The sequence below is a fragment of the Syzygium oleosum genome, unplaced genomic scaffold (genome assembly GCF_021117445.2).
Source record: "Syzygium oleosum isolate NSW1041296 unplaced genomic scaffold, Sole_v2.1 Sole_v2.22, whole genome shotgun sequence".
Classification (NCBI taxonomy): Eukaryota; Viridiplantae; Streptophyta; class Magnoliopsida; order Myrtales; family Myrtaceae; genus Syzygium; species Syzygium oleosum.
The window spans coordinates 4989729-5061027 of NW_026607506.1; the positions used below are offsets into that span (position 1 = coordinate 4989729).

General features: G+C 40.3%; 4 protein-coding genes and 2 pseudogenes across 4 annotated transcripts; 5 read left to right on the forward strand and 1 right to left on the reverse strand.

The window, feature by feature from the left end:
- The first annotated feature begins 1595 nt into the window (after positions 1-1595).
- Positions 1596-5500, forward strand: LOC115669966 (wall-associated receptor kinase 1-like; annotated as a pseudogene).
- A 6623-nt stretch (positions 5501-12123) lies between these two features.
- Positions 12124-13475, forward strand: LOC115670070 (wall-associated receptor kinase 2-like). Its single transcript, XM_056321155.1, has 2 exons — positions 12124-13096; positions 13291-13475. Exons 1-2 carry the CDS (start codon positions 12691-12693, stop codon positions 13473-13475), a joined length of 591 nt encoding a protein of 196 aa, XP_056177130.1. The 5' UTR covers positions 12124-12690.
- Positions 13476-25510: 12035 nt separating this feature from the next.
- Positions 25511-26942, forward strand: LOC115669967 (wall-associated receptor kinase-like 1; annotated as a pseudogene).
- Positions 26943-28886: 1944 nt separating this feature from the next.
- On the reverse strand, positions 28887-30791 carry LOC115670071 (protein VACUOLELESS GAMETOPHYTES). The gene is made up of 2 exons (XM_030591268.2): positions 30208-30791; positions 28887-29596 (listed from the first exon to the last, which is right to left on the reverse strand). Exons 1-2 carry the CDS (start codon positions 30581-30583, stop codon positions 29100-29102), a joined length of 873 nt encoding a protein of 290 aa, XP_030447128.1. The 5' UTR covers positions 30584-30791; the 3' UTR covers positions 28887-29099.
- Positions 30792-42043: 11252 nt separating this feature from the next.
- LOC115670090 (protein RGF1 INDUCIBLE TRANSCRIPTION FACTOR 1) lies at positions 42044-44171 on the forward strand. Its single transcript, XM_030591292.2, has 4 exons — positions 42044-42352; positions 42479-42679; positions 42806-43021; positions 43442-44171. Exons 1-4 carry the CDS (start codon positions 42350-42352, stop codon positions 43751-43753), a joined length of 732 nt encoding a protein of 243 aa, XP_030447152.1. The 5' UTR covers positions 42044-42349; the 3' UTR covers positions 43754-44171.
- An 18165-nt stretch (positions 44172-62336) lies between these two features.
- Positions 62337-63363, forward strand: LOC115670010 (uncharacterized). The gene has a single exon (XM_030591193.2). The coding sequence runs from the start codon at positions 62457-62459 to the stop codon at positions 63069-63071; it is 615 nt and encodes a 204-aa protein (XP_030447053.1). The 5' UTR covers positions 62337-62456; the 3' UTR covers positions 63072-63363.
- The last annotated feature ends 7936 nt before the right edge of the window (positions 63364-71299 follow it).

Sequence of the window (71299 nt, forward strand, 5' to 3'; positions counted from 1 at the left end):
CGCACCCTAAATGTGATTTCAAAAGTTTTAGGACAGCGAGACTCACATCTAATCTGATGCAAAGTGGTTCTGCGCAATTTTAAGCTTTTTCATTGGTAAGTTCATTGAATTTAGAAAGCTAAAGGGCCTTACTGCGCAATTTGGATGACTCTTTTTGGAAGATGAGCCTTACATCTCATTGGTAGTGGGGAGGCCCAATTTTATTTTGAGATTTTCCTTAAATGGGCACTATGTTTGTTGTTAAGGTCCAATGCGGCTTACAAAACACATAAGAAATTGGGCTTTACCAATCTAATGAGGTGCATCCTAGCCCTCGCCCTAGCCGGTGGTCGGCATCTGGCGGAGGGTAATAAGAATAAAGGAAAAAAAAGAGAAAAAAATAAAAAATAAAAAGGAAAAAATAAAAAGAAAAGAAAAGAAAAGGAAAATTAGTAAAAAATTCAAAAAAAGTATTTAAAAATTAAAGAAAATATTCACGTCAACAGCGGCCGTGTCACGTAAAACGGCCGGCATCTACGTTAGCAATTTTAGACCTAAATTGGCCGAATGGACTGAATCAGTACCAATCTGAAAATATTTAGAACAAAACTTATCCAATTGAAAGGTTTATAACTGAATTGGTATCCATGTAATAAGTTTATGATTTTTTTGGTACTTTTCCCTCATGAAGTGCTATAAATCAGTATACAATTTCATCATAGTTCTAACTAGTTATACCAGTAAAAAGGGTGTTTGTGCATGGCATGGATCCTCAAAGTAATGATAAATATCGGCTGATATTTGAGAGGACTAAGAAACTTTTCTTGGTCAACCTTCCTTCTAATCCTCAATAGATAATAATCTCAAAGTGGACCGCATTTTCCCAAGAGCAGTTCAAGGGAAAGGTACAAATCTCATGTCTACCCGCCAGACAGAAACGGGCAAAGGACGACTTTGTCACTTCTTCTCGAAAATGTCATTTTTCTTAGTGAATTTTCTACGATACATAGTGTGACGAAGTCTAGTCTTGCTTGTGAATTCCGCCTTCTTTTGTTGAAACGTGAAACGGCGACGACTTGTGAAGTCATCCCCCATGTTGATACGGAGGTCGTGTTCTCACTTCTTATTTTGTTTATGTATTTTGTATGGATAGTGCAACTCTGAGCACCTACCTTGAAATTGACCCGATGACGAGTGCGTTCTCATACTTTGAATATAAGCAAGAAAATATTCAGAAAAAGAATTTGTTGAAAAGTTCCTCGAGAGTAATAATTGGCTAACCAATTATGAAACTTGTAGATTCGAAGAACTGATTTTTCTTGTGTTGAATGCAATGAATACTTGAGAATTGAAAATTTTCTCTATCTTGTGAAACATTCATGCCTCTAGAACGTTTGAATTTTAAGTGAAAATGAAAGCAATATGAACATCAGTCGCCTTTATATTCAGGTGAGTTTTCAGGAAAACCAGCTCACTCTCTCCAACGGTCGTAATTGATGACTCGGTCTTCCAATGTGCACCCTGGCTTGGCTGCCGCTGAGGCATCGGCATCAGCGAAAGTAGGATTAGAAAAACCGGTGAGAGGAGAGCCCAGAGGAAGCACATATTGGTGAAACAAAAAGACGAAAGCAGCTGTGTTGTGTTTTCTTCCAATGGCCTTGGCTTTGGCCACTTTTACCGAGAAGTACAACTGCGTCCGAACGTGCGGCAACATGAGCGTGCCTTTCCCATTCGGGCTCGACGAAAGTTGTGCGTGGAACTCCAAACTCGTCCTCACCTGCAACCACACATCGGGGGACCTGTCCCTCGTCCAGAACGCTCCGTTGTTCAACATATTCGTGGAGAATGGGACAATGAACATTGGCGTGTACAGAGCTTTAGACTGCTATAACGAGGCTGGCGGTTGGCTTGCCGGCTCTAACCCTGACCCATGGATCCGAGTGGGCGAAGACAGGCACTATACATTCTCGGACACCTGGAACAAGCTCACTGTCTTGGGTTGCGACACTGAGGCTCTTATCTCGGACACCGCCGGGACTTTTGGGAGTGGATGCTTGTCCTGTTGCCGCGAGGACATCGACTTCACGGCTGAGAGCGCTTGCTCCAGCCTCGGGTGCTGTCAGACGTCGATCCCCAAGAGCCTCAGGAGCCTCAAATTTTCCATGGCCAGCAAAACGAATTACACCTCAGTTCGGAACTTCAGCTCTTGTGGATCAGCGTTCGTAGTGGACCAGGAGTCGTTTAATGTCTCCAATTACAAGCGTCCTGTCCCGGATGAAATGGGCAAATACGTTTTCTCAAGCGTTGTCGTGGATTGGGTAGTTGAACGGAATTTGACCTGCGAGGAAGCGCAATCCAACCAATCGAGCTATGCCTGCGGCGCCAATAGTAACTGCTCTGACTTTGAAAACGGGAATGGTTATCGTTGCTTCTGTCAGGCTGGATACACGGGGAATCCCTATGCCTCCCCACTGTACTCACTCCCAGGATGTCAAGGTATTGTTCTGTTCTCTTTGCGAGTCAAAAGCTACATGTTTAGATTGGGCCATAATTTCCTCGATCCAACCTCCTCAAACCAGTTTTTCGTTCAGTTGAGTTAGATTCTTCAATACAACCAATATGTAATTTTAAGAAGAAAAGAAAAACACATCAACGTACATTATAGTTTACGGCTGATTCTGTTTAATATAGACATCGATGAGTGCAAGGATCGACAACAATATCCATGTCACGGAAATTGCAAGAATACACCAGGGAACTACACATGCAACTGCCCATTTGGCATGACTGGTGATGGCAAAGTCGGTTGCCAAACTTCTAGTCTTGCCATAATTGCTGCAGGTAATTCTAATTCCCTTGTGATAGTCGCTCAATAGTCTAAGCTATTCTTGCTTTATACTACGAGTCCATATGCTATTGATCCGACTTATGTTTAAGTTGTTCTGAAATTGTATCTGACTCTGCATTGCGACTGAGAGATCACTGGTCACCACCACCCACTGCGCATGCCTCTGCCAGCCACCGCTAGCTAGCCGCCTTCAGCCATTGTTAGTGTTGCCGCCTCCACATTGCAGCCTCTCTCTCTCTCTCTCTCTCTCTCTCATTTCTGCTGAAACCATTACAGGTTCGATTCGAGACTGACGCCTCGGATTGGGACCTTCAATCTCTGATCCAAGGATGTCGACCTTGACATGTGACTACTGTAGAGAGAGAGAGAGAGAGAGAGAGAGAGAGAGAATAAGGGGTTTATGGGGCTTTGATGACCACGGTGGCCCTCATCTTGGCTGCACGGTGGCTTCGACGGGCATTTGATGGTCAATGGCTAAGGTGGTGCTGGGCTACGGTGGTCCAATGGGTGGGCAGAGAGGGAGAGCAAAAGTTGTAATTGGGGGATTTGATTGGTGCGCTCGTGCGTGTTTATATGTGATTTTTTGGAAAATGGAAGTGCATTTCAATAAAGTTGGGAGCATATTTTTGGTATTGTTTAATCCGGGTCCTCTATTTGTGGCTGATGTGTCAAGTATTTAAAGGCGTAAATGTAATATCAAAATTTAGTTCTTAAATTTAGAAGGTCCAAATTCATTATGTATCAAGTAAATCAATGGCTTGGAAGAGAAGCTAATCCTTCCATTTCCCAATTTTGTGTGGCAGCCATTGTAGCGGCAACGTCATGCACAATTGTTTGTGGCCTAGTCTTGTTCATATGCAAGAGGAGAGCTAAAGAGAGATACTTTAGGCAAAATGGAGGAGAGATCTTGAAGAGATAAAAATAAAAAAACAAAAAAGGCCCAAAAAGCAAAATCTCTTTCTAATACTTGCACCTCCCTGTAGCAAAATTTCACGGACATCCATTCGTGGTCTGGGGATCGAGCACATAAGTGGCATGTACCACATTGTACCAAATTTGGGATATGCAGCGGCTTCAGGTTATTCGGGACCGGCGGGTTGCTCTTGGGCGGGCGGAGGTCGGAGGCGACGGCGGTCAGAACTCGGGACCCAGCAGCTCTTAGGAGGGTGGAGGCGACGGCAGTCAAAGCTTGGGACCCAGCTGCTCTTGGGCAAGCGGAGGCGACGAAGGAGGTCGAGACCGGTGGGCGGGCGGAGGCGACGGCATTCAAAGATCGGGACCCAGCTGCTCTTGGGCGGGCGGAGGCGACGGCGTAGGTCTGGACCGACGGGCGGGCGGGTTGCTCTCGAACGGGAGCAATTTATGAAAAACAAATAGAGAATGTGGGGCTTCGTGAGGAGAGAGGGGGAGCGCTGAGGAGATAGAGAAGGAGAGAGAAGGAGGAGGCCGCCATTAACGAAGAGAGAGAGAGGGGAGAGACTTGACTAGAAAGGGCGGTGTAGGTTCTTAGCACAGAGAAAGTGTGCAGGTCTAAAGGGGAAAAAATATTAAGTTTTTGTATAAAAAACGTCTCTTGGCTTGCCGGCCCCACCTGCGCCACGTGGACCACGTGGCGCCTCGTGAATGGTCGGGGACCACGCTGACTTGACAGTTTAGGATCACCTAATATTTTCTTAGTGAGGGTGGTTTCGGTATAATTTACAGAGGAAGAATCGATGGCGACGTTTTAGTCGCAGTCAAGAAGCCTAAAGATATCCATGTCATGAAGCCGACAGACGTGAACAAGGACGGGTTGACATGGACCGACAGACGTGAACAAGGACGGGTCTTTGAGCACTCACGATGAATTCCTGCATGAAATCGACATTATTTCACAGGTTAATCACAAGAACTTAGTCAAGCTCCTAGGCATATGTTTGGAAACAAAAGTGCCATTGTTGGTCTATGAATTCACCCCGAATGAGACTCTCTATCACCACATTCATGACAAGAGATTGACCATCCTGCAATCGTGGAAGAATTGCCTTAGGATTGCCTCAGAAGCCACGTTGGCCCTCGAGTATTTGCATTCCCTGGCTGACCCGCCAATCATTCACAGTGTTGTCAAGTTCCTGAATATACTTTTGGATGAGAAGTACTCCGCAAAAGTATCCAATTTCGGAGCCTCGATTTTGATTTCGCCCAAAAAGACTCATATAGCAGAAAAAAATACAGGGCACAACAAGTTACCTCGACCCAGAGTATGTCAGTACTGGTGAACTAACCACGAAGAGTGACGTTTATAGCTTCGGGGTTGTCCTTGTTGAGTTCCTGACCAGAGAGACACTAACTCGGCGGGAAAAATATGGGGAAAGAATCAACATTGTCCAATCTTTCATCTCTACCGCGGAGAATCGGACACTCCTCCATATGATAAATTTCAAGGCGTCCAATGAAGGTGAAATGTGGGAGATTGAGGGGGTCGGTTTGCTCGCCAGAAGATGCTTAAACTATAACGGTGTGAATAGGCCAATCATGAGAGAAGTGGCCGAGCAACTTGCTAGGATCAACAAAAACTTGGGGGCCGATCCACGGAATGATGAAGAGACTCAAAGTTTACTCGACGAGCCAAGATCTGATTCTCTCTGGACTTCAATCACCGGAACAAATGAAGCTGACTCTACTTACCCTTAGGTATTTGACATCAATGCAGCCATTACTAGTTCCAACGTATGATTCATAGTTTCTAGTGCGTGGCTATATATAAGAAATAAATCCGAAGGTCTTATGTTCATCCTGATCTTTTGATTAAGGTTGTGTTTTTATTAGAGCTGATTAATTAGGGATTTTGAAGTTTTATAAGGGATGATTCTATTTTAAATTAAATACGGGGCATTGTACATAATTATACTCACTTCTGTTCTAGCTATGGTTTGCAAAGCTCTGAAGAACATCCATTTTATTTAATGAATGAATTATTATGGAAAGATTGCTCCGTTCAACATCTATTTGAACTAGTCAATAGGAAATTACCTTTTTGATATGCAGATTCGTATACACCACCTTTCGCTAATAAGGCACGAAGAAATTTCCTTCTTTTCGGTATTGGACCGAAGTTTGTTTGTTTGTTTGTTTTTTTTTTTTTTTTACCTTCTTGTCACTTTAGCAAAAAATGCCGCTTCAAAGAAAAGCAAGAGCTGCAAGAGTGCAAGAATGACAAACTCTACTCACGAAATAAATAATCCGCTTTCGAGAATTTCCATCCCGGCCAATTGCAAAATAATGTTAAAATTTTTAGAAGTAGTTCGATTCGATGGCAAGAAATTCACAAATAGATTCTCATTCTATGTAAAGTAAATCTCATTCATTCTTTAATTATTTGGATTCCTAAAAGTTATGACATTATAAGAAAGAATACTTCACACCTAGGGCAGCAGAGATCAGGGTCAGCGACAATGGGTGGCGACCAGCAGGGACGGTGATTGTAGCAGCAGTAGTGACAATCGGCGATCGGTAGCGCAACTTTTTTTTTTTTTAATAACTAGTATCCAGGTCATTTGCGTTTGTCATAGGCCAAAACTTTCTAGACGAGCTTCTAAATTTTCGAGGAAGTTGGAGTCATTTATTGGGGTGTTAGTGAACCCGTTATACTGTTATTAATTTACTTGTCAAACATGTAAAATGTGAATCTAGTAATTTACTTGGATGTTTAGTAAATTTCAAAGGAGTTTGAAACTGAATAATTCATTGGCACGTTGGTAAATTTTTTGTGAGGATTAGAGTTTACCTAAGAAATTTTTGCTTAAACAATTGGCATTGCCGGTGCTGGCATAAACAATTTTTGTAATTTTTTGGATTTTATTTCTTTTTCTTTTTTCCTTTTTTCGTCCATTGGCCTCAAGCAAGGACTGCCCTCGCCGATCTCGAGCAAAGGATGCCCGCACCTAGGCCAACGAGGGCCTCCGTCGTCAGATCATGTGAGGGCAGCCTTCGCCTGACAAGGGTCGCCCTCATCAGAGGCCAACAACCTCCACTAGCCATTGACAAGGCCCGATGAAGGAAAAAAGATAAAGATAAAAAGAAAAGGAAAAGAAAAAAATCATAAAATTAAAAAAATTGAACAAATGTCCACATTAACGCTAGTCGTGTCGTGTAGTACGGTCGACACTGACTAAACCATTATTTCAGCAATTTCCTGTGAAAATTAGCCAAAATGACTAAATTGACAAATCGTTAAAAGATTTAGGACTAAAGTGGCATTATTAAAAGGTTTAGAATTAAATTGATAAGTTATCAAATGATTTATGACTAAATTAGCCTAATTGAAAGGCTTAAGACTAAAGTGACCACTGTACAATAGATTTAGGATTTTTTGGATAATTTTTCCAGAAATCTCCTGGCCACCTCGTTGGCTAAGCCAATGTAAGAGTTTATTATTTGTTACTTTTTTTTTATAGAACGCACTTGTCTCTTTTCTTTCCTTTTCAGATTCGCCGAGCCCTTTCATAGAAAAGGTCAGAATGAACTTCTCTATACCTGACCCAAATAACAACACAGGAAAGATATTGGTCGATATAGTTGATCTTTGGAGTATATATAGACCAAGGCAAATGATGACTCCCCTCTCTTTCCAAGAACAAGTCAAACCGTGTGTTTTTTTAAGTTTGAATTTTTTCAAATGCAGCGGTCTTTCTCCCACGCAGGTCACCATGATGTATGACTCAGTATTATGTTGTGCGGATACATCCGATAGACTTAATTCTTTTTCAATTATAAAGTTTACATTGACTTCTTTTTCAATTGAAAAATTTAGATGTCATCAATAAAGAGTCAAAGGCATTTAAGAAAGAAAAGCTGTGTACTGAAAAAGTGGAAACGCCTGCTCCCTTGTGTAAAAGTCTATGTTATTCATATATTAAAGATTCAAAAAGCGGAAAAGAAGAAACACGTATGTGGAGAGAGAGATTACGATTAAGATTGGGGGAGTAGAAGAGGTAATAAATTAATTTGGAAAATGATGAGATCACCGTACAGTCATTTCATGAAATAGACGGTGGAATGTCAGCCACCGGTTTTAAAGTTGGGAACAAGGATGCAAGCTTTGCCGGTTTCATAATTTTTTTTGTCAACGAATTGGTGGGATTTCCACTATTTTAAAAAGGAGCAAAGTGAGATTTATTTTTCTGTTTTATTTTGAAAAAAAAATCAAAGCGTATTATTCGAACAAGAAGTAATACATGAAGAATGCAATCATAATTTTAAAAATAGTGAATATTATTCTCCAACCAAAGAAAAGATTTGGTGGATATTGTTCCTAAATAAAAGAAATTTAAGAACTCAAAAAAATAGAATGAATGAGAATATCTAGTATACTTTTAAACTTCAGATTATTTTAGGATTTAGTAATCGGTTAACACATAATTGTGGATGGTATTGAGAAAGGTTCATTAGTCTTTACTTCTTTGATTGCAAGAAAGTAAAATTTATCCGTTGACGCCTAATTTTAGTTGCTATCTGTCAATATATAACAATGCTTAATTTTTCTCTTATTTTGTTGAGATGTGGTGAAAGCAACTTCACTAATGAAAATAATTTTAGTGATGAAGACGAGATGAACAATTCAATTGAAGATGCTAGTGATGAAAGAGTCATGACGCCATGCGATCCTAAGTTACTTGTGATGAAAGCAACTTCAATAATTTTCTTAGGCCACTGGAGATTAATTCTAGAGCAATTGATTTGAGCGAAACAAATAAGAAGTCATAATGCACAATGATTTTGTTCTTGGTTGCAAAGCCAACATTTCAAGTATTTTTTCATCTTTAAAATGTAGTAGATCTTTCTAATGACATTAATGATTTCTTTTTACTTAGTGATAATATTTTATTACTCACGGTTATCTATTTTGTGGTATATATATTTTTTTTCATTTTTCATATTCAAGGATTTTTACTTTCTAGGATATGTAGAGTTTCCCTTTTTCTGTCTAAAGAGTTTCCCTTTAAGATTGGTGTTTTTTGGGCCTTTATGAATCCTCTAATCCTATATTAAGCCAAGAGAAAAAAGAAAAAATGGAAAGTTAAAAAAAAAACAAACAAACAAACAAATGAAACCGGTCAAAGCATTGTCTTGGTTTCCTCCATTAAAAGTTGTGGCTGGTATCGCACGGTTAGAAAATTAAACTCACGGTGCCCTTAAGCTAGCCAAGCTCATAAAGGACGGTGCTGGCATAAGAGCACCGTTAGCTAGAATTTCTAGCGGTGCTATTGTGATTACAAGCTTTAGTTTCTAGTTTATTCAGGGCAAAAACTCTAAATTATGTTTACTGTGACATATTTACCTTATATTTTTTCGATGATACTAAAAATCCAGAATTTGTACTTATGTGACATATTTACCCTCTGTCAAAGACAACCTTTAACAATCTGCCCACATGAACGTTAGGAAAAAAATAATGTTGACATGGCACTCACGTGACTTAAGTCAATACAAAAAGGACGTTGTTTGGCTGAAAAATCGTCTAATAGAAGCTTGACGGAGGATAAATGTGTCATATAGGTAAAAAATTGGGGTTTTTTTTGTCACAAGAAATGTTTATGATAAATATATTACATTGGGCATAATTTGAGGCTTTTGATGTCACAAAAAAAATTCAGAACAAATGTGTCACAGTGGGTATAGTTTGAGATTTTTTTTATGACCTTTTCCCTTTATTCAAAGAAATGAATCCAAAGTTATCATAATCCAGCAAAAAAAATTTCATAAGAAATTGAAGTGCAACTTTAAAATTATAGCATTGCTCAATCAAATAACAACAGCATCTATCATACTATAACTTTGGATTATTTTAACATTTCGAAATCCATTGAAAATACAAAGGCGATCAAATTTTTTGTTTACAAATGAAAATACAAGTCAGACTCTATTTTTTAAACAAGAATGATTCATCGATTAGTCTGGTGATTTTAATTTCGATAAAATGAGGTATTTGACATCAATTTCAGTTCTTCATTGTGAAAATATTATTTTTTTGATATACAGAGCTTAATCCTTTCTATTTAAATTCCTTTCAGATAGATGAAGTTCTTATGAAAGGTAAAGTGATTGATGAAAATCATGTCAATGCAACGAAAATGAGACCAATAATATGATTGTGAAGAACGGATCATAACATCAAAAGAAATTAAACTAGTGTTACATTGAATAAGTATGGAATATCTCTTATTCTTTTTTACGGGGCAGAGAGGAGAAGGAAAACACCTAACACGGACACGGGTATGAATTTTTAATTCTTATGAGGAGGTTTATGAATTTCGTAACAAATATGCAAAAGGAGTAGGATTTTGCATTAGAGACTCAAAATCGCAAAAAAGGCAAAGTAGAGAGGAAAGCGAGGCACAGATTTTTGCTGTATTCGTCAAAGGCACAAAATCATAAAGAAGTTAGTAAAGTCAATTCGATCGTTTTACTATGGTGAAAATTCCCTAATCGAGTCTCACAAATAAAATGTAACAAAAGCCTCTTTTAAACCAACTTAACTCGAGCACAAAGAATGAGAAGTCATGGAAATATACAACAATATCTTCATCGGTCAACAAAACAGTCCTCCTGGTGCTTTTTTTTTTTTTTTTTTTTTTTCTATTTTGGAAATTTAATGCATATTTTTACTAGCATTAACAAGCTCCTTTTAGTGATATTGTTTTCATAGTCGTGATTATTATATTGTAGCGTTTAATATTATTTAGATTATATTTTTCCCTTATTTTCTCTTTTTTCAATATATAAGTAATCCCTTCTAATGGGATTTTAGCAAATCGCAAATGAGATGTTCTATTCTAGATTTCCCAAAAACAACGAGTAAAAAAGTTACCTAATTATATTGAAAACATCAACGGTGGAGATGGCTCCGTTTCTTTTGAAAGGGTAACGTTGCCGTTAGTGAATCATTTTCGAGAAATGTCTGTAATTGTGTAAACAAATTAATGTACAGGTAGTCAGAGAAGTTATCGTGGAAGGTAAAGTGGCAATTATTAAGACGTAACTTCTCAAATCTCTTCAATCTTAAGTAGGATAGATAATTATAGATCACTCCTATCTGTCATGTCAAAGATCAAGAAACCCCGCACTCCATTCTACTAAAAGAAGGCAAATTTACATATATTGTGTACTGTGATTAACTTCTAGAGTTATATCATTCATAGTCTGTGCCTATCAACACTACTGGCCAAAAAAATGTCGACCAATACTTCTTTTAAGTAGAGAAGCTTTTGTTGATGACTTTGTCGAACCATGTCACCACATCCGGAGGTTGCATTCGCAGGCGTGGAGACGTCAACGTGCCTTTTCCATTCTGCTCGAGGAAGAGTGCACATGGAACAAGAATCATCCCCTGTTATCCCATGAAGGAAACACCCGGAACAAGCTCATCTTAGTGCAAATACAAACTTTTCCAACGCCATCGTTTGAGACGTCACTTCTCGAATCTCTTCATTGTGAGGTAGGACAGATAATAGACCACTCCCTGTCATGTCAAAGATCAGAAAGCCCCGCACTCGGTTCTACTAAAAAAAGGCCAATTTCCATATTCTGTGTACTGTGATTAACTTCCACAGTTATCATCCAAAGTCCACGCCTATCAATACTTCTGGCCAAAAAAAGTGTCTACCAATACTTTCTTCGAGTAAGAGAGGCTTTTGTTGACGACTCTGTCGAACCATGTCACCACATCCAGAGGTTGCATTCGCAGGTGTGTGGAGACGTGAACGTGCCTTTTCCGTTCTGCAAGAGGGTAAGTGCACATGGAACAAGCTCATCTGAGTGCAAATACAAATTTAACTCCCTAAATGCAAACAAGTGAAAACAATCTCTACACCTTCTAGTGTAAACATACATTACAGTTCTCCCTAAATACGTTTGATTATTTATCGGATCATAAAAACCCACTTTCCAAAGATCTCTTCCTTCTCTTCAGGATCGAATATCAATTGCAACGATTTGATAAACAGCTCGTTGGGATAGATGTAGATAAACTAGAAGTCCCCTAGAAATGTATATGAAGTTTTCTCCTCTTACCGCTCGAGAAATTAGAAGATAGATATGTCTTGGGAATGGGGAGACCCTCCTCTGGATAGGGGGTTTATGGGATTTCCTCAAGCGGACCCACTAAGGGCCCGCCCAAAAAAAATGAATATGAAAATCATTCACGTTTACATTTAGATTAGTTTCCCTATAGGTAATAACCATAACTTGTGTGCGAACCGAAAACACGGTTCTCCAAGGCAGCAATCACTCTCCACAGGTCACTATCGATGACTATGTCTTCAAATGTGATGACAGACTTAGCTGCCGCTGAAGCATCGGCATCAAAACTAGATTTACAAAAACAGGTAAGAGGAGCCAGAGGTAGCACAGATTGGAAAAAGATACGATGAGAGCGGCTGTGTTGTGGTTTCTGCCAATGGCCTTGGCCACTTTTACCGAGAAGGACAACTGCGACCGAACGTGCGGGAACATAAGTGTGCCTTTCCCCTTCGGTCTTGACGAAAGTTGTGTGAGGAACTCCTACCTCGTCCTCACCTGCAACCACACTTTGGCAACCCCAAAGCTGGTCCTTGGCAACATTCCGGTGTTTAACATATTTGTGGAGAACGGGACGATGACCGTCGGCGATTACATATCATTCGACTGTTATGACCAGAGTGGCCATCGGCTTAACGGCTCTCGCCCTGACACATATATGATATTGACCGAAGAAAGGCCCTATACATTCTCGGACACCCGGAACAAGCTCAGTCTTCGGTTGTGACACGTGGGCTCTTATCTCAGACACTGTCGGGACTTTCGGTAGTGGATGCTTCTCCTATTGCCGCGAGGACATTGACTTCATGGCCGAGAGCACTTGCTCCGGCCTCGGGTGCTGTCAGACGTCAATCCCCAAGAGCCTCAGGAACCTCACTATATCTATGGACAGCTCGACGAATTACACCTCAGTTCGGAACTTCAGCTCTTGTGGATCAGCGTTCGTAGTGGACCAGGAGTCGTTTAACGTCTCCGATTACAAACTTCCTGTCCCAGATGATATGCAAAACGACATTTACTCAAGAATTGTCCTGGATTGGGTAGTTGAACGGAATTTGACCTGCGAGGAAGCGCAATTGAATCAATCAAACTATGCCTGTGGCGCCAATAGTAACTGCTCTTACTTCACGAATGGGAAGGGTTATCGTTGCTTCTGTGAGGCTGGGTACACGGGGAATCCCTATGCCTCCCCACTGTCCCAAGGATGGCAAGGTATTGTTCTGTTCTCTTTGCGAGCCAAAAGTTACATGTTTGGATTTGGCCATAGTTTCCACGATCCAACCTCCTCAAACTAGTTTCTTATTCAGTTGAGTTAGATTCTTCTGTACAACCAATACGTAATTTTAAGAAGGAAAAAAAACACATAAACATACATTACAGTTTACGGCAGATTCTGTTTAATATAGACATCGATGAGTGCAAGGATCCACAACAATATCCATGTCACGGGAATTGCAAGAATACGCCTGGGAACTACACATGCAACTGCCCATTTGGCATGACTGGTGATGGCAAAGTTGGTTGCCAAACTTCTCGTCTTGTCATAATCGTTGCAGGTAATTCTACTTCCCTTATGATTGTCGCTCAATAATCTTAGTTATTCTTGCTTTAGACTACGAGTCCACTTCCCATAGATCTGGCTTATGTTAAGATGTTCATAAATTGTTAGTCATGCCCCAACTCTACAAAAATAGGGGCAACGACACGGCAGTTCTCCTATTCGAAGGACACAGTCTCATATAACATTAACATGTAATCAAAAAATATATATCCATCTATATATCATAAAACGAGTTATTTATAGGATTAGAATCCTAAAGTCCACCAAAAGAAATACATATACATCCTCAAAGACCATCAAACTAAACCTATCATATGCCATTTCCAATATACATACAGCTATCTCAAATCGAAATTCAACTCCCAAAAATCCCCCATTGATACTGCTCTGGTCCTACTTGCCAGTGGCTATAGAATCTAAAAAAGAATTGAGATGAATGGTAGGTGTAAACCACTGCTTAGTGAGTTGTACAATTATCTTCTAAACAGATCGAGCCTCCACTATGCACATTTATAAATTGTACCAGAAACATTTATCCTAATCCAGTATTAATATAGCTACAAGATTATAGATGAGTTACATCACTTCCACAAAACTTTATACATATCAAAAGTAGTCATTCGATCACTAATAATGAAGCAAACAGCAATGGTCCAATCCATTAATCAATCTAGTGTTTAATATCAAACTATGGCCAAGCTTAACGCCTTATGACAAGGCCTATCAAGATACCCTCACGGCGTAGTCTCCACCACTATCAGCCGATGCCTTAGCCCAAGTAGGATGTCTTAAGTCAGTATGCAAACAGAAGCACTCAATTGGTTCACAACGTAGCAACAATGAGCATAAAACTATTAACTCATCCTCCAACAACCCACAAAAAGAATCTAGAATTCATTTCATAAATCGAGTTCAAAAACCGAAACATATAACCTTTCATAATTCTAACCATCAAGAAGAATTCATTTTAAATAGTATTTCTCCAACCATTTCACTAATGGTCAACTCACAAACTATTTCAAGAGGTGTTTTACCATGCAATTTCAAACAACCAAAAGGGTAATAAATGGCCAATCAAGTTCTATGAAATAAATATGCTCTAGACATCATTTTTTTAAGTAAATATCATGCCAAATGAGCCCCTTTCATAGCTTATAACATTTCTAATTCCTATCATTTTCGAGACATAAATCATAGAAGAGATAAACGCCACCCACCTAAAATGCAAAACCAAACAACAAAAGCTACTTGAGTGAAAAACTCGAAATCCTATTTATGAAGTGGAAAACGGATATCAAAATCAAGTAGATTGTTACCTTGACTAAGCCTCGACTATACTAAGCTTATTCAATAGCAAAACGAACTCTGTCCGTTGTAATGCGGCAGCTCACGCGCTCTTTCAATGCCCATTTCAAGTGGGTCCGGAGTCATTGGACAGCTAACTCAATAAACCTAGCAGATGAATTTGTCTCCAACCTCAAAGATAGCCAGAGACTGGTAAAAACCGATGCCAAACACAATAGTCGTATTAGATTCCAACAATGCTTAACAAACTTCAAAATTTCATCCTGACCAAACCGTGAATCTAAATCTAGTTCAGTAAAATCTTATGGTTCCATGATATTTTAAAGCTTCCGCACAATATGATTTGACAGCTCAACTACCTCTGAAATCAACCCATCAACTAAGAATTCATCGCAATCCGAAATTACAACTTTACTAAGGAATTCTCTCCGATTAAATTTCAATTAAACAAATGAAGGCTTGAAAATCTTACCAATTCGAAATGACGTTGATTTGGCGTGTCGAGATGTCTGTGACTAGCTGAACTGAAACCTCGCTTTTCTCTCTCACGATTAACCTCTCTTTTCCATTTTTCTTTTTGTAGACTCTCCTCTACTCTTTTTGCTTTTTGTTTTATTATCTTTTAAGAAACTAGTTGTAGAAGAAATAAAGATGAGCTGAGCTATTAGCTTCATGGACTTAACTAAGACTTATGAGGATAAGAATACTAGAAGTGTTATAACTTTCGTATGGCATTCACTTGAGTGCCATAACTTTTTTTTCGCTCACTTAAGTGTCACATTTAGTAAAAATCGTTCACTTGAGTGTCATCGGTGATTTATCTCGCCAGAAAGTCCAACATAGCTTAAATTTATTATATAACATCCAACATGGCTTGCCGGCAAGATGAAGTCAGCAAGTGAGAAGGTAAACAACTTCGTTTAGTGATTTAATTGAAAAACCCTAATGCAATATAATCGAATTGGGGCAAAATTCAATTTCGTTCACAAGTAACCCTAGCCCTAATTCTTCAAATTGGGGCAAATCACCTTATTAGATTTGCAAAAGAGAGCAGATTAGATGGTCAAAGCTGCCATGAAAGCTCCCTCTCCAAAGGAGCCGACGACAAAGGAGAAAGCAAGAATGAAGTCAGAGAAAGACCAAGAACAAGGTCAAGAGCGACAACGAGAAGGAAAACAAGAGCATCTCCAAATTTAAAACCCTACTCCTCCTCTTCCTCCCCACCGGAGAGCTCATCACCGATACATTCTTGCAAATCTATGAAGTCTACGAGTTTCAGAGATGAAGCATAGAGAGAGAGAGAGAGAGAGAGAGAGAGAGAGAGAGAGAGAGAGAGAGAGAGAATAGGTTGAATTGACAAACTTTATAAATTATATGGAAATCAGCAACCAATACTTGGAAATCAGGAGAAGTTTAGAAATATCAGTGATGTGCAAAGGATTGGGTAGGATTAGAAGAAAAGAAAGCACACGGTAACTTATAATGTTTCGGCTGTATCACCAAGCTTACGTCTACTCTCCATATTAGCGGCCACAAGTTGGGTTGGATTGCACTAGTGTTCAACAAGATAAGTTACAACCAGCAAGCACTAATCTTATAAGATGATATATTACACTATTAGGACTTGGATGCTGCTATTAAGCTTGTACACTTAATCTACTCATGATTATAATGCAGCAAGAACATTACACTAGAAATCACAAGTGAATGAAACAGTAAATGCTCATAATACAACGTTGAACACTTTCAACTTGTTCTAGATTTTTTGCCCAATTCTTTTTGGCTTCAATGATTTTTTTCTTATATAGACATCTTCAATCATCCTGTTGGAGATTATCCTGAGAAGCAAGTAGCGGTTAGGAGGACACTTTGATTGGGGGTCACCCAAGGCCAGCCATGCCCGATCTAGGCTCGGCAACATCATATCTGATGTTGTTTTCTTGGACTCGTCCAAAGTAAGCTTTGATTGGAGAGCATGGTCAAGAACGGTCGTTGTCTTCTTCTCCATCCTCTTGCACAGATTTTAAGCATAGCCAACAATTTATCTAGCGACATCTCCAATTCTTCTGTTGCCTCTACCAACATCCCAAGGTTCACATATATTTCCGATAAAGTAGAAACAATTTTATCCATGAATTGAATATCATCCATGGTCTCACTTCCTTTTCATTTCATTGACTACTTTCAAGACTCTACCGATATTCGTTTCGACGATTCCCACTCAACCATGCTTAATGCTTTAAACTCACGCTTTAGCATTCGAAACCTAACTTTAACAACCTTATCAACTTTTCTGTGTGCTTCCATAATTTCCATTGTTTGACTTAGAAATTTGGGATGGCATAATGTTTCCTTCCATATTGACACACCGCAATCACAATTTCAACTATAAGGGAAAATGACACCACAAGTGCCATAATTTTTGTACAACGCTCACTTGATTGCTATAATTTTTTTTCGATTACTTGAGTGACATAACTTATGTAAGGACCTCACTTGAGTACCATAACTTTTTATTCGATCACTTAAGTGCCATATAACTATTTAATTAGTGACTTAGGTGACATAAATTTTTAAAAAGTTCACCATAAATGCCATGCCACATTAGATTTCTAATGCTTTGGTGAACGTTATTCAAAAGTTATGGCACGTAAGTGATCAATTGAAAGTTGTGCACTTAATTGAACGTTATTAGAAGTTATGGCACTCAAGTGGTTGGGAAAAAAAAAGTAATGGTCCTCAAATAAGTGTTGTACAAAAATTATGGAACTTGTGATGTCCTTAACCTCAACTATAAGCACTTCTAGTCACAAAATCCCCAAATGCAAACCTGAGGCACCACTCAATAATGCACAACAAGCAACCTTTAGCTCTGATTCCAGATTTGATGGAGCTATAATACCACAAATAATTTCACAAGAACATTAAGAATCATCAAATAGATGTAGACAAAATGGTGGGCACCAATTAAACCTCCATTACTCCAAAATCCTATAAACAAACTAACAATTTAGAGTCCATAAACTCGTGTACTTAGAAGTATATGCCCATTAACATTAGGGGTGTGCAAAAAACCCGGTACCCGCCCAACCCGCCCAGGACCGCCCGGAACCGGACCAGGACCGGTGGGTTCTAAGGGTTTCGGTCCGGTTCCCGGTTCCAATTTTTTGGAACCGGTGGGTACCGGTCCGGTTCCCGGTTCCGGGTGTGGAACCGTCCACCCGCCCACCCGGACCGGACCAGTATAATATATATAATATAATATTTTTAATTTTTAATTTAAAAAATTCAAAACCCTAAATCAGGATACTCTCTCACAACACAAGCTACTCAGTCACTCTTGGTCGACGCCTCTCAAGTCTCAATCTCCGATACTCTCTCCTCTCGGACTCTCACCGTCTCCGTCTCCATTGCCCGGTCTCCGTCTCCGTCGGGTCCGCCGGTCTCCGTCTCTTCCACTGCGACTGCCAGGTCTGCTCTCTCTCTATCTCTCTCTAGCCGGTTGTCCTTTGCATTTGCTGGTCTCTCGATTTTCTGCGGGGTGTGGCTTCGTTTCGCCTGAATGTGGGGGTGTACGTGTGCGAAGAAACCCGCGCACTTTGCTGGGCTTTGGATGTTATGTTGCATGAATTCCTCTTTCGCGTGTTTCAGTCGCATCTCTATTTCGTGTGAATTCCTCTTTCGCATGTTTCGGTGCTTCAGTAGCATCTCTGTTTCGTGCGATTCTCGACATGGGTTGGTCAAATTCGCCAGTTTTTCCTCTACATTTGCTGCTCTAGGTAGTGGGTTGTAAATGGGTAGTTTAGTTGGAGAAACTACCCATTAAAAATCATTTACAAAATGATGCACTTAGATGGGTCTTCGGTAGCATCTCTGTTTTATGATGGTAAAACGGGTAGATATGTTGGCAAGCAAGCAAGAAAGTACCAAACATGGTCTATAGCAGGATATTTGGTAGCGAAGATGATGCTGGAGGATCCTTCGCACTTGGGAATGATTTCCCTGGAAGAGGACAAGCAGATGAAGCCAGTGATTAAGAGATCTTCTTCTTGGACTTGCTGAATAAATTTTGACAGAAGAAAAAAAGACCAGAGAATCGAACAGAGAACACAAGTGAGATTAGCTTGTTCTTACGCCGATATTCTTTTGGTGATTTGCATCTTGTAGGTTTGTTTTGAACCATTCTAAAAGTTTGGTTTTGTGTACAATAGCAACTGCTAAATTGCATCAAGCTTGCTGAATAAAAAGAAAAACATTCTGGTACTTGTGCAGTTTTATAAATGCTTGCCTTGATTATGAGCCATGCTCTCCTATCTCACGAGTGATTCTCAGTTTTATACTTTTGTTAACATGATGGTAGAACTTTAGGGCAAAATTTTGGAACATCCATGCCCAAAAAGATGCTTTCTTTTACCAGTCACTAGTATGTTCAAGCTGCTGGTGTTCTAGAATTGGTATTCTTGGTATTTTATGTTCGATTAAGTTTGCTATGTTGGTAAATTTTTTTTTTTTTTTTGTGAAGTATTCAGTTAACAAGTGCTTGAGATCTCTTATATGGTCTCAATGTTTTTTCACCTTCAAGCCTGGTTGGGAGGCTTAACAAGACCCATCAAGTCTACTCGTCATGATAAGTTTTGTCACGGTTACGCCGTGATCGACGTCGTTTTTTTGCGTTTCGGAGTTGTTTAGATGGGTTTTCTGGCTTTAGTTTTGAATCTTGATGACCTTAAATTTTATCCGTTAATGACATGTTGCTTGATTTGAGCAGGTGATCTATTAACATGTCAATGGAAGTAGAGAAATCCTATGATGAGATAACACCAATAATTGAATCAGAATCACTAGAACATGGAGGAGGGGAAGATGACTTTGAAGAGGCATCAGATAAGGTATCCGGTTCTTGTCCTCAGTCTAGTAAGCGAAAATCAGTAGCTTGGCTTCATTTTCGTAAAGGCAAAACTGACTCGAATGGGAAACTTGAAATGTTTTGCAATTATTGTGAGACCAAGTATTTGTACCATGTTGATAATGGCACTTCAACTATGTTGAAACATTTGAGAAAGTGCCCTAAGTATCCTCGCAATATAGATAAGAAGTAAAAATTGTTTGCATCACATACAGTATGTGGGAATCAAATGATAGGGGGAAATACTAGTACTGGAAGTGCTAGTTTTTTAACAACATGGAAGTTTGATCAAGAGAAATGTAGGGAAATGCTAGTTCGAATGATTATAATTGATGAACAACCATTTTCAATGGCTGAGCATGTTGGATTTCGTGATTATACCAATCAATTACAGCCTCTCTTCAAGCATGTGTCGCGATTTACGATGGCTAGAGATTGTATGAAGTTGTATTTTTGTGAAAAAAAGAGTTTGAAGGCTTCCTTTCATAAGCTTAATTCTAGAATCGCACTCGCGACTGATACATGGAGTTCCCTTCAGAATTTGAACTATTTATGTCTCACCGCACATTTTATTGATGAAAACTAGAAATTGAACAAAAGAATCATCAATTTTGTAGTGTTGCCTAGTCACAAGGGTAGGGATATTGGGAAAATGGTTGAGAAATGCATTTACGAGTGGGGAATAGAGAAAAAAGTGTCAACAATCACTGTGGATAATGCTAGTTCGAATGATGTTGCCATTGGTTATTTGAAAGAAAAGTTTGCAAGAGATAAACTTTTGATCTTAGATGGTGAAGTTTTACACATGAAGTGCACGGCTCATATATTAAACTTGATTGTGAGGGATGGCTTAGCTGAGGTACGTGATTCTATTGCACGTATTCGTAATGTTGTTAAGTATGTGAGAAGTTCTCCCATGAGAGCTAAAGCATTTCAAGATTGCATTGAGAAAACAAGGATCACTTATAAGGGTTCAGTTTGTCTTGATGTCTCCACTAGGTGGAACTCCACTTACCTAATGTTAGACACCGCCATAAAGCTAAGAAAAACTTTTGAAAGGATGGATGAAGAAGATATTTCTTTCTCAATTGAGCTTAGCTCCGATACTCCAACTAGTGTTGACTGGGAAAATGCCATTATTCTTTGCAAATTTTTGAAGAAGTTTTATGATGCAACCAACAAGATGTTTGGGACTTTATATATCACTTCAAATGATTATTTTGAGGGAATAGCTTCTTTATTCAATTATCTGAAAGAAGCGGCGAAGGCTTTCGATCCTAGGGTGAGAGTTATGGGTGCAAAAATGAAAGATAAGTTTGACAAATACTATGAGAGTTTTGAGAAAGTGAATATGATGGTGTTAATTGCTATAGCATTGGATCCTAGAAAAAAAAATGAATTATGTGAGGTATTGTTGTAGACTCGTTTATGATGATATTGCAATAATTGATGAGATGTTTGACAAGGTGAAGTTCGCCATGGAACGTTTGTTTAAATTTTATGAGAAATCTTCTCTTGGGTCTTGTGATAAGAATTTGGACGGTCAACTTTTGAGTTCTACTAGTGCTGGTAGTAGTTGCGATCCTTATTGCGATGAGGGAAATGATGGGGAAGATTGCGGTTTGGATTTCTACGTGCAAGAGCCATCATATGAAGCCTTTCTTAATGAGGAGAAAAAGAAGTCTGAGGGCAACTTATCTGAACTCGATCGATATCTTAAAGCTGAACTTGAAGAGGCTCGCGATCTTGACATTTTGATGTGGTGGAGCATGACCGGTCAAAAGTTTAAAATTCTATCTTTAATAGCTCGAGATATTTTGTTTGTTCCTGTAACTACTGTTGCTTCAGAGTCTACCTTCAGTACATCTGGTCGTGTGCTTAATGGCTCTAGAAGTTCTTTGACTCCTAGAGTCTTGGAAGCTTTGATTTGCACTCAAGATTGGTTGAGAGCGATTATCGAGCTGATTAATGTTGAAGAGTGAATCGAGAATGCGGAAAAATTTGAGTTGGGTAAGGTCATATCTTTTCATCTTGTAATTATTTCGTATATCTAATGAATGAATGCTTTATTTAATATCTTCTTTTTATTAGATATGGATCATGTTAACATGGAGATTAACAGTACATAGAGTTTACAAGTTGAAGCGAAAGGAATATATGTGGTGAGATTTTTCAATAATTGTTTGATTTCAATTTGTAGTTCTAATTTATAACTAATGCTGTGTGATCATCTGCATCTATACGTATTGTTGTTTTGTTTTCAGGAGGTTAGAACTTGGAGTTTTAGAGCACTCAAAGCCTGAGAAGTTGTTTGCTGCTTTTATTCATGTGTAAGTTCATATTCTTCAATACAAAGTGTCTGTAAATTGTAAACACTATTATTTCATACTTGTTTCATCTATACTTATTTATTTTCAGGATGTTGGAACTTGAAGTGAAAGAGCTCTCAAAGCTTAATAAGTTGTAATGCATGCTTGTCGTAATCTTTGATTGTCAATCAATTTGATTGAGATCAAAGCTTTCCTTCTGTGAAATCCATACCAGACCACTAGCTGTTGTTTTTCATTCTGAGTTCTGCATTTGAAGAATTTCTACGTCTGCGTCTGCGTCTGCTTTTGAAAAATTTCAGCTTCTACATCTGCTTCTGAAAATTTCTCCGTCTGCGTCTGAATAATTTCAGCTTCTGAGTCTCAGAACTTAGATTATGTGGGTCTTCAATAATGTATTTACTAGCTTGTAAAGTCTGAAAAACTTCATTCTGAGCTTCCATAATATATATACATTCCTGGAATAGAATAGTTCAGAATAAGTATCGGATTTACAATAACATGGAAGGTTTTGTCAACTTCAAAATCAATAGGAGTTTTCCTCAACAGCATGTTCCCTTTGTTGACATTTGCTAGTGATTTGGTCGTGAAAATACTGGTCTTTCTGTGAATTTCCTTGCATCTTGCGGGCTGCAGTCTTGTTATTGAAAGTGCTCGTCCCGCTCGCTGCTAGCCTTTTGCCGCTCGCCACTCGCCGCGCTCGGTCCGGTCTGAACCCATTGGGTCGGTTGGTCCCGGGTTAAACCTGGTACAAAAAATGAAATAAAAAAATTATCGGTTGGTCCCGGGTTGACCCTGGACCGGATCGAACCCATTGGGTCAGTCCGGTCCTCGGTCCTAGGCTCAATAGGGTCGGTCCTCGGTCCCAAAAATTGAGGACCAACACTGTGTGGGTTGGTCCTAGGGTTGGGGGGTGGACCGGCCCAATCCGGACCATGCTCACCCCTAATTAACATAGCTTCAAGAAACAACCACACTAGTCTCTCAAGGTTATTCCTCTAAAAGTTTCACTTCTCCTTTTAGGGAAAAATTACCAAAGAAGTCATAAACCTATTGCATTTGTGACAATTCAGTCCTAAACCTTTTAACAATTTGTCAATGTAATCCATCTGGCTAATTTTGACCAGAAATCGTTGATTGGTAGCCAACCATCTAATGTGACACAGCCGGCACTAACATGGACAGTTTATTTTAATTTTTTAATATTTTTTTCGAATTTGTATTTCTTTTTTCGTTTCCTTTTTTTTCTTTTCTTCTCTTTTCCTTCTTTGCTTTTTTTCTTTCACTGTGACTGGTGAGGCTTGCTAGAGCTCGCCGGCCACTAGGTAAGGCTATCGCGGCCGCAAGCGAGGTTGCCTTGCCAAGATTTGGGTGAGGCCATGACGAGGCTAGCCTCACTTAGACCATTGTGGCTGCAAGCGAGGCCACCTTACATAGATCTAAGCAAGGCCAATCTCGCCATGGCCTCCCAGCTGTAGGGGAGGCTGCTTTCACCCTTGGCCGGCGACGCCATGGCCAGGCTGGTCTTGCCAAATCGAGGCAAGCCAACCTCACCTATGGCCGTGATGGCCTTGCCTAGATCTGGGCGATGGTCAATGAGCTCTGGCAACCCTTGCCGGCCATAGTGAAAAAATGAAGAAGAAAAAAAGGAAGACAGGAAAAAAAACGAAAAGGAAAAAGAAAAGAAAAAAATTTAAAAAATCGAAAAAAATTTAAAAAATTAAATAAAATTGTCAATGTCATCGTTACGTAGGACGGCCGTTGTCTATGTCAACAATTTCTAGCTAAAATTGGTCGAATGGACTATATTGGCAAATTGTCGAAAGGTTTTAGGACTAAGGCTGCGCATGACAACGATTCTGTGCCCGGGAACAGATTCTGCTCAGAAATGATTCTTTTTTTTATTCTGTGCCCGGAATTGATTCTGAGCATTTTAAGGCGTTTGTTAACGGCCCAAAATTCCATCCTTGGAATAGAAAAAGAACAGAAACGCGTTTGATAACACCACAAAATTTCTTTTTATTAATAATATTTTAATATTTCTTTCTTTTTTTTCTTTTCCTCCTTGGCCATGGCCTGCTCGCCGGCCATGATCGGTAAAATATTTTTATTAAAAATATATATTTTTACTTTTTTTTGCCGTGGCCTGGTTGCCGGCCATGGCCGGTAAAATATTTTTTTATTAAATTTTTTATATTAAAAATATATATTTTTATTTTTTTTTGCCATGGCCTGGTCGCCGGCCATGGCTGGTAAAATTTTTTTATGAAAAATATATTTTTTTCTTTTTTTAGGCCATGGCCTGATCGCTGGCCATGGCCTGTAAAATATTTTTTTTTATTAAAAATATACATTTTTATTTTTTTTGGGCCATGGCTTGGTCGCTGGCCATGGCCGGTAAAATATTTTTTTATTAATAATATTTTTTATTAAAATATTTTTATTAAAAATATATATTTTTTCTTTTTTTGCCATGGCCTGGTCACTGGCCATGGCAGGTAGAATATTTTTTTATTAATAATATTTTTTTATTAAAAATATATATTTTTTTCTTTTTTTTGGCCATGGCCTGATCGCCGGCCATGGTCGGTAAAATATTTTTTATTTTAATAATATTTTTTATTAAAATATTTTATTCTTGTCAGATCCGGCGAGGGCGGTCCTCAGGCCAGACATTAGAAGCTACATTAAAAACCAAGAAAAGGAAGAAGAAAAAAAAAATTGATTCTCAAAATTGTTCCCAGAATCAAGAATCTACTTTTTTTTTATTCTTGAAAACTGATTCTGGGAACAATTTTTGACAAAATTGTGTCCAGAATCAAAAAATTAAACAAACGCATTTCTGTTCCCAAACTGATTCTGGAAACAAAAGAACAAAATCAAACACTGTTTGGCAAATTGTCATGCGCAGCCTAAATGGCCAAATTGATAAGTTTATGACTGAATTGGCACAAGTGCAATATGTTTATGAATTTTTCGGTAACTATTCCCCTCTGGGGTGTTTCTATGGATTCTTGGAAAATGGGTCCTAATCATTCAATAACCATTGGATAAAAAAAAGTAAGCTTTGCTCGTTGATCGTAAAGCTTTTAAGTTTTTGTGTATTAAGATATTTTCTATAGAAGTTATGAAAATTTATAAAGAGTTACGACGTATTACAATTTAACAATCCGTCCTCCTCTGAGGTCATTGTGACCCACAGCCACACTCACATTCAGTTGCTTTCTTTTGGTCGTTCATCCACTGCACACTCCCCACTTCCTTTTTCTTTCACTTTAAAAACACCCGATTCCTTTTTGGCTAAGAGGCTAAAATGTCCAACCTTTATATTTAATTACAACTTATAAGTTTACCCACATGACCAAAAGTACACAAATGACGTCAATTGTGTTTAACAACAAAAAAATAACAAACCTCTGATCTAAGTGTCAAAGGTTGAAGAGTTCTGTGATCCAAGGTCGTCCACCCTGAAACGGGAACACTGTGGAGAGAGAGTGAGAGAGAGAACAAGGGGTTTTGGGGCTTCGATGACCGCGGTGACCCACTCCTCTTGGCTGCATCGCGGCTTCGACGGGCGTTTGACAGCCGATGCCTATGGTGGTGGCTACGGCTGTCCGGTGGGCAGAGAGGGAGAGGAAAAGTTGCGATTGGGAATTTGATTGTTGTGTGCCCGAGTGCATGCAAAGGTGCTTTTTCGGAAACCTGGAGTGTATTTCATCAAAGTTGAGGTATTTTTGTGGTGTAGCTTAATCTGGATCCTTCATTTGGCGGCTGATGTGTTAAGTATTTAAGGGAACAAATTTAAGATCAAAGTAAATCAATTGTTCGGGTGAGAAACTAATTCATTTATTCCTCAATTTTGTGCGGCAGGCATCGTAGCGGTAAAGTTATGCATAACTGTTAGTGGCCTAGTTGTTGGTGGCTTTAGCCAACTACGACGCCAGCAACAAGCTCGGTGAGGGTGGTTTTGGTTCAGTTTACAAAGGAAGAATTGACGGCGACCTTCTAGTCGCGGTCAAGAAGCCTAGAGATGTCCCTGTCCTGAAGCAGAAAGACGTGAACAAGGACGGGTCTCTGAGCACTCACGATGAATTCCTGCACGAAATCGGCATTATTTCACAAGTGAATCACAAGAACTTAGTCAAGCTCTTGGGCATATGTTTGGAGACAAAAGTACCATTGTTGGTCTATGAATTCATCCCGAATGGGACTCTCTATCACCATATTCACGACAAGAGATCGACCGTCCTGCAATCATGGAAGAATCGCCTCAGGATTGCCTTGGAAGCCGCCTTGGCCCTCGAGTACTTGCATTCCCTGGCCAACCCGCCGGTCATTCACAGTGATATCAAGTCCCTAAACATACTTTTGGATGAGAAGTACTCCGCAAAAGTATCCGATTTCGGAGCATCGGTTTTGATTTCACCCGGAAAGACTCATATAGCTGAAAGAGTACAAGGCACAATAGGTTACCTCGACCCAGAGTATCTCCGCACTGGTGAATTAACCACCAAGAGCGACGTTTATAGCTTCGGGGTCATTCTCTTCGAGCTCCCAACTGGAGAGACACCGACTCGGCGGGAAAAATCAGGGGAAAGAATCAACACTGTCCAATCTTTCGTCTCTGCTGTGGAAAATCGAACACTCCTCCATATGATAAATTTCAAGGCAACCAATGAAGGTGAACTGCAGGAGATCGAGGTGGTCAGTTCGCTCGCTAGAAGGTGCTTAGACTATAATGGCGTGAATAGACCAACAATGAGGGAAGTGGCTGAGCAACTGGCTAGGATCAACGAAAACTTGTGGGCCAATTAGCAAAATGATGAAGAGACTCAAAGTTTACTCGACGAGACAAGATGTGATTCTCTCTGGACTTCAATCAATGAAATGAACAGACCGGAATCGACTGGTCTTTTGGTATTTGACATCGAACCAGCCACTACTAGTTCCAGCGTCTAATTCGTAGTTTCTAGTGTGCGGATATATATAAGAAATAAATGCAAAGGTCGTATGTTCATGCTGATCTTTTGATTAAGCTTGTGTTTTGCTTACATCTGATTAATTAGGGATTGTGAAGTCTTAGATGGGATGATTCTATTTTAAATTAAGTATGGGGCATTGTATATGATTGTACTCACTTCTGTTCTAGCTATAGTTTGCAAAGCTCTGACGAACACCCATTCTATTTAATGAATGAATGATTATGGAAAGATTGCTCCGTTCAACATCCATTCGAGCAAGTCAATGGGAAATTACTTTTGTGAATTGCAGATTCACATAGACCACCTTTCGCTACTGAGGCACGAAGAAATTTCCTTCTTTTGGTATCGCATCGAATTTTTATTTTATTTTATTTCATTTTTTGATTTTTTGTCGCTATAGAAAAAAGTGCCGCTTCAAAGAAAAGCCAGAGCTGCAAGAGTGCAAGAATGACAAACTCTACTCACAAAATAAATTATCTGCTTTCGAGAATTTCCATCCCGATCAATTGCAAAATAAGGTTGAATTTTTTAGACGTCGTTTGATTCCATAGCAAGAAATTCACAAATAGATTCTTATTATATGTAATGTGAATCTCATTTGTTCTTTAATTATTTGGATTCCTAAAAGTTTTGGCATTATAAGAAAGAATACTTCTCATTTAAGGCAGCAAAGATCAGAGAATACTTCTCATTTAAGGCAGCAAAGATCAGCGTCAGCTACAACGGGTGGCGACCGGCACCGCGATTGTAGCGACAGTGGTGGCATTCGGCAAACTACAGCGCTACAAATTATTTTTATTAATTAGTATCCGGGTCATTTGCGTTTGTCAAAGGCCAAAACTTTCCTGGCCGAGCTTCTAAATTTTCAAGGAAGTTTGGACTCATTTATTGGGGTGTTAGTTAACCCCTTATAATGTTATTAATTTACTCATCAAACATGTAAAATTTGAATTTTAGTAATTTACTTGGATGTTTAGTAAATTTGAAAGGAGTTTGAAACTTATTAATTTATTGGTGCATTGGTAAATTTCTTGTAGGGTGAATATTTTATCAACCGCACTTGTAACAATTCAAAGAAGTTGATGAGTTACTAATTTATTGGAATGCAGGTGAAAATATTAGAGTGTTGATATTTATTCAAAATACTGGTAAAATGAGAAGAGTTGGTAATATAGTATTTCATTCGAACGCCGGTAATCCTTGATGGTGGTGGTTATTTCCAAATTTGTTATCTGATATTCGAATTACCAATCATGCTTTTTTCACTAACTATATTAGAAATTTACCAACGAAATCAGAAATATACCAACAAGAAAAATTCCCCAGCTCTTTGATCGCTGGAGCTCAGAATCGTCCCTGGATTTGACATGGAAGCAACTAGTATTTTCCAGCATCTAATTTATATGGTTTTAGTACATTAATTTTTTTCTTTTGTTGAAAATGGATCATTTCATTTCAAAAAGTAAATATAGTTGGATATATTAGATGTGCGTCCGAACATAACAAGTTTAAAAGAGGAGGCAGGGGGGAAATGAGACCCAATTTAAAGGAAGAGTGTTGCGGAGTTGAGCTTTGACGACCCAATAATTGGCCTTATATGTTTAGACCAAGTTCATGATTATGTTTGGATTATGTTTTCTCTTTCTTATTTCGGCTGCTTATCTTCTCTTTCTGATAAGAATTGGAAGGCTCTGAATTATGCTTTGTCAATTCCTCTTCCCATGGTTTTCAGAATCTCTTAGGAATACGTCGCATCATCGGCACATGAACAAATCCTAGGGGACTGTCGTGGCGTGTCCTGCATCTAAACCCTAACCATCAAATACTCCACAAGTAATAATAATAATAATAATAATAATAATAATAATAATAATAAGCATACCTATTCAGAAAATGGACACGTTTTATTGAAAGCTCCAAATTATGCACTTCAACATATATCACACTATGCAATAGCATGTGTTGTTCACTGGGTGAGTTTTGGCAATTCATTCACTTTACAACATGCCGTACCTCTGCCCTTAGGAAATTCCAATGCACAACCATATTTTACATTGACAAACACCAAGATCCAAATAACAAATAATATAAATAATGACATGTTCATGCTATGATATTGCAACCCCAGCTTGCTTCATTTCCCAGCAGTTCCTCGGCTAACGAAAGCATTCCCGGCCCCAGACATGACATTCTGAATGATATCTTCCCCGACGCCCTCTCCGATCCCTTCAATCAAACCCCCAAAGAATCCGGTGACCACCTGCGATGCGAGCCGGGCTGCCGCCTCGAGCACGGTGCCCGACTTGGTCGGTTCCCTGATGCCGCTGTCCTGGAGGCCATTGAATATGATCTTGGCACATATCGCGTGGAGATGGTAGTCACAGACCGCGCAACGGTATATCCGCCCTGGCCGCCTCCTCTTGCACTCCCCGCATTGAAAGCCAGTGTCGCTGCTGCTCGGTGATGCCATTAGAAGTCTGAGGGTATGTGGGTGCGGCGCGAAGACAATTTCGAGGGGCAACACGGCACAGCAAGGGTGGATCTGAAAGTTACATGCGTTGCACCGAAATGAAAAGCCCTTGACGGATTTCCCACAGGCGTCGCACTTTGAATTTGCTTTTCCCGCTTTCACTATTAATGATAATTTTAGCAACAGTCAAGACTACTTGTACAATGAAGACTGATTAATCGGGGATTCAATTTAGCCTCGCTTTGCTCGAGGGTTATGACTCTTGATTTCTGAATTATTGCTTGAAAATGTTCGAACTAGGAAAAACGAAAAAGCAAACAATTCTCTGTCGGACAAGGGTGAGTGGGGCCATAATGGTGTACCTTGAATTCTTTCTCCACATAAAGAGCGCGCGTGAAAAAGTGCTAGATAAGATCATTTTACAAATAAGAGTAACCAGCAAATAGTGCACCTTAGATTCTTTCCAAATATTGGGAGTCAGGGACATGGAAAGGTATCCAATAGGTTCGTAGTTTAAGTCAATCCCAGCCGATGAGATATGTTAAATTAATGTCTCTTTGTTCACTTAGCATGTATCATGCTATCTATTGACGCGTGATTGTTTCGATGTACAGAACAAGTCTATCCAACTTCTAGCTGATAGACATGTATTTCGCCCTCGAGAAGAGCTGGTAAAATACACAGTTCACCATTCAAGAAGGCCAATAAGTACCTGATTAAGGAGAAAGGCAGACGCAGAGACAATACATTAACTTTGATGAATATCTCGTACCTGGTTTCGAATAAAAGAGGAGCTGGTGCTGGTAGTGCAGTGGATGGCTCTTGAGAGCCTGAGGGGCCAAAGCACAGAACTCATGGAGCTGATAGTTGCAGAGCTGGCAGGCGTATCGCTTGGCCGCACCGATTTCTTGGCAACCCGAGCAAGTGAAGAGCTCGGGGAGATTGATATGGGACAGGGTGTGATGGGGGTGGCTAAAGTGAAGCATTTCCTCTCCCACTATTCTCTCAAGAGAGGTAGGGAATTCGATCACAGGGAGGGGCTTACTAGGGACGATTTGTGTTGAAGGAGGGAGTGACAGTGGAAGTTGCATGGAGTGTTGTCTCTTTAGGGTTGGAGGTTTTCTGATAGGCTTATTGTCCCTCATCATCTTTTTTTTTTTTGGGCTTGATGTGGGTATGCGCTCGAATTGGTTCTCTGTTTAGGATTGGACGAATTGGTGGGGAGTGGTGACATGGGGTGGAGAACAATTTATGCTGGAAAGAAAAGGCGGTGTTACTGTTTGCTTGGAGAAAAAATTGTAGAAAGTGAAGGGGATGCTTGCTGGCTGCTTAGAAATTTCTCTACAATTCATTGCTTGCGTTAGTACCCCATCAACCACTTTTTCCTTTTGTCAAATTCTTGGGGACAACGTCACATATACAATATAGATCATATCTTATACATTCGTCCAGTTACATTTTCAATATGCTAATTAAATTTCTTTTTCATAGTTAAGGTGGAGATAGAGAAGCGCGAAGGTTTTAAGTAATTATGTTGTTGTTTCGTTCAGAGCATGTTCGTTTGAATTCGACACGAAATGTTTTTATTGGAAAATTCATTATTAAAGTAATTTACTTGTTAATTACAATGTTGCGCGCATAGCAAGAAGAGGGCTTTTTATTATTCTAAACTTATATCAAAGTGAAATTTGGGTAACTAATAATTGAGGAAACCACGAATGTAGAAGAACTTTGAGTTGAAGTTCGCGTTAAGATACCAAGCTAAAAGAGCCTCGAACACCCAAAAATTCTAGTGCAGCAAATTACAAAAGGAACGACTCTGGAGGTTTGCCCTATTTCCTAAAGTCGAAAGGGCGAGCGGCGACCATTGACCCGTAATCCCTTTAGGGCTACTACTAAATGGAAGGAACTAAACGTTGCGGTGATGGCAAAAAGTTATGGTGATAACATATAAACTCTCAAGCTTATAGGTAAGTGGAGAGCACTTGCATGTAATAACATATAAATTCGTAGACAACGACATATGATATTTTGACACCCTTTCTCACGTACAAGCCGAATTAAAAATGACACTGACAATTGGACAAACGGAGTGCCACACATACGAAATAAGCGGGAGTAGAACCTAACTCCTATACTATTGGTACGTGTGATAGAAGTCGGATATCCTCACCTAGAGAGATTACCAAAAGGGAGCCTAAGCCAGAGCCCATAAACTTATCCGGTTGCACCCATTTAAAAGCTTAAACTAATGAGTTACGAGCCAATTAAAATTATTAATTTCTCCACACCATACTAATTATCTAATGTGGAACTTTTATAACACAATTCACACCCTTAATTCAGGTAATCTTTCACATCAAGATGTCTCAACTTGAATTTCTACTTTGTTTCATATGAGGACTACAACAACAACATTATCATAACTGCGTTTACCATGAGATTTCTTTTTTAAGACATTCACCTATCATTGGAACGAATTGAGGGACAACCAATCAACCAATGGCTTTGTTACCATTTGTTCACTCAAGAAGATCTCGCCAAGGAGAAGTCCAAGTCAGACACCATAAACATATTTAATCAGATTCACATTCACTCATAAGTTTAAGTCAATAAGTTATGACCAACTAAGATTATTAACTGCTCCACATTCCACTAATTTTTCGATATGAGATTTTGCGGACACAACCCACACATGTATATCAATAGATACCATGTTAAGAAGTCCAATCCAAAGATTATAGAGGTGAAAGAGACTACATGCTTAAACCATATAGACCCCTCAAATAAGAGATGTGGGATAATTTAACGTGGCCGAGCCGGTTGGGTTCCTGGAAGTAGTTGGCTTGATATGTCGTGGTAATCAACGGACTTATACATTTGTTATGTCCGGAAGCAAACAAAAGAATAACAGAATATAAGATTTTTTGCGGAAATAGGGCCCCCAAGAGTACTGTCGATTCTTGGTGGACGATGTTGTAAGACTTAGGTAGAAGCAAAAGATTATAAATTAGACATTCGATACCCAATTGCACCAGAAGTCAAGTCTCTCTCTTCCATCTTTATAGCTTTTCCTCAGGGATTTTCTTCTCCTGGCGCCTCCCCAATAATTCATGTATCTCTCCAATAACTGTTCAAGATATGCCTTTTTTTCTTGAAAGTGCCAAGTCTTGAAAAATGAGCTAAAGAGGATTAAAAAAGAAAAAACTTTATGTTCTCCATTATCAAAATTGATAATCTCAATCATTCAAGAAAAGGGAAAAGGGATGTGCATCTAAAAGTCCTATATTCATTTCTTAGTTTCTTGGGTGAGTTGTGGAGAATCTTTGGACTTTATGCCAACAAATTATTAGTTTGTGTCTTCCAAGGGATTCCTAGTGGTTGTACTACTTTTTTTTTTCTTCGCCGTGGAACAAAAGACACAACACCAACCTCATTTCCGAGAAAAAGGGTGAGATTCCCCATTACCACATGTTGATTGAAAAACTACTCTCTAAATCGGATCATTTCATCAATTGCTTCACATGTGTTTTACTCAAGCCCCCATTTAAGAATGTTGAGAAGAACATACATTGTAGGAGTCTGTATATTAATCATTGGTTAGATGCTATTGTTTTATTAGTGCGGTCATTGGTTTTCCGAGGACTATGAATAGAAGTAGAGAAAAAAAAAAAAGGTAATGATGCGTTTGTTTCCCGAAAAATGAATAATTTAAAAAATATGTTCAAAACATGATTGCTTAAATCACTTACAAAAATGAATAAACAAAAAATATTTTGATCGTCAACGAAATGGACATAAATTGTTGTCGATAATTAAAAAAAATTCATATTTCGCGAAAAATGAAAGATTTGGAAAATATTTTCCTTAAAAAATAATTTGTATTGCTTGAAATAATTAGTCAATGAAAGATGTTTCATTATGGACGACAATTTATGTCTAAATAATTTCGGCGAATGATGAAATCTTTCTCTATTCGTTCATTTTTGTAAATTGATTATATTTTGAAAAATATTTTTCAAATCGTTTATTTTTCACAAAACAAACACACCATAAATGAAATAGGGCAAGGTGGATCAACAATACTGTCCTAAAAACAATGGTTTCTCCAAATAAATGCATAATCCGCCGTAGTAGACCACAATGGAAACAAGATGCTCCTCTTAATGGGTTAGTTGGCAAAGTCGATAAATAAAACGAGAAATGACTAAAAGGTAATAAAAGAATATCGGCAACCAATAAAGAATGTTCTCTTCAAAACACAAAACTCATATGTAAATGGTCAAGACGCGAATCCTTGAAGAGCCATGAAGATGAAATTGTAACTGCTTCAATAAAGCACTTCTGCTTGTGGCCTACTCGTTCACTTATAAAAGTTATTAAAGTTCAAAAAAGGAATTTGACCAATTTGAGATCTAGAGAAAAGTTAAATATCGAGGTTACATCTCCGGTGCATGTGATCTTGTTTGAAAGAGGAAGATTTCATCTTGGATAATGCACTGAATTTTCACAGCAAAGTTAAGGTTGAAGTTAATCATTCTAAACGAAGCCCTAGCACAAGTGTGGAGCGAACGCTCTTGATGGGATTCGCCCACGGAAGTGTGAAAGTTGAGGTCGCTTCGTGTTGATCCCTATAAAACTCCAAAGCGCTTCCCAAAAAAGGATAAGTTTACGAACTACTAATACACTGCCTTGAATGAACTAGTGAAGTTTATTCTTTCGCATCAAGATATCTCAACTTGATTCATTCAAGCATAAGGTTCAAGGATATCCAACTTATGTTATGCTGTACATATAGCCAAGCGTTTTCTTTCTCTCCTATTTGATAGTTTCAATCCTTTCAAAGAACTATTGTTAAATTTTTTGTTTGATTTTGTTTTTGAAAGTATTATTATACTTATAATATAGAGTGGGATTGTTGGAAAAATTTATAAGTATGATAGTAAATTCATTATTCGTTTATTTATCTATTAATTATCGTTAGTAATATTACCGAGTCATTTATTACTAATTGCGTCTTCTGGTGAAAAGGTCATGTCCCTTCACAAGGCCATGTCTTTTAACCATTTATATTCGAGCTTTGTGTTTTAAAGAGACTTGATTGTGGCTCTTCTTCTACTTCTTCTTCTTCGATTCTTCGATTCTTTCCTTTTTCATTGTCCTTTTGAATGGCTATCAAATCAAGTTCCAACTGATTTATCTTCTCTTAGTATGTAGACTAAGAAAAGAACATTTGAATACGGGCATTATATCCTTACTCCCCCAACTTTATTTCTCTACTTTTTCTGATTTTCACCACTTCTATCCTTATTCCCCCGACAATTGGATTATCATAAGGTAGCATTTGGGCCCGACTACATCATGAGGTGGGAGATTGGCATAGCCAACCCTATCTTGAACCCTGTCAAATACCGAACAAAACTCCAACTCGCTTCATACCTGAGTAGGTCATTGAATCTCAAAGCCATCACTTATGGAAATGAGAACTCAAAGCCCACCTGGAAATACGATTAGTTTTACTTCTCATTTCAAGTAATTAAATAAACATATGGCGTCAAAGTAAATAACATGATTAGAAAAAACTTTCCCAATCAGTCATAAATATATTGTGCGGATGTCAATTCAGTCACAAACTTTTCAATTTTTCCAACGTAGGCCTAAGCTTTTGTGCGAAATTACAACGCCGTCATTCCAATCAATTTTTGCTTGAAAATATAGACATGATAGTTCAGTCGTTATTGGTCATCTTATGTGGCATGACTGGCGTTGACATGGACAATTTTAAGTAAGGATTATGTTCTTAGGTTGAACAATAAGGGTCAAAAAATGGCAATCACTCATTCTTAAAGCCAGCTTTCTTAAGACTAAAGAGTCGGACAGAAGGAGATGGAAAGTTCTCCATTCTCGGTTCTCCTATATCTCCATCCTCCATAACCACAAAAATCCTTAGTTAGAAAGGAATCCAACTCGTAACCCTTTGAAATTTTGAGAAGAGTTGCACTTTGGAGAGCACAATACGATGAAAGTTGTAAATTGTGTTCGGAGGTGAGGGGGAGTTATTTCTATCGTTGGTCTCTATGGTAGAATCAGTCGAGGGGCCGAATAGGTGGTGGTTTACCCTATGGTGGATGTCAGTGGTTTGAGTCCACTCATCTCCAACTTGTGAACCTAGCCGATACAAAACTATATGATAATTCCCAATTTTTTCGATTCAGCATTTCAATCTATGATTTCCCATTCATGGACATTAATAAGATCCTTCCATTTAGCAACACCTTAAGATGGAATAGCCTTAAAGTGAAGAATGAGGTTCAAACAAGGAAAGGATTATAGTGGATACCTAGGCACCTAAAAATGAGGAAGGGCGTAGTATGTAACAAAATGTTGTGGGGAATAAAAAATAGTGTAAATCCGGAGATAACATAATAGGTCAACCTTTCAAATTGCTACTGAATCCATAGGTAGGCAAGAATCAACCTAGCGAACTAAAACATCTTAGTAGCAAGAGGAAAAGTGGCAAGCAAAAGCCTAAACCGTGAGAACGGGGTTGTGGAGGAGCAGTACGAGTCTTGTGCTACTAGGCGAAGCAGTGCAATGCTGCACCCAAGATGGTGAGAGTCTTGTAACCAAAAACATTACTACCTTACGCTCTAAACCAAGTAGCATGGTGCATGTGGAATCCCTCATGAATCAGCAAGGACCACCTTACAATGCTCAATATTCCCGGGTGACCGATAGCGAAGTATTACCATGAGGGAATGGTGAAAAGAACCCCCATCAATGAGCATAAAAGAACATGAACTCTAGGCTCCCAAGTGGTGGGAGTGGACTATTAGGACTCCAACCGTGTGCTTGTTGACAAATGAGCCGGCAACTCCTATACAGTGGCTTGGTTAAGGGAACCCACCAGAGCCATAGTGAAAGCAAGTCTTCATAGGGAAATTGTCACTACTTATGGACTCGACCCTAGGTGATTTATCCATGACCATGATAAAGCTCTAGTGAAACTAACTGGTGGTGGTACCCATTTGAGACGAACTCCGAATACTATATATGGTCTCCAAAAAATAAGGGTCAAGGTCAGTTGGTGGGATGATGAGGAATGAGCTTCATCATCGAGATGGAACAACCCATATCATTAGCTCAAGCCCCTAAATGACTACTCAATGATAATAGGAACTAAAATGTGTCCCGCATCTGAAACCTTATTATAACTGGATAAATTGCGTTTGGTCGTCCAAATTAAAATCCTCCACATATCCCTGGATTGTAAAAATCTTCTATCATATGTTTGGTGCAACCTAAGATAGGATTTGGAATATTTGAAAATAATTTTTGAAAATCTTCGAAAATCCGCAACCAAAGATAAGAATGAAAATTTTTGAAAATCTTTTTCATTTGGAATTTTTTAAAAATCTTTGAAAATCCCATCTTTATCTTTGCTCTTCCTCCTGTATGTGAGACTCAAACCCTCTCAATCACGTCTCTAGGAAGTCAACCTCAGGAGCATGCCGTCTCTTAACCGACATGAGTTCACGTAATTTTGGGACAGTCTCGTGAAGAGCAAGAGGCATTTCCTGTGGGTCGTACAATCGGACTCCACTATCGAAGAAATTTGCTAAGAGAGGCGACATCGAAGAAGGTGTGCATCGTGGCATGGGCCCGCAAGTGGAGGTTCCACACCACGGTGTAGGTGGAACTCGACGCATGAGAGCATGGTCGCCAAGAAGCTAGTGATGTGCTGGTCGTTCGTCGTCAACCAATAGGTCGACTCGACATGAAGGACGCATGCGACTGGGGTGGAAAGGATGATTTATGCAAACCCGGCACAATATTTGTCTTTAGACCCTTTTTCACCCTTACTCGTCAGAACACAATCGCCGGGCAGCAGTGATGGCCGGCATGGTCGGAGGTGACAGCGATCATGTGGTGGTCGGAAGCGATGATGATCGGTAATTTTGGTGATGGTCCTCGGGCGAGCAGTGCTGACGAAGCAATATCGAAGCATCACTTTATCACTCCGTTAAAAATAATATATGATTTTTTATTTTTTTTAAAATTGTATATCCAATCCAGTCTTATCCCACCTCCTAAATCGGATTTCATGTTCGACATTTTATCCGAATGTATCCAGGTTTATCCGGTCCGGAGAACGTCACCAAACACCGGATAAGATAATTTGTTATCCTAACCGGACTCAAATCCGGGCTACCAAACGCAGCTAAGCAGGTCAAGAAAACAATTTAACCCCAGACTTTGTCATCCCGATGCCAATTACGACAAATATTCATATTTTTTGTAGCTAGCATGGGCTTGGCTTTCACTAAATGTATCTCCAAAGTTGGCTTAACCAGGCCGAGGCAGGAGGATTGCCCACTAACAGGCCCATGATCATACTCACTGGAATCATAAGTGCCTTTGGGCTGTCATCTAGGCCAATCCTTAAGAGGCCCACCCCAACCGGGTTGTTCCTTGCTTTTTCTGTCTTTTGGAAACATTATTTACATAACTTTATGAGTTAGGAGCGGGGCCAAACTTCAGGGGCGGATGTTATGAGCGGGACTCAAGTGAGGCTTTTTTGGTCGAAATCGGGCCCTTCCATGACCGTGGGCTTAGTGGTTTTATGAAAGATCGGGCTTGGCCGGCCCAAGATGCCCTTTGAACCGTTGATCAGATCGGGAACCATGACAACAATTTCTTCCTGTAAACATTAGATATGATACTATCTAAAGGATTTTACATCGTTCTTAAGTTGCATCAACCGTTGAGACAGATATCTCAGCAGTATCCTGCAAATACAGCTCCAATACAGTACCAGGAACATCAAAAAAGACACTGATCTCGCATTTACCCCATGTTTGCCGATGCATCAGCGCATCCGTTAGCTTCCCGGAACACGGCCTCTAGTCAATACTCCTGCAGCATTCCTAGCAACCTCCCGCAATTATCCAAAGGCAATGTTTATTGTATGTTCAGATAATCTCTACAAATATAATGGTTCAAGCCCAACAATCTTTTATGTAGCGACAAATCGTTGCAACTTCTAGCAGTGAATGATGTTTAAAATCAATCAAACTAATCTGTTGATTCCTCATGAGGATATCACAGCTCACCTGAAGAAGAAATTAGCATTTTCATGGACATCCTTTTCTGCTAATTTTTCAGGGTCAGGTAACAAAATTCAATTACATGGTATCGGATCTCAACCAAGACAATCCATAGCATACGTCTGATGATGATGATTTCAATTGAGGTTCCGTGACGGGATGAAAAATGTCCTAATCATCGACTCCACTACCGACCGAAGAGGGGCAAAGATTCTCAAGCTGACAATAATAGAAGAAACTTGAAGCTTTCATATATTTTTGACAGAAAAGGAACCACCCACCTTTTCTTTGGAGGACAGTGAGAGTATCTTTGACAATCACACACTCTTCAATAGACGCCACACACTGTGCTGACCATACTTTACCTCTGACTAAGCATGGTTATGGTGGGTTATCTCTCACACTCCAATCAATCACCCTCTCTCAAACTCAAAAGCTGCAAGAAGTGAGAGACACGGCAAGATGATAGAAAGAAAAATGAAAAATCAACCCAAAGGGGCTGGCCCCGCTCGATAAGAGATGGGCTCGGGCGTGTGACTTTCACGTGTCGCGATCGAGCTCGATCTCGATGCCCTCTGACTGCAGAGTGCTACTAATACCTTATGAGCCACTTGATCGCGACTTAACTGGATCATGGACTAATAGAGAGCTCATGAATGGCAAAAGATCAGTTGAGCGAAATCCGGATGACCTTTTCGATACATTAGATACAGCTAAAGATGGGATTGTCCCTTCTGTAAGTACACAAATCACCCTTGAAATGTCAACCAAAAATTCCAAATACCTTCAAAAGGCAGAAAACGTGTAAGCTGTGGTTTCATTAAAAACTCCATTGTTTAGTAGAGTGAAGATATTTCATTCGCGTATTGGCTTACGGAAGCATCGCCTGTTAGCTTCTTTTTTTTTTCGAATCACCTTACGTGAGTGTAAACAATTAGTAAAAAAAAAAATTCCCCTCTCCGCAAAACCTATAAAAATCATAGAAAATTTCATGTGATTTCACGTGTCAACATTTAAGTGTGGTGAAAATTTCATTGAGTTTCCAATTTTTGAAATTGTCAAAGTGCACGAGTTACGAGATTTAGATTAGGGAAAAGGCAAAAAGTAAAATCAATCCCGATAAACCACTATTGTTGCCATATCATATGTGTACGTAGCCCATCCAGGTGGTAGCACAATATTGTCAGATTTGTTTGGAGTTCACCAGCTACTTTAATTTTGTACAAGATTTATCTATCAGCGCAACGGCCCATCTAGGCGACGTGTGATTAAAAATGTATTTGAAACCCTATAACATAAATTTTAAAGATCTGAAAATCACAATAATACTGCTCTGATACCACTTATGCGTAACGCACCATGATAAAGTGAATATCAAGCCGATGCTACTCACTTAAAGCAAGAAAGGAATATCAACACCACCAGTAAACAAATATCAGAACACCAAGCGATACAAACCCTAGTCTTATTAACGATGGAAACATCTCGAACACGAACATTAATCACGCGAACTACGCTCATCAAAGACAGTGTCGAGCTTGATAGCGGGAATGAATTGCAGCTTTAATTGTACATCGCTATATATGTCCAGCAGACTCTCGTGTCCAAACAGATATTTCTGTTAGGGTTTCCATGGCGAATGCGCGGAATATGGACGCCAACCGCAGCTTACCAAAGGGAGTTCTCAGTTTCCTATCGACGTGAAAGCGAAGGACGATATTTGTAAGACGAGCACGAGGACTGCACAGGGAGATGTAAGTGCAGCAGCGCAGATATTCGTTGGTTCTGATGACACAAACCTAAGCAGAGGAGATATTTCGAAGAGGTCAAGTTGCGTATACGTGGACGTAGGCCTTGAATGCCCTGTTTTCTTAGCAACAAAGAAGAGCATCCATGAACTCTTTTTTTTTTTTTTCAGAAGTGTACTCTAAAATTATACAGATTTTTCACTAAGGAAAAGGAAAATGCAAGAGGAAGAAATTTATATTCCGTGAAGTCTTATGCAGTTCTACTGGACCGACTGCCATTGGCGGTTCAGATTATCTCGTGAAAGAGGACAAGAAAATAAAATCGTAAAAAATGATAAGAAAATAAAGAAAAATTATGTGGTTTGATTTTATTTTTTTTTAATTCGGTTTGATTGAGTTGGGCAAAGTGATAATGTTGTTTTGTCGGTGTATGCTTATCCAGCAGCGCTCATGTTCGTTCGAGTGCACAAGCTCAAATATCGTATGTAAATGGTGTACTGCATTTTATTTTATTTTATTTTTTTGTCGATCTAATTGACGTGTCCGGTCACCGGCCCGGAACATTGCGAGCCATGCGCGTGCTCATGTGTTCCTACCCTAGAGTAATCTCGACGACTGCACGTTCATTGTTCTACGATTTGAGTCTGGCTCGATTCATGTGAAAAGGAAGGTCGTGATGAGATTCGATCCGAGCCGAAAAATCCCAAAAGTTTGAATTGCGAAAAAAAAAGGGAGAAGAAAACGAGGAAACGAACAGAAAAAGTTTAACTTGCACTCTTTGGGAGTTCCGTTTCGATCAAACTAGCTAGGGTTGTGTAGGGGAAACTGGATTGGACCAAACCGAACCGAACCGAACCAGCCGGTTATGGGCTATACCTGCAAGAATTGATTCGGTTTCCTGCTTCCAATTTTTGGAATCGGGAATAATCAGGTCGATACCCAGTTTCAGGTGCAGAATCGGACCGCCTGGACCGAACTAAGAAAAGAACATTACAAAAGAAAACACTAAATCCTAAACTGGACCAATTCAACCCAAGAATCGGATTGGGACCAACCGGGGCCCGATTCTCAGTTTCAAGATGAAATCGGATCAATTCGGGAATCGATCGCCCCCCGGAAATGGGTTCTTCCGGGAGGAGGAGGGGGTGTGGGGGTGTGTTCGCACGTGTCCCCCGCCCAGGACGTGGGGAATCACGGAACAGCACAAAAGGCGGCGTCACCTTTGTCCGATCATGCGCGCAGCGCCCCCACCTCCTCCCACAAATCCTGTTGGGGGGGCCCACCCACCCCCTTCAGATCACAAGGTCCGTACCCTCAGCCACACACGCTTCTCCGGTCAACGGCGGCCGCATCCGCACACCGCCACCAGCTCCAGCCCCGGCTCCCCCCTCCATATTTTCATTTTTCCTTATTTTTTCGGAGAAAATAAAATACAAAAAAAAAAAGGGCCAAAAAGGAAGGAAAAAAACAAAAAATAAGGTGGGGAATTTCGATCAGACGGGTAATGAAACGTGAGAATCTTGTCATCGCTGTCCGCATTCGAGAGCCCCCCGTCGATGAGCTCGGCTTCTGCGAGAACAGGCCACGTTTCCTCACCTCCTTAAACCCCCTAAAAAAAAAACCAAGTTCAAAAAAAAAAACCCCAAAAAAAAATAAATAAAGATAAAATTGAGTTCGGAAAATATTTTTGGTAAAAATTAATTAAAAAACAGACCCACACAAATCCCCAGGAATGAATTATTATTGATTGACCGCCTCATAGATTCGTCTCCTCCATCTGATATATGATCCTCCGTCTCTCTCTCTCTCTCTCTCTCTGTCTTTCCAGTCCCTTCTTCTTCCTCCGCCACAGTATATCAGTCTCGACTGCTGCCATCGATCGTGTCGAGCTTTGGTGCATTTGCAGAGGACGAAAAGTTCCAATCTTTCTCGGAGCTGAGTCGACAGAAGGAGGTGGAGACCGGGTTGGATTTTGCCTTGAAGCTGGGACAAGGTGGCTCTCGACATCCATCACCACCTGCAGAGCATCGAATTCTTCAAGACCAACCGCGAGAAAGTGATGGTACCGCGTGTTTTTGGTCCCCTCTGTTTTTGGCTGTTTCCATTTCGGCTGCGTGATGGAGAAGAACGTGAAGGGTCGGTTTTGATTTTGGTGTTGGTGTCCTGTTCGATTTTTTGCTTTCTTCAGGTGAGCCCGATAATAAGAACGGGAAACGACGATTTGGGTCCGCCGTGGCTGAAGCCAATGCTCCGGGCGAGCTACTTCACGCCCTGTCCTATCCATGGGGACTCCAACAAGAGCGAGTGCAACATGTTCTGCTTGGACTGCGTCGGAAATGCTCTCTGCTCTTACTGTCGCGTCCATCACAGGGACCATCGCGTCGTTCAGGTACGTCAAAACGAGCCCTTTTGTGCTCGTTCAGAATCACCCCTTGTCCCGGATTGCCTGGGAAACTTTCCATCTTTTTCATCGAATGGGATTGTGAGTTCTCTGTTTCGGGGGTTGTTTTTGCAGATAAGACGATCGTCGTACCACAACGTGGTGAGGGTGAATGAGATTCAGAAGTACATAGATATATCGTGCGTTCAGACATACATAATCAACAGCGCGAAGATCGTGTTCCTCAATGAGAGGCCACAGCCCAGGCCTGGCAAGGGGGTCACCAACACTTGCGAGATTTGTTGCAGAAGCCTCCTTGATTCCTTCAGGTTCTGTTCTCTGGGTTGCAAGGTAAATTTTTCTGATTTTCATCCTTCTTCCCTGCGATTGAAGTGCATTTTTGGGATGGTCGAATGATTGATTGATTCATGGACAAGTTCTTTTCATTCATTCGTTGTTGAATTTGAGCATTTTCGATCGATTTTGTATTAGTTTGACTAATGAATGATTGGTTTACCGGCGCAAAATTTGTGGTATATATTGGATTAACCGCCCAGGTTTTCTGGTTTTTATTAATTTAATTGCGTGCAAGTTCGCTTTTGACTGACATTTTGTATCTGGGGCAATGTTTCTTCACCTACTCTGCTGATCGAATCTATTGAATTTGCTTGCTTTCAAGTCATTCACATTGGCATGGCGTCTATTTTTTATCAAGCACGTGTTGACCAAAGTTTCTCGACATTCATCTGAATCTGTCCATTTCTTCTGTAGCTCAATGCCATGAAGAGGGGCGATGATCCGGACCTCACATTCACTCTGAAACTCAAGCATGGCAGGGACGCGCTCAGCGGTGACTTCGATTCGGATGAGTCGTGGACGCCAAAGAAGCCTCGGAAGTCCCCGTTCTTTGGCCGTCTGATGGACGGGACAGTGATTTTCTCCGATAATAAGATCAATGGAGGAGAGAGGCTGACTTGGTCCGGGGATGACGCCACCGCAAGCATCTCTCCCGGCACTCCGCCAATCTATAACCACAGCAATGCCAGGCGAAGAAAGGGCATTCCTCATCGCGCTCCTTTCTGAAAACAAATGAAAAAAAGAAAGACAGAAGAAGAAGAAGAAGAAAGAAGATCAGTGCTTTTCTTAGTTTATAGTGTATAGTGAGTCAATGGTGGGACGAATACAGAAACATAAATTATTAGGCACAAGAATGCAAAGTGAAATGTGGTATAAGGGGGGCCGAAATAGTCAAAGCTTTAGCTGTAAATAGCATATGGTGAATATTGGACATAGTTGTGGCTTTTTCTGGTTGTATATGGACCAAGGATTTGGCTTTACCTCTTTTAGTTGCTACATAGGATTTGGTTTCATGAGGTGGAATCTATAGATATGAAGTGTACATATGTCCCATGTAATGATCATCGACTCCCGATATGTTCAAACATGATTTGCAATAACGGAGTGGCTTATCGATATGTGTAAAGAAAAAATGTGTTTGTTTTGCATGGTTTTCATGATTAAGTCCGTGTTGTGCTGGTACACTGCCAAGTCTTGCATAGCACCTTTTGCTTTATCATGCAATGGTTCTATCGTACAACACTGTAATATAGTTGTCATTGTTTGGCGGGAAACGCCCACTATGCTTAGGACTAGTATATGCTAACGTGTGTGCTCTACTCTGGACGGGAATGCTAGTTTTATTGAAAGTGCTATGTCGATCAATGTAAAGAAGGGTAATCGCATGGGACTTTGACATTTCGATAGCATGTGAAGACTAATCGATGTCCAGATTATGAAGTGAGATTTCCTTTTCTTCTCCTTTTTTTTGGGATCTGCCCACATATTTCTTTAGCCTTATTCATGTGATGGTAGTTGGTCCTCGGTGGGATCCCTCATTATCTTGGGTCCACTTTCAATCATGGGGGTCAGCTCACTATGCTGTGAGCATCTGCGTTTCCATCTATCTATCAACAGACGATATTTTGCTTGATAGGTTGGCAAGTCCAGGACTGCCAGATTCTCACTGCTGATTGCTTCCTTTCTCCTAAACGACAAGCGCCTGTCCAGATTCAATTAGCTTAGCACCTAATCCCGATTATGCACTAATAATAAAGAGAGAAAAAACACGAAGTGATCCCAGCTTTCCCTATTTCGACTGATGAGTGTGAATGCATTTGGTGGGGGCGCTTGAATGGATTTCTCGAGGTCGGGCTTTTATGGGGAAAGAAGGGGGGAGCATCGCAGGGTTTTTGAGTGTCGTTGAAAAGATCTAGGGGTTTCGACCAAAAAAAAAAAAAAAGAAAAGGTCTAGGGGGGGACACGTGAAAGGGACGTGCCCTCTATTCGTGGCCGTCTCCTCTTTAGGTTATTATTGGGATTAGTGCATTAAACAAAGTTGGATTATGAGAGCCGTGAGGAATCTGAAAAGGCTGCGTGCGTGCTGCCGCCTCCTTCCTCCCTCCTCCACCACCCCCGTTTTCTCTTGGGGTTTCTTTTGTTTTCTTTTGGGGGGAAATTTGGTTCCACCGCTGGCTGGACAGCACTCGCAAGATATTTAGATTAAGAACTATATGTGATTAACATTTGAGATTAACAATTTTCTTCCGGTATCTTTAATAATTTGACGTGCGAAGAGATAAGGGGTTTATTGGTGGAGCAATTAACCGCGCCGAGCGCTGAATTATTGAAGACGACGACAAGGGTTGTGCCTGTTGCGTATATAATTCGGAGGACACGGCCGTGAAAGTTTGATTAATTAGTTGGAAGCCCTCAGATGAATTGACCCTTTGCAATGACTAAGATATTCAACTCCTTTGACAAACATACAAGTTAAGAGCCAACACTAATTAAATGTATGGAGATACCGCCAAGAAAAAAAGAACTAAGTGTAGATAGAGAGAGTGAGAGATGCTTACAAGTTAGAGCTAAGTCCCACATGCGGCCAAGAAGTGCCACGTCCACACTGATGTCCCTTCTGTGCGTGCCACGTAGGACCTTGTTTTGAGCATTTCAATCAAATGCCGCCCATGTCCTCTCTTTGATGGAAGAAACTGTTCGATTATTTTCCATGTCACCGAGTCATTCTAAAAGAAAAATCACATCACAAGACTTGCTTGAATTGTAGCTCATGGAAGCCCACATAATAAAAAAAATAAACGTGATATTCATCTTCATGATTTATACATCATGCGTCAATTTTTAGGAAAATCAAATTGTCTTTCCTCGTTATATGCATATATAAGCATAAGATAAACTATGGCATGCACAACATTATTTGATCAGAGATATGTCGATATCATCAAGAACGAGTGAGTTAGTAGATTTACACTTGGACTACTATAAACAGATAATGTCCCCATTTAGGGCCCCATGACCTACTTTCCTATGAAGGCATCTAATAAGAGCCATGAGCCTATTCTTTGTTAGTTCTAACTAGATCGTTAGAAAGATTAAACATCAATGTCCGATGTCTCAAAAGTACTATATTTGCGGATCTAGAAATGGCTTCTATGTAGGGAAGAAGTTATCTTATCGACAAGATATACTGCATGTTAGTGGTTCGCGGTGAACTGATCGATCAAAGGTGAAAACACAATACAGACTGCGTCGAGTGAAATGAGATTCATAGCATACGAGCAGTGATGATTGATCGATCATATCATGTCATCATCGTCAGTTACGTATTTCACCTTCTTCAAGTTTGGAGCTTGTTAGGGTTTCAATTATTGCAAGACTTAGATAGCTTCCTAGCGAAGGCGAAGACAAATAGTTCAAGTGAAGCTAAAGGTCATCCAATCCTCATGAACATCTAGAATTAGACGTGGACAAAAGTGTCCATGTTAATATTGCCATCCTTTTCCCTTAATTTTGTGTGCGTAGAGAGAGAGAGAGAGAGTTTTGGCATGTAGTGCGAGATGGAGGTGGTGGAAGTGGCATAACGTGTGGTGTGGATAATGGAGTCTTTATTCTCCTCCATTTGTGTATATCTTAATACCTCGAATAGCGCCTCTCAATTATTAATGAGGCAGGAAAAGGCTTAAAAAAAGGGAGAGCACAACTGAATAAACTAATGGTGGTTGAGACGGTGCGAACTTGACAAGGCCCCTATCATGGCGGTCGCCCTCAAACATCAGACGAGTCGTCATGTCAGACTGAGACACAATCAAGTATGTCGAGGACATGTGAACCCAATTCATCTCGATCCTTAAATCATATGGGTCGCACACAGGGCCATTAATATCAATGGCGCAAGTGCATAGGTGTGGATTCAGCAAAAATTAAAGTGAAAAATTGAAAGGGCTAGTTTAGCACTTGCTCAAACCCGAATGGGTCTTAGTCACATTATGACAAAGAGGTGAAAATAGTACATTTTCCGAGTTTGGGAAGCGAGTGTGGGCAATGTGGTCTTTGATGTGCTTTGTTTTGACAAAAGGCTCGATCGAGAAGGAGGGAGTAGAAATTAGAGAGGCGTACACACAAGTGGCTCATTCATGTGGACCTCGTGTGCCACTGCTTCTATTCAAGTCCCCGCACTTGCGCCTTTACCCAAGCCGGATTCTCCTCTTTTTACGAAAATTTGGGAAAAGGAAAAGAAAGAAAAGAAGTTTCTACATTATCTAACAATTCATTTTTCTATTTGGTTATCTAGCAATACTTGTATAAAAATGTAATGATTGGTGTAGAATCATTGGGCAATCAAATGGGTTAATTAGTTGTTCAAAAAAAAATTTGGGTTAGTTGTCCTGCATCCAAAAATAATAAGCACGTGGATCTTAATTGATCCAATGAGATTGCATCAGTACGTCATGTAATATCACTTTTGTGTGATTTACTCTCTCTCTCTCTCTCTCTCTCTCTCTCTCTCTCTTATCGGGCTTTACAATCTCTCTTTCGACGGCTCAAATGCGTCCGATTTGATCGTATTTGCAGACATATATATGTAAGGTAAGATTGTTCACTGTACAAATTAGCTTGATAGTATGGATCACATGGCTATTTTTAGATAAAAATTCACTTTTAAAGCAAATAAATTTGTTGTATATATAGAGAGAGAGGCATATGTAAGCTTAATTTAACTAGATGCATGGTACGAACGAAAATTTCATCATCTGATATAACATCTTGATGACATTTTGTAAATTTGGTTTGGAACCCCAACTAATTCAAACATCATTACCAATTTCTAGGAAAACTCGGTCTGTGTTTTTATAAGAATTTTCGAAAGCTGCGTATTATAATTGCTTCTGACGTACTTGTTGATCTAGTTTTTCTCATTTCTGTACTTTCGTTGACTCAATATAGTTGGACAGCTCACAAGCTCAACCACCTGTAACCTAACTTCACCGACCATATGATTAACCATAAAATTCGCAGCTAGGCAGACCATACCCAAAGTCGTCAACCTAAAGTTTAGTTAAGAGAGGAAGTAAACGATGGTGTGCTTAAAGTAAGTGTCTACTACGCCATTTGTAGTCTTAATCATGCTTAGGTGTTATGCTAATCCGGAACAGGACAATAAGGGAGAACTACCGCTAGGGATGGAATAATGTTAGGTTTCACATTTGCGTCGAGCCCCGCCAAGGACAGAAGGGACAGGAATGTGGTCCTTACAAGGCAACGAAACCCTAGAATAAAGAATATGATCTTATAAGAATATATATAAGCTTGCTCATCTTTAAGAGGGAAAGAGAAGAAGATCGACCATCTTTCCATCACAGTTGAGCTTCAGAGCCTAAATTACCTTAAGATTATGGGCTTCACGACATGAGATTTGCCGAATCAAGTGAAATCCACGTGAGATTACTGAGTCGACTCATCCATCTTTATCTAGAGAGTTTAGTTTGAGTAGTGAATATGGTAGAACTTTCAGTTTGAAATGTGTACAGTTTTGCAATAAATGTAAAGTGATGGAAACGAAATGAGCTATAACATTGCATTAATATGCAAGTGAAATAGATGAAATGCACGATTGAAGGAGATGAATTGACTGAAGTTTTTGGAGGGTTTCCTTCCAAATTTAGTGGTTTAATTTTTTATGGCTATCAAGGTAACAAAAAGAATGCACTTTTGACGCTTTTTCACAGTGAAAAGCTTATTTTGACCGATGTTTTTGGGGTAGACGGAGTGATCTTAACCTTCACAATATCTCATGAGGACCCGATATGATGCGCCATATCTGCCCATCCGAGTCACCAAGTCCATCAGTTCCCGGAAAAATTCCTACATACCCTGTTAGCCCACTCAATTTTAAACGTTACATCATGCCTGCCCATCTTAGTCACATCATATAATGACTAAGATAATATCAGCTCACGTGATTCGATTGTACGCAAAACGTGCTCCGATTATCAAAGCCTACAAGTGACTTTTTAGGGTTTGGGGGAAAAGCTTGATTCTCCATCTCGTGCCACTAGTCCTTAATGGTGGATCTTCGTCCACATATCTCTTCGATTTCACGTTTGCTAATTAACATAATGAATATTGTATACTGCCGGGTGTGATGAGCCAGTGATAAAAAGGTCACGCTATGTTTCAAAAGTCACAAGTTTGGGCTATATTGTGAACAAACATCCGGTCAACTTATGCCTTGAGCATTTGCTACTTCTTGAGTAGAGATTTCTTAACTTCTGAGATGCTAATAGGGCTGCAGTGACAGACTCGTACACCTACAAATGGACTTAACAACTATGACTCAGCCTGGACATTTTATAATAAATGTGAAACTCCTATGATAACGGTCCGAGGGGTAGCTGCACTAGTTGTCCCTCCCCACTAAGGGATGGGCCATAGAGCACGAAATTCGGGCCTCACACGACACCACCTCAAATGGGCAAATTGTCCCCCCCCCCGCAAAATGCCCCGCGGGGCATTAGGTAGAACATAAATAAGATAAAAAAAAATTCAAAAAATATATTTAAAAATTCCAATATCCACCTCCTCTTACGAGCCTTGCTTTTTACATAAGAGATGCAAGCTGAACAAGAAATGCGGGACATTTCTTTTTCCATCTTCTCGATTGTCGAAAGTCGACTATTTCGTTGAGGTTGGAGCTCGTTTGATTCTATAAAATCAACCCACGAGACTTTTCCTTTTAGCACCCATCTCACGAGGCACTTTTCTTATTAGACATTATTAAAATAACATAACAATGAGGCCTTTTCTATTTCGTACTTGCTAGCTCTTACTAGGAGGCATCCCCGCTCTCTACCCTGCCCCGGTACGGGGCACAGAGCGGCGGCGGGGCAAGTTTTCAGTTCGTGGGGCGGGGACGGGGACGGTAATCCCCAGCCCCGGCCCTGGCCCCGGGTTATATTACTGCTTCATTTTCTTGTTGGGTACTTCATGTCTTTGGGCTACTTTGGTCCTTCAGTCCCGTACTTTCTTGGGCCAACCCGATGTGATTAGCTAAAAGTTAGTGGCCAAAATCCAGTATGACTTCACATGATCCAAGATTCTGAGAAGATATGGTCGGGAATAGAGTTTACATGCTTGGAACTTTAGATAGCAGGAGATAATCGATTGGGGGTAAATTCAAGCATGTAATGGATATCTGGGTATGGCACGAGATAGTGAAATGACTGAAGGGACTCTTTGGTATCTATCTTGGACTTCTTTACTGGGCCAAATCTCCATAAATAATACCAAAATGCTTTCCCAATTTGCACTTGGTTGGTCTTTGATGTCTTGGGTCAATCTTGAATGGGCCCAAGCACAAAGAGAAAGGAGCGTCTTGTTCTCACTTTCCATAAAAAGTTTGAGAACGTGACTCTATTGATCTATGATTACTTTCTTGAAATACGCGTTGTAATTTTAGAAAAAAAGAATTTTTTTTCATCTACTAGAGGTTGTTTAGGAAAATTACCAAAGTAAAGCCATAGGCCCATTGCAATTTTGTCAATTCAGTCTCAAATCTTATAATTGTGTCAATTGAGTCCTAAATATTTTCACATTTTGCCAATTGAGTCCATTCCACCAATTTTGAACGGAAATTGATTACGTGGATGCCAGCCATCTTACGTTGCATATGTGGACATTTTTTAAAAAATAATTTAATTTTTTTCGAATTATTTTTTTATTTTATTTTTCCTTTTTTTTTTTTTCTCTTTTCAAATCCTGGCGCGTTCAATATGTTTTTATTTCTGTTAGCCTAACAGACCTAATTAGATGCCCTTCACGGGAGCACATGAACTTCGACCATTTTTCCAATAAACTTATCGCCAATATGGTCTTAGGTCAAGTATCCAGGAACGAATTTAAATCAGCTCCATGTGCATCACTATTTACATCTGATCCCTGCAAATAAAAAATTGAATCAACGAATGATCTCTTGCAGGGTTGGATTTTATCCACCAACCCTCGATACGGATGGGCATGGGGGCGGAAAAATTATCCAAAAAATTTTAAGCCTATGGTACGGCTAGCAATTCAATCCTAAACTTTTTAATTTGTTCAACGTAGTCCTAAATCTTTTTATAATTGTCGAATAGAATCATCTGTTGGGAATCGCACACAAATTCTAGAAAAATAACCCAAGCAAACAATCATCACTAGCAGAATATAATAATAAATAGAATAGAATCGGAATAACACACTAGAGAATTTGTTATCGAAGTTTACCCAAACCTAGGCGTCTCTGGGTAGAGGCACTCTGCAAATCCACTAGATTTCGAAAAAAGTAGGAATACAATGATGATCTTCTCTCAAGATCAAGGCACAAAGAAATTGAGAATACTCACAAAGAAAAACTCACTTTTTCTTCTCTCTTTTCTTTTCTCTCTATTTTCTTCTCAGTGCTTGATGGCCAACGTCTATCAATAGCTGATATATAAAGTGTAGCTTTTAACCTAAAATAAAAATTAATAAAAAAGACAAAAAAACCCTTAACAGTAATAGTTGGCTTCATTCGCCGACATCATCCGGTCTAAATTGGCCGGAAATTACTGACTTGGCAGTCCAGTCATCGCCGGCCGTCCTATGTGTCACAGCCGGCAACTGACATGGACCACCTCTCTACTCAGAAAAGCTCATTTCAAGTAATTTTTAAATTTTTTGATTTTTTCCCCTTTTTTTCTTTTCTTTTCTTCGTTTTCCTTTTTTCTGTTTTTTCCTTTCTTCATCTTCCTTTCGCCTCTGGACAACAACCAGATCACCATGGACAACATCCAGACCACCGTCGATCCAACCTCTGATCAACTCAACCTCATGACTCGCCTTCCACCACCAACTCGCCGCCGTCCCAGCCCTCCGTCCATTACCACCTCGACGGCTTCCACTACCACGGTCCTCCAAGCCCCCTCTAGCTCGAACTTAGATTTGAGGGGTGCAGCCTCAAATCCGAGGCCACGACCTCCATCCACCACCTGTGAATGAGGAGCACGACCTCATATTTGAGGTCATGCAACTCAAATCCAAGTTCTGCAATCCAAATTTGAGCTCGAGCATCTCCATTAATGGAGGTTGCGCGGTTGGTCTTGACCTCCCTTAATGTATGTTTGTTTGTGACTACTCTAGCATCTTCTACTCCCTCGCCCCCAATGATCCCTGCAAACCTCAACCAAGGCAACATCATCGAGGCCTCGGCGGCCCCTGCCGGCCCTTTTCGACGTAAAAACAAAAAAGATGACTAGTAGAGAAGGAAAAAATTGGAAAGAAAAGAAAGAAAAAAAGAGAAAAAAGAAATTGAATATATAAACTCAAAACTACATGGTTTCATTTAAGATTGTTCATGCCACACATGCTAGCCGTGTCATGTAGGACGATTAGCATTGACTAGACCGCCCTATCTGTGATTTCCGATCTAAATTAGCCAGATTGACTATAATGAAAAATTATTAAAAGGTTTAGAACTATGTTGGTCAAATTAAAGAGTTTAAGACCAAATCAGAATCCGTACATTAGATTCAAGACTTTTTGGACAACTACACAAGGGGAAGTTTCGAAAATAATCGCTAAGACATTGTTGTTAATTATTGGACGTACAAGATTCTTAACTCAACGCCTACACGTATGGCCATACAATGTCGCCGGAAACCTCATTTAATTGCATGCATGTCAGAAACTGCCTTCGCAACATGTCGAGAGACACGAAACGGCCAATGTTGAAACATGTCATGCGACTGGCTAACGATAGTTTCTCCATCTTTAATTCGCTATTGCTTATAATAACTAACAAGATTGGGAAAACCAATGATAATGTAGGCAGTTCTAACAACAGAGAGAATACTGGGAATTTCTGATTAGAGAATCTCAAACGCTGCAAACCGACATCATATGCTGGAACGACAAGCGAACGTGATTTCGAGAACCGCTTGTCTTTGAACGAGATGCTTCCGTACCTAAAGAAGTACAAATTAATAGGATCCGATTGGTACCAGATGTAGTTGCATCGTGGATGCATTGCGGTGTAATTGTATTATAAAAGTATAGCAATTGGGTTTGTGCAATTTGTCAGTATCATTATTAGGAATTTATGCGAGTTAAGTTACTCGTGAGCTACTCAAATTTGACTTGCAAGTTAATACAAGTCGGTTGTACTCAAGTACTTAATTGAGTCAAACTCACAATTGAAAGTGCCAGACTTGAGAAGCTGGCATGTCTAATCGAATAATTGTGTTTTTGTGTTTTAAATATATATATGCACATAAAAATGTTCATAAAAAGATTAAAAGAAGTTTTAATAATATTTCCATTAAACTGCATTAAATATACGTCCAAGTTTAATTCAAGGTTCGAGTAGAAGTTATTACCCGATTTTGTTGAGCTCGAGATTGAAGATTAAGCTCGATCAAGCTTGAGTCTAGCATCAGCCTTGACCATTCAAGTCGGGTCAGCTCCGGTATTGAACCATTTCGACTCAATTTGACTTGACTCAATTACTCTCCTAGCTGCGCGACGCCTTAAAAGTTGGTGTGGCGCCTTTTTCAAAGGTATTGCAGCCGTGGAACGTTTGCCGAACATCTTATAAGGTCTATACGATCACTATTAATGATGGAAAACCATAAATAGTCCTGAGTTGGGCCATGAAAAATGACAAGATCGAGTCCTCCTCTTCTTCCACCAATTAGCTAAAGGAATCTGTGCTCCAGAAAGAGAAAGCAACAGGAAAGAACACAACCACAAGAAAAAATTATTGCTCTATCATTTTCAGATCTCGGGGCTAATAAACTTAGAGAAAAATCTTGTGCTTACTGTCTGCTAATGTGTCGTCTTCGCAAACACAGGAGAAAGAACACAGCTAATATCGTGATTTAAATAATCTTTGATCGAATGCATTTGCCGGGAACATGTTCTAGGAACATGAATTATTATTTGATTTGATTATACATCTTGCCTAAGTTCTGGCCCTTTGAAGTTTTGTGGTACAAGCAGTCTCACGTGGGGCCAGTCGTAACCTTCGCTTTGAGAAAATACAGCGCGGAAGCAAAATCATGTACCAATTTATCATGTGAAGTGATCGAATGTTGTCCGGATAAAACCTCCCCGATGCATTGAAGTCAAAATTTACGAATGTGATGCTTTAGATGGGGTCATTTGATCATCACGTCGTTATCGATTGAAGACTTCATTGGTGTCACGACACATTTCGGACTTCAACTCAGAAGAACCCTTCCATATATAATATCTAACTGCTTTACCCTAACATTAAATGATTTTCCCCCCTCAAAAGCGAGTAAATCCGGCGTATTTAACTTTTTTCTATTCAGAAATTTACTCAGTCAATCGAATAAAGCAAAATGTCAATCTGACATAACAAATGCATTGAATAAAAATCATAGCAAGTTGAAGCACGTTAATCAAATATTTGAAATCACATTAACAATTGTACGTAAGCCGAAGTTTAAGATCAACACACAAATGTATCTACAAGTACATTAAAAGTTGAAAATCACTAAATGCAAATTAAAATAGTATCTTGTTTTAAATTTATTTTGCTATAACTCGTCCGTTGAAAACACTACAACCACAAAGAAGCATGGCCTCAACTTTCTTTCTACAACATTTTTTTTTCTTTAGGGAAAAAACAAAATCGCGGCAATGATATCAATTTCGGGCATCATTCTTATTGTTATATAGGCCTCCCTTTCTACCAAGTAAGAATTGGTAGTGTAAATCTTTAAATAAAAATATTATTCTTTATGGTTTTTATCTTAGGGTTAATACCACGAAAAATCCCAAACTGGTATAAACATATGATAAATTTACTTTCAATTAGTTTCCGTTAAATTTTACCATTAAATTACTGAGTTTGATGACACGTAACTGTTGACAGGTATACTGATTTGGGATTTTACCTTCCGTTTGTCACAGATGTACTAGTTTGTGATTTTTGTAGTATTAATCCAATTTAATAGAAACTAACATATGGCAAATTTATCACAAATGTACTAATTTGGGATTTTTTGTGAATTTTTTTGAGAAATTTGCACAAGTGTACCAATTTGGGGTTTTTCATAGCATTAACCCTTTATCTTCTAAGCCTAAGTGAACATTGATTTAGATTGCTAGCAAAATTTCTTTCGATAATGAACACGTTTGAAAATTCATCCTCTCGTCAAAAATGATGGACAGACTAATTAAACTTGGGCATCGAATGTTAGTCACCGCTTGACGTTAATAAACTTTTCCACTCCGAAGACCTTTGACTGCCCGAAGAAATTTATCTATTAATTTGACAAACAACATAATTCTCACTGAAAAACATTGTCCATGTTCAAAGAATCTCGGACGAGTCAAGATCCATTGCAACTTTGTCTAGCAGAAGGGAAAGAAAAGGGGGCATAAGCGATTATGTCAGCAGTTAATATCAACAAAAGCCTTCTTAAAAATTCAGTTCTCCATTTGAAAATTAGGGTTGCTTTCCGAGTTAGTAAACAAAAGGGAAGTCATTTTCCACCGATTTGAAAATTGGGTTGATTTGGGAGCTTGCAAACACTATGTGACAACGAAAGACAGTATTCCTAATTGAAAAAAGAGGGAAACGAAAAAGAAAGACGGAGACGTAAGCAATGTCGTTTGTGCATATAACATCGAATCAAAGTGTGAGTTGGAAGCATTGCTAGGGTTGAGCATGGTTCAATTCAGACCGCCAAACCAAAATAGATTGGGCCAAAATCATCAGTTCAATCGATTTGAGAAGGTGATTTAGAAATTCGGTTCATAAATCAAGTTAGATTGAAGTTTGACAGTTTGGTTCGGTTTGATCTTCTTCCAAACCAAACGAAACCACCGAACCGAACTGTTTTTCTATAAGTTATGTTATCATATTCTCGAAATCGGAGACCTACATGTAAGTTGAGTTGCAACACTTGTTGTTACATTGGAACTTCATCAATTATAATGCGGTATCATTTGTATAATGACTTGAATCGCTGACCAATTCATGGTTTATAAAGTTAAACAATGATAGATAAGGAAAGTGGAAAATAAACAATACCACGGACTCAGTTCAGTTCAGTTCAATTCAGTTCGATTCAGCTTCAAATCTTTATTTATTTAAGTTTGGTTTCGAATTTTTCCAAATCATTTTATTTCAATTATTTTTCCTTCCAAATCAGATGAGACTGAACTGTCCTTACTTTTAGACATGGCCTCCAAGCTAGGGCGTATAAAACCATACTAGAGTGTCAAATCTTCATCGTATGTCAATTCGTATTTGGTGTTATTTGGATGAAAATTTGGACCATATGACTGCTTTGATAACTCCGACTTTTACATATTCTACATGTCTCACCAAGTGATAATGACGACGATCCACAAGAAAAGTAATTGCACTTTGCTACCTATCATTATGGCTTGCTATATACTTTTATTAGGATTTTGATTTCGTTTTCAATCTTCATAAAATTCCGCATATGTAACATTCTTCTCTTGAAGTTTTCTTGATGATTACGGCTGCGATGGTTGGTCTAGCAATGTAGGGCTTACTCTCGAATGGTTTGGCAGCCCTCGGTAACATGTTCGAATCCCCTAATCGCTCGTTGGCCTAGGGAAATCTTGATTAGACCACATCATAGGGTTTTGTTGTGCCGTGATGTGAGATAATCCCGACTCTACTTACCTCAGCACCAAATTGCTCATAAATTAGTAGTAATTATGATTCAAATCGAACATTCAGTTACAGACTTGAAACTCCTATAATAATGCTCAAAGAGATAATCGACCACGATTGCCCATTCCTATCTTTTTTCCATTAAAAGAGGGATAGGAAAAGAAAATTCCCCTACATCTCTTTATAAGCGAATCAAGTGGACCCCGACATGATTTATGTTAGGTGGTCACTCACTGTTACGTTATGTACGACCGCAATCCAAAGTCCTTCATTAATGCAACAAGTCCTCCATAACGAGGCCTTCGACAATGAAAGATCAAATAGTGCTCTTATGTTACCGATTAAGTTTATTAAAATTGGAAATAACACTTCTTGAGACTATTTCAAAGTGAAGAATTACACATTCGGTAAAATTCACTTATTTCAAAAAGTACATTTTAAACATTCAAAATGCAATTTAATAATACTTAATAAATGGTCGGTAGACACATTTTTGTAATCTTTTGTTGGAAAAAGTGCCAAAAAAGTCCTAAACCTTTTGCATTAGTGCTAATTTAGTCCTACACCTTTTTTTGGTACCAATTCAGACCTAAACCTTTTGCATTGGTGTTAATTTAGTCCTAAGCCTTTTTTTTGTGCCAATTCAGTCCTAAACCTTTTAAATTGTTGCCAATTCAGTCCTAAACATTTTGTTTTTGTGCCAATTTAGTCCTTCCGGTCAATTTTGATGGGAATTTGCTGACGTGGACGCCTGCCGGCTGGCGGCCGGTCACCGGCGCCGACGTGGACAACTTTAATAATATTTTAATGTTTTTTTGAATTTTTACTTTTTTTTCTTTTTTTTCACTTTTTTTTTGTCTTCCCTCCTTCCTCTGGCCAGTCGCCGGTCCAGCGACCGGCCAGAGGCCAAAGGCCGGCGAGCTCGACTCGCCGGGCCACCGGCGAGGGCGAGCCTCGCCTTGGTCGGGCGAGGCTCGACCTTGCCAGATCCGGCGAGGTCGGGCCTCGCCCGACCAAGGCGAGGCTCGCCCGACCAAGGCGAGGCTCGCCCTCGTCGGCCACCGGGCGAGGGCGGCCTCGCCCGACGAGGGCGAGCCTCGCCTTGGTCGGGCGAGGCCCGACCTCACCGAGATCCGGCGAGCTCGACCTCGCCGGCCACCGGCGAGGTCGAGCTCGCCGGCCAGAGGAAGGAGGGAAGACCAAAACAAAAAAGTGGAAATAAAAAGAAAAAAAAAGGAAAAAAATAATAATTCAAAAAAATATTAAAATATTATTAAAGTTGTCCACGTCGGCGCTGATGACCGACCGCCAACCGGTAGGCATCCACGTCGGCAAACTCCGGTCAAAATTTGCCGGAATGACTAAGGCTGCGCATGACAACTTGCCAAACAGTGTTTGATTCTGTTCTTTTGTTCCCAGAATCAGTTTGGGAACAGAAATGCGTTTGTTTAATTTTTTGATTCTGGGCACAATTTTGTCAAAAATTGTTCCCATAATCAGTTTTCAAGAATCAAGAAAAAAAAAAAGTAGCTTCTTGATTCTGGGAACAATTTTGAGAATCAATTTTTTTTTCTTCTTCCTTTTCTTGGTTTTTAATTTAGCTTCTAATGTCCGGCCTGAGGACCGCCCTCGCCGGATCTGACGAGAATAAAATATTTTAATAAAATATATTATTAATAAAAAATATTTTACCCGCCATGGCCAGCGACCAGGCCATGGCCATAAAAAAGAAAAATATAAATTTTTAATAAAAATATTTTAATAAAAAAAATTATTAATAAAAAAAATATTTTACCTGCCATGGCCGGTGACCAGGCCATGGAAAAAAAAAGAAAAAATATATATTTTAATAAAAAATATTATTAATAAAAAAATTATTTTACCGGCCATGGCCAGCGACCAGGCCATGGCAAAAAAAAATAAAAATGTATATTTTTAATAAAAAAAATTATTAATAAAAAAAATATTTCACAGGCCATGGCCGGCGATCAGGTCATGGCCAAAAAAAAGAAATGAAAATATTTTTAATAAAAATATTTTAATAAAAAAAATATTTTACGAGCCATGGCCGGCGACCAGGCCATGGCAAAAAAAAATAAAAATATTTTAATAAAAAATATTATTAATAAAAAAAATATTTTATCGGCCATGGCCGGCGACCAGGCCATAGCCCAAAAAAATAAAAATGTATATTTTTAATAAAATATTTTAATAAAAAAAATATTAATAAAAAAAATATTTTACAGGCCATGGCCGGCAATCAGGCCATGGCCAAAAAAAAGAAAAAAATATATTTTTAATAAAAATATTTTAATAAAAAATATATTTTACGATCCATGGCCAAAAAAAATAAAAATATATTAATAAAAATTATTATTAATAAAAATTATTTTACCGGCCATGGTCGGCAACCAGACCATGGCAAAAAAATATATATATTAATAAAAAAATTTATTAATAAAAAAAATATTTTACCGGTCATGGCCGGCGACCAGGCCATGGCAAAAAAAAAGAAAAAAATACTTTTAATAAAAATATTATTAATAAAAAAAAATTGACACTCATGGCCGGCGAGCAGGCTATGGCCAAGAAGGAAGAAAAGAAAAAAAAGAAAGAAATATTAAAATATTTAAAAATATTATTAATAAAAAGAAATTTTGTGTCGTTACCAAACGCATTTCTATTCTTTTTCTATTCCAGGGATGGAATTTTGGGCCGTTAAACAAACGCCTTAAAATGCTCAAAATCAATTCCGGGCACAGAATAAAAAAGAATCATTTCTGACCAGAATCTGTTCCCGAGCACAGAATCGTTGTCATGCGCAGCCTAAATTGGCACAAAAACAAAATGTTTAGGACTGAATTGGCACCAATTTAAAAGATTTAAGACTGAATTGGCACCAAAAAAATATTTATGACTAAATTGGTGCCAATTCAGTCCTAAACCTTTTACATTGGTACTAATGCAAAAGGTTTTGCATTGGTACTCATGCAAAAGGTTTATGACTTTTTTGCATTGGTACTAATGCAAAAGGTTTATGACTTTTTTGCATTGGTACAAATTGGCACCAATGCAAAAGGTTTAGGACTGAATTGGCACCAAAAAAAGGTTTAGGACTAAATTGGCACTAATGTAAAAGGTTTATGACTTTTTTGGCATTTTTCCTATCTTTTGTTTTTTATAAAAAAAAGGGAAAAAACCACCAAAAACCCCAAATTTTGCCATCTGTGACACATTTACCCCGAACTTTTTTTGTGACACCAAAAACCCCGAACTTTGCTTTTTGTGACACATTTACCCCAATGTATTTAGTCCATGGGCATTTTCGTCTTTTTTGCTTTTTCTTTTTTTTTTTTCTTTTTTTTTCCTTTCCGGCAAGGGGGGCCTCGCCGGATCCGGCGAGGTGCCCATCACCGGATCCGGCGAGGGGGCCCTTGCCGGCCGAGCGAGGCGGCCCTCGCCAGATCCGGCGAGGCGGCCCTAGCCGGCGTCGGCGAGTGCGCCTCGCCCGGGCGAGCGAGGGCGGCCCTCGCCGGCGTCGGCGAGGTGCGCCCTCGGGCGGCGACGAGCGGCCCTCGCCCGACTCGAGGCAAGGTCGATCCTCGCCGGCGTCGGGCGAGGGTCGACCTCGCTCGAGTCGGGCGAGGGCCGCCCTCGCTCGCCCGGGCGAGGCTACTGCTCGCCGGCGTCGGGCGAGGTCCGCCTCGCACGGGCGAGCGAGGCGGCCCTCGCCCGATCCGGGCGAGGTCGACCCTCGCCGGCGTCGGGCGATGGTCGCCTCGCTGGGCGAGCGAGGGCGACCCTCGCCTGGGCGGGCGAGGGCGACCCTCGTCGGCGTCGGGCGAGGGCAGCCCTCACCAGATCCGGCGAGGGCGACCCTCGCCGGCGTCGAGCGAGGGTCGCCCTCACTCGCCCAGCGAGGGCGACCATCGCCCGACGCCGGCGATGGTCGACCTCGCCCGGATCGGGCGAGGGCCGCCTCGCTCGCCCAAGCGAGGCGACCTCGCCGGCGTCGAGCGAGGTCGCCTCGCCCGACGCCGGCGAGGGCCGCCTCGCTCGCCCAGCGAGGGCGGACCTCGCCCGACTCGAGCGAGGTCGACCCTTGCCCGACGCCGGCGAGGGTCGACATCGCTCGAGTCGGGCGAGGGCCGCCTCGCTCGCCCTGTGCGAGGGCGCACCTCGCCCGACGCCGGCGAGGGCCGCCCTCGCTCGCCCAGGCGAGGGCGCACCTGCCCGACGCCGGCGAGGGCCGCCCTCGCCGGATCTCGGCGAGGGCCGCCCTCGCTCGGCGCGGCGAGGGGGCCCTCACGGAAAGGAAAAAAAAAAAAAAAAAAAAAAGAAAAAGCAAAAAAGACGAAAATGCCCATGGATTAAATACATTGGGGTAAATGTGTCACAAAAAGTAAAGTTCGGGGTTTTTGGTGTCACAAAAAAAAGTTCGGGGTAAATGTGTCACAGATGGCAAAGTTTGGGGTTTTTGGTGGTTTTTTCCCTAAAAAAAAGTCATTAAATTGATGAATTGAAAGTCAGTATTGTGTGTCCGTGGTACCACCCAGAAGAATTAGCTGCAAAGCAGGAAACTAGAACCCCCCAAGCCTTACCAATGTGAATGCCTGGAAAAAGTGAAAAGCTTGCGAAACGAAAAACAAAACACATCCGAAGTCAAATTCCGATTCCTAGCAAAATTCCACGTGTCTACAATTAGATAACGTACGGCCACATTACATGAAATCGCCCCGATTCGAAATATCATGATACGTACATATTGTGTACAAAAAATTGAATGTAGGTCGCGCAACGAAACTCATCGGACCTTACTGTCCAAATTGAATTCCGTATATGCATTACTTGGATCCCATCCTATTGTACGGTTTATGTTGAATTTAGTGTATGCGGTATGTGAATCGAAAAAGTTGCTTGCCGGCAAAAGAAGAGAGAAAGAGAAAGAGAGAGAGTACGTACTCGAACTTTTCCTTGTACGTCAAGCTTTCCCATTTCATTGGCTCGCCAGGCCGTACCACGAGCAACGACCGCCGCTGCCGCCGCCGCGTGTCACCATAGAACCCACGTCACCGCTTATGGACTTATGACTGCCTCGCCTCCATAGTCAACCTTCCTTCCGTCACAGAACTCCCCTTGTGACGGCCTCGCTTGCGTTACCGCCCCGCACTTCATTTGAAAAACTGTGGAAAACGACGACAAAGACTTCATATTCACGAGGCCAAAAAATATATTTGACTCTTGCCTTCCGAAATTTTGACATGTAAAATCTTCCTATTGGACTAAAGGGGTTCCTAAAGAATGTGTCATTCCTAATTTTAGTTAATCCGATCGGTGTCTTCGAAACACTTGTTAATAACATCCAATTTTTTCATTGTATTTAGCATATAGATGAAACAAGACCCGTTTTTCAAATATTTGCCCGTTCAGTTACCGTCGTGTGACATGAAATATGGATTTCGAAAGTTAATTTCGCTGGGTATATTATTTTCACCGGTGTGAATAGGATAGGTAGCCAGAATGATCAATCGCGCCACCTAAAATAACAAATCAAATCCGGAGGCTGAACGTGCCATGACTCTTATAAGAACCGCGTTCACTCTCTCTTATCAAGAACGCCCTTCACTTGACTCGTCTTTCCTCCTCCATCATCCTCTCCCTCTCTCTCTCGCTCTCCCATAAGATCTTCTCCACGGAATTCTCATCTGCGGCTCGCCGATCCTCCTCCTCTTCCCGGAAATGGGTGGTTGTTTCTCTCAAGAAGTTAGCGACCCGTCGCGGACGGCCAAAGTGATCTCGGCGAGCGGCGAGCTCCACGAGTACCACGTCCCCATCTCCGTGTCCCAAGTCCTCCATGCCGAAACCTACTCCTCCTCCTCTCCCTGCTTCATCTGCAACTCCGACAGGTTGTACTACGAGGAGTTCATACCCGCTCTCCGCGCCAACGACCTGCTCTCGCCCAACCAGATCTACTTCGTCCTCCCCGAGTCCAAGCTCCAGCAGCGGGTCACGGCGTCGGACATGGCGGCCCTCGCCGTCAAGGCCAGCGTTGCCCTCCAGAAGGTGGCGAAGCGAGGGGGCGGCCGCAGGCGGAGGAAGACCCAGATCTCTCCCGTCTTGGAGGTGAACTTCGATGGGGGAGCTCGCGGCGACGATAGCAACACCCGATACGGGAGCCAAGAGTTCGAGATCAAGAAGAGCTTCGCCGTAGATGTGAAGGCGGTCCGCGGGGCAAGCCTTTCGAGATCCGGGTCCATGAGGAAGGTGCAGAGAGGATCTTCAAAGCGAATGAAGCTCGCGGTGCGTTCGTTTAGGATGAAGCTGAGCACGATTTATGAAGGCTCCGCGATGTAGAATAGTTTTCTGGAGGTGATCGAGGGTTATAATGACTCCATCCCCTTCGTGTTTTGCACGATTTGGGTCCTTTTTTTGTTCATATTACTTTCCCTGTGTTAAACTGTCAATTCTTGCTGAAGAAGAGAAAAAAGTGCAGAAGAAGCTATGAGAGAAGACACGCTCTCCATGTAAAGACAGAAGAACGGATTGAGCGTGTGTTTCTTTGCTGGTTCGGAGCTTGATGATAAGTCATGTTGATCCCAAAAGTGTGTTCAGATTATCAGTTTTGTCTATGAGTTCTTCAGTTTCCCACCTCCTCCTCTCGCCTTGTTTTCCTTCTCTTCTTTTCCATCAGCAGATGTAATTTGGCTTGCAAGAAGGGGTTTTCAAATCTGACTCGCCAAAATTTGGAGTATAGCTCTCGCCTAATTTTTAGAAGAGAAATGATTGAGTGACAGTTTTTAATCAACTTGAGATTAACAGTATGTTATAAACCATAAAAATATAAATAATAAATAATTAGACATTGTTGTTTGGCCCACTCATTCAAAAATTTGTGGCTCGTAATATGCCCTTACTCCATACTCAGCTCAACATGCCCGCGAAACCCAGCTTAGCGAGCTCTTGCTGTTTTTCAATAACACTTGATTGCTGTAAAAATTGATAGAAACATATAAGAACACATATGTACAAATAGGGGCAAATTGATTTATTCGAGCTTGAGCTAATTTATGACTTTGATTGTTATGGAGCTAAGTATTAGGTAAGCCTTAAATATATCGATCTCCTGTTCAAGTTGAGGTCGAGCACGAAGTTTAACACTCAGTCGATCAATCTCCACTTGAGCTCTGAGCACCAGATAGGTGAGTTGAGTTGAGCTTGAGTTAGACACTACATCGGCTCGATTACACCCTAATTTGCAAAATGGTCAATCTAAGCTAGCGGAGATAATTTTCCATGTATGTAAAAGGTAATTGCACCATTGTTCAATTCCCTATTCATGTTCACAATCTGGGGATGACTTTGAGAATGGAAACCGGTTTAAGCACATGATTAGAGAGAAGATAAGCTATTATTCTAAGTGCGGGGGTAACAGATGAGGAATCTTCGGAAGCTTCCTCTGCTTGAGGTTCCGTCGTGCATGGCCTCCACAAAGCATGGCAAAACATAAAGAAATCTCTTAGAACCGACATCTATGTTTAAAAGGCACTCATGGTTTCAATGAGATCTTAATTTTATGTTTTCCAATGTCGATAAGAAATGCTTTGGGGATGTGCACGTACGTCGAGGGTTTACCCTATAATCGTGCATCAATCAGGAAGGGAGCGGACACCATTCATTTATGTTTCTGAAAATTCGAAATTATAATTAGGTAAAGTATGTGAAGCTTGTTGCTGTGTCATAGGATTGACCGTACCTAACAGTAGATGATGCAAGGGCCTTATGAACATCCATCCATTCAATTGAAATTGCTAATTGGCATATTTCCAAGATTGACATTGCTACGCATAAGCAATGCTGTGATGCCTTGCATGGTGCGTAAGCGCCTAGCGTAGAAAAGGACCCTAAGACTCAGATGGACATGGCGGGATTAGCGTCAAACCCATTTAATTTAAGAGGTTGACACATTATTAACATGTGTACCTTGTGCACGCATTTTGGCAAAGGTGCCCTATTACCGCATTGATCAATCAATTACAACGTATTTATGGTCATTCATACATCTGGCAAAATCAATTTGAACAAAGATTATTGATAAGGTTACTTCAAAAATCTTGTTTGATAAATAGTGTGACCATGCTTGATTTGAGTTTTTTTGTGAATGTACACCCCAAGTGACGCGGACACAATTACTACTGACTTTCAAGAACTTGTGGACAGATATAGATCCGACCAGCGGGTTGAGATAAAAATTGCGGAGCAAGCGAAAAAACGGCCATAACTTTTTATCCAAGAAGAGTTACCGGGCCTATTATACTAATTCGGAAAGCTCCTCTGAGCACTATGTTGTGGTTAATTTGTGAAACCTGCTAGCATTCGTTTCGGACCTCAACATCAATCGTCTAGGCGATTTGGGGCACTTTTCACTTTTTATGTCAATTTTTTTGACATCATTTTAGGTTTTTGTGTATTTTTCCGAATTCTTTACCATTTAAAGTTATATTTGGGCTTTCCAGTGTCGCCTGGATTAGTAAGGTATTTATTCGATATTCTCTATTTATTAAACAGCTTTCATCATAATTTTAGTAAAGACCAAAAAAGATATTTCTCTCCATAGTCGCTTCAGCAAGCCTTGTGCATCGAGACTTTGTAGACTTTCGCTAGCCAAATGACCACAAACATAGGAACACGAAGCAAGCTAGCAATGTGAATCCAATCATTCTCGGCATAGAACTCTGGGCAAAATCTTCACGTATCCATCCTACACCGTGACACGTCTGGATGAAATCCCTGTATATCTTTCTGTCGCAGGAAATATCTGGACGTATCAAAATGCCAACGTTCGACACGTGTCGGGCAAGGCATTGTCGTCCTGGGCCCCACCAAACAAAAAAGGTCAAAGAACGCTGGCTGACTGCTGACTGGACCGGGCCGATTCTTGCATTGCATGGCGTGGTCGCCCCAACACTTCCTGCCAAAAACGTCCCTCCATCAGCCGCAGACAACCGCATGTGAAAGTTGCGCAAAACGGGTCGTCGTTTTCATATTTCGGGCATCCATGCGGTGCCCATTCTGCGCATGCCATCTCTGAGACCGCGTACAACTCGGTCGCGAAGAAATTAGGGTTACGGATCAATGTCATAGTGACATGAACGTTAGTCGTTCCTTTGCGTTTAAGAACTGTTTTATGTCAGCCAGGTGCTTAGAAGATCATGGACAGTCGACGTATGCATACGCCTATGTATAAGACCGGCGGAAGAGATTATGATTATACAATGACCACGGGTTGATTTACGATGAGAGAGGATATGCATGACCGATTAGTCCCCAAGTCTGATCATTTTTCCTGGAGTTGATGTTGAACGCTTTGAAATATTTCGTGGTAGACGTTGGTCTTATTTTATTGGGTGAATGATATCCCAGGACAGCAACATATATATTAATCATCACTTATTATTCTTGAGGTTTTTCATTATAAGGAGGAAGTCCACATAAAGTAGGTGATAAGATTAGCGCATGTGAGGAGATAGAAACATGATCCTTTTTTTTTTTAAGACCCAGGAACTCCCCGCACGGCCGACAGCCGGAGGGGTAAACCTGGGGTGACGCTAGCGCAGGACCCACCACCACGGCGCCACACTTAAGAATCCCTAACGACTAGGCTGGGGTTCGAACTCTGATCCCTTCGTGAGGGGATGAGAGCGCAAGCCAACGCAGCCGCTGCGGGCAGTGGTTAGAAACATGATACTTTTTTTTTGGTAAGGATTTAGAAACATGATACTTAGTCTTCATTGAAGTCAATAATCAAGACTATATTAAAATGCGATTAAAACAGCAGTTGAAAACAGATATATACGTCAAACTCAACCTTTCCATAAATGGCTTGGTGATATAATGAACAGTAAAATAGTACATGGTTGGCACGGGGAATTAGATCATTTGTTTCGCAGAAAATTAATAATTTGGAATATATTTTCTAAAAATTTTTTGCTTGTATTGCTTGAAATGATTATGTACAACAATTTGTACTTAAATATTTTCGTTGATCCATTTTTATAAGAGATACAAACTTATCATTTTCCGAAAAATGTTCTCCATATCATTTATTTTCCTCGTTTACACCCCAAGACTAAGACTAGATATAAAAGTGAGAGAACCTGTTTTTTAAGGGGTTGTGTTTATCAACCGAATTTTCATCCAGTCAAAATTAGTTGCACTCATATTTGATTTTGTAATTCAAATAAATTTGTAGTTGGGATTTATTGGGTTAAACATTTATTTGTAATCATTTGTTTCTCTATTGTATTTTAAGTATTTGACAAACTAATTATAACTTGCCTATATATACGGGTACTTCATCGTCATGAAGTACAAGTGAGAGCACTTCAAGATTGGTGTTTGATTTATAACATGGCATTGGAGTCTCAGTAATCATTACAATCAAAATTGATAACTCCTTTGCAGAACACATTACCTAATGTTGCCATTCAACTACACGAGGACGACTTTGTCACTTGAAAGGCACAAGTCCAAACTCTGCTTGTTGCCAATGGATTGTGGAGATCTGTTAATGGTTCTGCACCCATTCCAGTGCCAATAGTTTCAGAGCTTTCTGATGATGAAAAACACTTCTGATATCACTTCAGATACGAAGTATGAAACTTGGCTATCACACGGTTAAATAACACTTGCATGGCTTCTCAATAGTATCTCGGACGCCATGGTGACCAATATCGCCGGTCTCGCCCATGCACTTGATGTTTGGAAGGCACTTGAACGTTTGTTTGCCACCCAAAGTGCAGCTTGTTTGACTGAGTTTCATGGTGTTGGACCTCTTGCTCGATCATCTTGATGATAACCAAACTCCATATCATATTACTAGCATTATAGCATAGTTGTTACAAGGAGATAAAAAAATGTTGAGTGTTGCATATGTGGGTCATAGCACCACGCGATATTTACATTATAGCGGCATGATACTGTGCAAAATTACTGTTTTTGAGAAGCCAAAATATGCGTAATCAAGCGAAAGAATTTCGGTCAACCCTCGTCAAGAAAGAATTCCATGATTAAGGAATCGATAATTGATCGACTTATATTTGTAGAGAATCATGAAGCTGCACAGCTTGAGAGCACAGAACCGGCGACCATGTAAAGAACCAGCTACACATGGAAAGTTATTTATGGTGTTTGGCAATCCATCAAGCAAAGATCATCACCATATTCGGTGTATCCACGAAGGGAAACTCAAAGATTAGCAACGGCTAATTGATTGAAGCCGCATATGAAAGAATCAAGCTGACTATTACCGAGAAGGAAAGTAATATTGTTGAAGCTGTGCGATTTCTGCCCAAATGAAGAGCAATACGAGATTGGGAATGTTTGAAGACATCACTACCAGTTGAGGGCTTCTCCAAAGTTGGTGATAATCGTCAACATAAGCACAAGAAGCCGAAATAGAGAAAAACCAAGAGCTTGTTGTTATAAGGTTTATTTTTCTTGTACTTAGACTTGCAGATGTTTTGAGAGGGCTTCTGAGTTGTATATAGGGTGGGTTTATACTCTTGTAAACACAAAATGGGAGAGTCTCATGAGAGGGAGGTTGTAAGCACCTGCTTCAGTAGTCTACTGCATAGCATCCTTCGTCTTCTCTTATGTCTTAAATTTCTATGTCTCTGTAATCTTCCGCATAACATCCTCGTGCGTCTTTCACAGCATCATCTACCTATCTCATGGCATTTTAGTTCCCATCAGTTCGCAACAAAGCCTTAAAAATTCTATTTGTCGACAAACGATCACCCCCTCCCCTCTTGATTGCATTAGTGGGATTTCACGTGGTCTCGAAACAGACACTAAATCTACGGAAGATTATTGGCAAGAAACCAAACATACTGCAGATGGTTTCGCTCCAACCGATCGACCCATCACAGCAACTCGGGATCTTGGGCAACTAAGTTTACTTGGACTTGGGCGAGAGCATGGGCATCTTGCGTCCGCCTTAATGTCTCCTGGCAAGGCAAGTTCTTTCGATGAGATGCGAGGAGTGCTTCTGCAACATGATGCGCACATGCGTCTTCAAGCATCTAATGCTCAAGTAGCTTTGGGTGGAATTCCTCCCGCCGCTCATTAAGAAGGAAAATCCAAATGGTCTTTCTCGATTAAATCAGCCACTTCATCCCCATAATGGAGGCTTTTCCTGGATCTAGAGTACAATTACTGGGAAACTACGAGTTTCCGAAAGATTCAAGCGTCGGGGGATTCTGTAATAAAAGTTCGCTGTCAGGTTTGTTGAAAATATGGGCACACTGCCTCAACGTGCTATAATCGATTTGATCGAGTTTACCAGGTTGCATCTGAACAAGCACAAGCCCACATTGCTGCTGTTGGTGTCCAATCCATCTTTGTTTTTTCCTCCATCCCTGTTTTTCTTCCAATTCATGATTCTAATTGGTGGATTGCAAACATAGATATCGCTAGGGGTGATCGGTTCCCGGTCCGGTCCGGTCCGGTTCCAAGGTGGAACCGGGAACCGGACCGAGAGAACCGGTTCCCAATTTTGGGAGCCGTGGACCGGATCGGTTGGTTCTAGGACCGAGAATCGAACTGGACCGCCGGTCCTGTCCGATTCCAGTCCGGTCCAATGGAACCGGTCACTTAGAGTTTAGTTTTTTTTTTTTGGTTAAATACTTAAGGTTTGGTTTACATTTTACTAATTTTTGTCAATGAATTTATGTCAATGAAGTTCACTTAGGGTTTAATTCACATTTTACTAATTTTTATCAATGAATTTATGATAATGAAGTTCACTTAGAGTTTAGTTCACATTTTATTAATTTTTTTAAAGAAAAAATAACAAAAATATATATTAAATAGTCGGTCCGGTCCGGTCCGGTTCCCCCTTGGAACCGAGAACCGGACCGCCCGGAAACTAGTTCCGCTTTTAGAAACCGGGAACCGGACCGCCCGGAAACCGGTTCCGCTTTTAGGAACCGGGAACCGGACCGATAGTCCCAAGAACTGGACCAAACCAGTCGGTCCGGTCCGGTCCGGTCCGGTACGGTCCCGGTTTGGGCGGTCCAAGTTGCTCACCCCTAGATATCGCTTCACATTTTAGTAAAGTTCTCATGTTCATGATGCAACCTATCAATCATATACATGATTGGAGGAAAACTTAACTAAAATTAAGGGTCACGTTTTCCTCCAACCATCCTTCTGATTAGTTGGTTACAAATTATGGACATCACCTAACCCAACAACTTAAAGAATGATTGGAGAAAGTTTCTTAATCAATATAGCCTAAAAATTAACGTGATTGATGTACATATATGTAATCCGCCAATCGAAAGCTTGGTTTGAGAAAAAATCTAAGACTGGGGAAAATACATTTGTTCTTTTTCGAGAATGTTTTGTGCATAATTACAGACCTTCACTTCAAATGTTTAGGCATTGGGCCTAACGTGGAGAGAAAAAGAAGACTTCTTCATGCCTCTTAGCTCTCACGCCAAAGAAAAACTCAACTCTGAATTGCAGGCTTGATTTTGAATCCCTCGTTGCAAAGGCCTTGTTTGCTGCAGCAGAGGCTGTTGAGCCTTCGAGTTGATCCCTTGAAAGAATAACCCCTGAAACATATGATCTGAGCACTAACTAAGAGCGATGCGGACACAATTGCTACTGACTTTCTAGAGCGAGCGAACAGAAGTAGATCCAACTGCAGACCACGATTGCGCAACACGCGAGAAACAAGGTCACTTTTGATCCATGAAAAGTTACGAGGCCCATAATACTAATCCGAAAAGCTCATCCAAGCACTATGTTGTGGTCAGTTTGTAAAGCCTGTTTGCATTCGTTTCAAACCTCAACATCTATTGTTTAGGCATGTTCCAGGGCACCTTTCTCTTTTCATGTCAATTTTTTCCCGCTATTATAGGATTTTGTTTATTTTTCCGAATTTTCTACCGTTTAAGGTTATATTTGAGCTTTCCAGTGTCGTCTGGGGTTAGTAGGGTATTCATTCAATATTTCCTATTTATAGACGGCTTTACTCCTACTTTTACAGAAGACAAAAAAAAAAAAAGAGGGAGAGATTTCTCTCTATAATTGCACCTGCGAGCATGCGGGTCTTCGTGCACATTTGCGGACGAACTCGTGTTTCGTTATCGATTGCGTGTCCCCAAGACACTAGTCTCAGTGCCAAGCTTGATCCAAGTCTTTTCCCTTTTTCAATCAAGGGACGCGTTAATTAATGGAGACTTTACAGACTTTCGCTAGGCAAAGGACCACCACTTATGAACACAAAGCAAACAAGGAATGTGAATCCAATCTCGCATAAACCCTGGGCAAAATCTTCACGTCTCTGTCCATATCTGCACCTTCATGTGTTTGGTTGAAATCCCTATGTATTTTTCTGTCGCGGGAAATATCCAGACGCATCAAAATGACAACGTTTGACTCGTGTCGCGCCAGACATCGTCCTCCTCGGCCCACCAGCAGAAAGGTCAAAGAACGGTGGCTGACTGCTGACTAGACCGGAGCGATTATTGCAGCGCATGGCGGGGTCGCCCCAACACTTCGTACCGACGACGTTC

Bases quoted from the DNA above. Each gene is read 5' to 3' on its own strand.
- LOC115670070 (XM_056321155.1), top strand. From the start codon at position 12,691: ATGGCCGAGAGCACTTGCTCCGGCCTCGGGTGCTGTCAGACGTCAATC. The intron at 13,097-13,290 runs GTATTGTTCTGT...TGTTTAATATAG, and splicing joins ACTGTCCCAAGGATGGCAAG to ACATCGATGAGTGCAAGGAT.
- LOC115670071 (XM_030591268.2), bottom strand. From the start codon at position 30,583: ATGATGAGGGACAATAAGCCTATCAGAAAACCTCCAACCCTAAAGAGA. The intron at 29,597-30,207 runs GTACGAGATATT...TATCATTAATAG, and splicing joins CCTCTTTTATTCGAAACCAG to TGAAAGCGGGAAAAGCAAAT.
- LOC115670090 (XM_030591292.2), top strand. The intron at 42,680-42,805 runs GTACGTCAAAAC...TTGTTTTTGCAG, and splicing joins GGGACCATCGCGTCGTTCAG to ATAAGACGATCGTCGTACCA. The intron at 43,022-43,441 runs GTAAATTTTTCT...TTTCTTCTGTAG, and splicing joins TCTGTTCTCTGGGTTGCAAG to CTCAATGCCATGAAGAGGGG.
- LOC115670010 (XM_030591193.2), top strand. From the start codon at position 62,457: ATGGGTGGTTGTTTCTCTCAAGAAGTTAGCGACCCGTCGCGGACGGCC.